This window comes from Patagioenas fasciata, chromosome 22 (genome assembly GCF_037038585.1).
Source record: "Patagioenas fasciata isolate bPatFas1 chromosome 22, bPatFas1.hap1, whole genome shotgun sequence".
In the NCBI taxonomy this organism is placed as follows: Eukaryota; Metazoa; Chordata; class Aves; order Columbiformes; family Columbidae; genus Patagioenas; species Patagioenas fasciata.
In genome coordinates this window covers 5,497,635-5,560,525 of record NC_092541.1, presented here as the reverse complement: position 1 = coordinate 5,560,525, position 62,891 = coordinate 5,497,635, and the positions used below count along the sequence as shown (strand labels likewise).

The following is a 62,891-nucleotide window of genomic DNA, read 5'->3' as shown; positions in this document are numbered from 1 at the left end:
GCTCCCAGCACTGCAATCCTTGACTTGTCCCCAAAGACTCCTGTGACTCTGTGCACTACCCTCTGTCATTCTTCCTTGTCTCCTTGCACCAGTCTCTGGCTCTCATATTCCTAGGAGTGTGGGCTGCACTTCATGTTTTTATCTCTCTGTCACTCTAAGCTGCCCTCAGGAGGAAATTGCAACCTATTTGGCCTCCTCCTCTCTCTGGGCGCTCCATGGATCCCTGAGACTCCTGAAGCAATGCTGCCAGCGCATTTGTCCTGCTTAGAGTGCCCCGTCCGTGCTCTGGAGGGGACGTCCCTGGCAGGTCTTCAGTGACGTCCATTTCTATGTGCTCATCTGTAAGACTGTGCCTGTTAGCGTGACTGTGTGCCAGTCTGATTCCCTACATGCACATCTCTGTGCTTGTCTGCCTAGCTGTGCACACACCTGTGTGCCGCTGGTGAGACTGTGTTTCTATTTTCCTGTAGAATTCGTTGCATGTCTCTGGCCTCGTGCATATTTGCTTATGTCTGTGCATCTCTGAGATTCCTGTTGCACACGTGAGCATGTTGGATACGTGTTTAGTGCATGTGTGTGTGTGTGTACATAGTTGTGCCTGACCATTCTGAGTCCCGCCTTGGCACCACTGTGTGTCAGTACCAGGCATTGACACAGTCTCAACCCCTCATCTAAGAGGTCAGGGACAGTGCCACAGCACTCTGGTCTCAGTGAGGAGAAAGCCCAACCCTGGACAACTCATTTTATCTTGGCTCCAGGCAGCTTCAAAGAGCTGAGCTGTTTCCCAGGGTCTTTGCATCTGACTCTTGTAAATGCTTTGATGTTACAGGATTCACCTGGCTCTGTGAACGAGGCTTGCCCATAACCAGGAGCTATAGGAAAAAGAATGAGAGCCTGGGGAGGCTGAGAGGAGGAAGATGGTGAACATGAGGCGTGTAGGCATGGACATCAGTAAAGAACACCAACGCTGGACAGAGCCTAGGATGCCAAGTGCCAGCAATACTAGATAAGTCCAGCAGTGCTGTAAGGTCTCTTTCCAAGCCTCTAATGAGACACTGACTCCAAACTGTTCTTACAAACTATTTGGCCGTGGCTGAGATGCAGGAGATGTAGCTTCTTGGTCCTATGGCCTGGAGAAGGAGAATGGGATTCAAACACCAGCTAACATCACCACGCAGAGGAAAGCAGCGGGTCTCCAGAGAAGGAGACTCCAGAACCTCTCTGGACAGCCTGTTCCTGTGCTTTGTCACCCTAGAAGAAGTTATTCCTCATGTTCAGATGGAAGCTCCTGTGCTTCAGCCTGTGCCCGTTGCCTATCATCCTATCACTGGCCACCCGTGAAAGGGTTCTGGTAGCATCCTTTTGACATCCACTTGTCAGATACTTGTAAACATTGATAAGATCACCTCTCAGCCTTCTCTTTTCCAGGCTGAACTGACACAGCTGTCTCAGTCTCTCCTCTTCAGAAAGATGCTGTAGGCTCTGATTGTCTTCCTAGCCTGCCGCTGGACTCCATCCAGTAATTCCCTGTCATGCTCAAACCGGAGGACCAGAACTAGATGCTTTTCCTTAAATGCAGGCATTTTGGCCCACACCACAGTGCCTTTCCTCCTCCCCAAATGATGGAGGGAAAGACTCTCCTCAGGGTCCTCAAAGTGTTCTGGGAGATGACGCATCCCCTGCATAAGACAACTCTCAGCAGTAGACAGAGGAGGGCACCTCTGGACTGCCCTAGCTGGGGTTCCTGACTGTGCACTGCTCCACAGCTGCCTCCCATCAGGTAACTGTGCGGAAAGTGCTCTTCCGTTGTGGGATTTGGGGTCCACTGAGACACGTCAATGAGTTTTGAATGCTGCAGTGAGTGACCAGTGGTGTAAAGCCACATGGGGGCGCTGCTTATCTTGAAGAACCCTTCCCATACCACTTGTGCATCCGCAGGTCCAAATAAAAGCTTTTTCACTATGGAGGTGCTCAAACACTGGTAGAATTAGTTCAAAGTGGTTGTGGAGTTCTAGCTGTGGAGATACTCCAATCCTGTCTTGATAAAGCTCTTAGTCAATGTGCTCTAGCTGACCCTACTCTAGTAGAGGCATTGGGCCAGGTCAGCTGCAGAGGTGCCTTCCAACCTCAACAGTTCCATGATTCTGTGAAATGCAGAGCACAAGGTGCAGCAGCAATACCAGGAAATTCAGGTTTCTCTCCAGGTCAACACACAGGGACCCTGAACTGAATTGCCCCCATCACTGCAACGCTCTTCTGGCCATATCCTCCCCAGGCCTCTGTTGAAGTCCAGCAAAGCTCTTGCGATCACCCCTTCAGGAGACACCGCTGCAGCCCAACCGTGTCCAAAATGTCTCTCCAGAGCTTCTCTCACTTCTTAGCCAAGCACCCTTGGTGGGGCACTCGGGGCGGGAAATCAAAGGCAGCATAAAGAGAAACAGCAGCACGTGTGATGTCATTACCTGCAAAATTACCATTCTTTAGGAGCATGCAGGAAAATTGTAGCTTATGCAGTGTGTGACCTTTAGCCTGAGGCCATGTGAAGACAAAAGAAAAACTAGTTCAACTGGTCACTCCCTCAAACAGTTCAGTCACCTCCTTCACATTAGGAATCAAGTGAATGAGAATTCCTTTGTCTCCTTGCACTCCTCTTATAGGAAGGTGTCCAACCTTCAAGAACAACTCACTTGATACCTTTCCCTTGGTCCCATGTTAGTGCTCTGAGATTGTGATTATGGGAGAGAGCAGAGGAGAGTTGGTTTGTCATGGAGAGGGGTTGAGGCTGGGCTGAGGTGGCTTTGTGGCTACAGGCCATGCAGGAGGATCCCTGGCCTCAGGAAAATCAACCCTTGCTCCCTGCTGCACAGCATCCACCTCCCATCCCATCAGGTGCCCAGGGTCTTTTTTGGTGGGGTTTCAGCCATTCCTTTGCTGTATCTCTGCTCAGAAATATTCCCGTTGGCCTCCGAGCATGCCTTAAACATGGTTATCCCGACTTGTACTGTGTCCATGGGAAGACCCCAGTGCTTCAGGAGACCCTGGGATGACAGCAGCATCATAAGCACTCGAGGCCATTCCTCTTGATCTGGATGGAAGTGGTCTTGGGCAGGAGGCTCAAATACAGAAGATGGTTGCATGGATGTAAGGAGAAGATTGTAGGAGAAATCGTTTTGGCCAGAGAGGCTCATCTTGAGCTTCCCAGCATCTCCAGAATGAGGGGGCATGGCACGCAAAGGGATCGTATGTCCTGGGTACACAAGCACAAATATCAGTTGACATTACTGCTAATCAACCCTACAGCAGAGCAAGAGCAAGAGCAGGAAAAAGAGGCTGGTTGTGATAGCACAGACAGAAAACGGAATTAAAGCATGGAAATGACAGACACTCCTGGTCACTTTTAACTGCCGTAACTGTTGCAAATCCAAGAAGACCTTGGCCGGCTTCCAGGCACCCACCCAGCTGGCTACTGTCTCCTTCATCTACGGGACAGGTGGAAAACATAAGGTGAAAACCGTGATGGGTCCTGGTAAAGACAGGGGTATTACTCACCAATGATCATTAGGGGCAAAATAGGCCTGACTTGGAGAAGAATAATTTAAATTGGTAACAATAAGAAATGAAGGAGGATGGTAAAAACCATCCAAAACAGCCTTAAGAATTTACCCACATTCCTTAACTCTTGTTAACAGATTCAACTTCAATCCTTCAATGCAGGCTTTTCTTTTTGATTCACTCTTAAACAATCCAGTGGGATGCAGAATATGGGGTTGTGGTCAATACACAACAGTTCCTTCGTGATCGAACACTGACTTTGACCAACCAACTTGTGAAAACCATCAGAGTGTCTGTGGTTTTCCCTACTACACACGTCCCTGCATTCTCAGACACACCTGCTGGGCCCTCAGACTCAGTTCTTTTATGGGGACGTGGAAGCCCTGGTGCTTGAAAAGCAAAGGAGTTTGACTGAAAACTGTTGGGCTCTCCCTAATGCACGCAGAGACTTGGTCCTCCATGTCACAGCAGAGCTACACCTGGATCCCAGTCTAATACACATTTGATGAGAATTGTCAGCCACTGCCTCACTCAGCACCAGGCTGACCAGTTGCAGAAATACATATAGCATTGTCATGGACATGAGGAACCTGTGTCCCACCCCAGCCACCAGCAACACTGCACCAGCAGAGTATCACCCCAGGGACAATGTACTGCACTGGTAGCTAGGGTTTCTTGGACTTTCTCCATGTTCTTACATTAAGAACGGGAGGGTGTAGGAGGCAGAGATTGCGTTTCAGCTCTCTGAGAACCTCTCTGCCAGGACAAAAGCACCACCATTCAGCTTCAGATGGGCTCCTTTTGGGAAAGGCAACCTGCTCCTCTACGGTGCTCTTGGACACACCAGGGAAGAGTCCCCTGCTACGACATGCACGTGTCTTCATGATGAGGGTCACAGAGGTACAGAGGGACACAAGTGTGCTCGTGCAGGTCTGCATCAAACCATGCAACAATCTGTATGCTCACAGAAAGCCAGAAAGCCATCAGCAAGTGTGGACTTTGTTGAGGAGATCCTGGGGACCACTGTGCTAGAAAAGGATTCAAGTTCCAAACAGAAAACCAGGCCTCAAACAATCTCCTGGCATTTCCTGAGGACCTGCAGAGAGTGTAACGAGAGAACATGAGACAAAGGAGCCCAACAAAATCATCCTGAGAGCACTGTTAGTGTCGTAATAGTATCAGACACCCCTAGCAGAAGCCCACCTGAGTCCAACAATGAGCGACCATCAGAGAGGTGGAGGAAACAAGAGAAAAGGATATGGCATGTTGTCCCAAATGTCAGTCCTTGGCCAGCGGATGGGAAACATTAAAGCATTGCCCTTTTCCGGACAACTTTGCCACAAAGGAGCCCACAGTAATGACCCAGGTGAAAATCACCTACCTGCACAGGATGCCACCAGCGATTTGACTGAATCTTCTGCCTGCACTGACGTCTGTCTACCCTGGAAATCCTCAGGACTTTTATCCTGGCACTTACAGAAAAAGTCTTCATATGGGAAAGCACATGGCAGAAAACAGGAAATGAAAAGGCGGCAGTGCACGAAATCAGGCCACAACCCATGCCATTAGCCTATGTGTTTTACATTCATCATGAGCTTGTCAGAAAATTATTGTTTCCACAAAGGGTGCCTGAGCCTGAGGCAGTGCAGGACTCCTATAAATGACCGTCCAACTCCCTGCTCTCTCATCCACTTCTCTCGCTTCATTCTCCTTGGGAGTCAGGTGAGTGTGAAGCCTCTTGTCCTTCTCCTTCAGAATCTGGGGTCTTTTTTCAATGTGTGTCTCAGCTGATAGGGTCTGTCCTTGCCCTGGGGTGAGAGCTGCTTCTCATGGGAGAGGGAAGGGGAGAGAAGGTCTTCCGCTGAGAGAGGCAGGGACTTAGTGGAGGTGGCTCCTGGGATTTGAGATGGGCAGCGTATGCTGGGCCAAGAAGTGCCTTGTGTCCTCTGTTTTTGGGTGCAGTGCTGCTTCTCAGGTGCATGTCATGCTCTCTTTCTTCCTGTCTTCTCAGGTGAGCCTCTGTCCCAGAGACATGTCTTGCTGTAACCCATGCGTGCCCTGCCAGCCCTGTGGCCCAACCCCACTGGCCAACAGCTGCAATGAGCCCTGTTGCAGGCAGTGCCAGAGCTCCACCGTTGTCATTGAGCCCTCCCCCGTGGTGGTGACCCTGCCCGGCCCCATCCTTAGCTCCTTCCCTCAGAACACCGTTGTGGGCTCCTCCACCTCTGCTGCTGTTGGCAGCATCCTCAGCTGTGAGGGAGTGCCCATCAACTCTGGGGGCTTTGACCTCTCCTGCATTACCAGCCGCTACTGTGGCAGCAGATGCCGACCCTGCTAAAGCTGCTGGCAACGTCCTTGGGCAAGAACTCAAGACCTTGGAACATGGTCCTTGAAAGGAGAGCGAGCTTCACAGCATTGCATTCAGAGCTTTGAACTCTTGTGTCCTTCTTCGACTCATGTCTTTCTCTCTAGCTTTTGTGGATTCTGTCTCCCAAGGACAGTGTGGCAGGGACCTGTTTTTGTCCCTCCCTCTGCCGGGCAGGCAGACTGACACTCCGCAGGAGTTTCACTGCAATCTTACAGCTGTCCATGGTGCTCCCTCTGAGCCACCTCCTTTTCTTCTTGTATCTCATTAAACTTGTGCTGCATCCCAGTCTATGCCTCTGAGTCCTCCTTTGTTGTGAGGCAACTGTTCCAGTCTGCTCAAGGAAAACTTGGAGGAAGGGGAGGGTTGGACTCCCTGCAGTGTATTGTTTTATGGTCTTTCCTTTGGAGCTGAACAAGACATTCATGGCCATGCTACACGCAATGGTCTTAAGTGAGTAAAGGGTTCCAGAGTGTGGCAGGAGTGGGGCTGCAAAACAGCAGTTCCTGGGGACAATCCACACACTCATCTCTGTCATTCGTTCCCCTCCATTACCTGATCTGGTGTGCATGATCAACACACATGGGCACAGCCAGGTGAAACAGAGGAACCTCATGCAGTCCTTCAGCTCATTGCAGTGCCCAGATCCAGACATGGGTCTGCATCTTGATCATACAATACCAGAATAAAAGGGACCACAAGGATGACCTGGACCAACCTTTCTTTTCAAAAGTGCAGGCTAGGTAAAATTGTCCAGCACATTGTTTAACTGCATGTTGTACGTGTCCAATGTTTCTGAATCCACCACTTCCCTGGGGAGATTAATCCAGCGTGTCCTTGTTGTCATCCTGAATAATTTTGCTCTGGTGTTCAGTCAGATACCTCCCAGCAGTAGTTTGTACCTATTGCCCCTCATCTTTTTCATGTGACTGCTGGCAAAAAGAGAGTCTCCATTTTCTGTCTAGGCTCCCATTAAATCCTGGAGCATAGTGCTGAGGTCTCCCCTATGCTTCCCCAATCTGAACAACCCCAGTTCTCTCAACCTTTCCTTATGCTGCAGATTCTTATTCCATTGATCATCTTTGTGAGCCTTCTCTGGAGTATTTCTAGTCTGTCCACATCTCTTTTTTTGTATAGTAGTGATCAAAATTGAACACAATATTTGAGATTTGTCCTGACAAGCTCTGAGTAGAGTGTGATAATTACTTCTTTTGTCTCCCCTGGTGATGCCCTTGCTAATGCAACCGGGCATCCTGTTGGCCTTCTTTGCTGCAGCAGGACATTGTTCACTCCTATCGAGCTGCTTGTCCACCAGGACCCCCAGGTCCCCCCTTTCCACAGAGCTGCTCCCCAGCCAGCTAGGTCCCAGCCTGTGCTTGGATTATGTTTTCCCATGTGCAGCACCTTACACTTGGCTGAGATAATTCCCAAGTAAGGATTGATATGAGTCCAAGTCAGGCCACGTAATGGAGACCCCTCTTGCTGTGAACCTAATGACCCTAAGGTTCACTGCAACCCCACGACACCACGGAGTGTTCAAAGAGGAATTTTCTGGCCATTATCCTGTTATGATTGCACAGAGGGTGACTGGGCAGATGGCTTGCATGCCAGGGTCTTCCCAGCAGTGCAGTCCCTGGTCGTTGGAGAGCTGTCTTGCAAGAGACCCTGCACAGCCCTGGCAACCCCATGGGCACACCAAAGTGCTTGGCTGTGGTCTCATGATCGGACACCTCTCCCTCACCAAGCTCTGCAGTAAACAGCACCAGTCTTGGCCGTTATACTGGGAGGAAAATTTCTGGTCCTCAATGCAGGTATACAAGCCCCCCTGACATGGTGCCATGGACCTGCTTTGCAATGGGGCCCAGGCAAGGGACCCCAGTATGGAGCATCTCCACGTACAAGAGAGCTGTCACTTACAAGAACTAGGCAATCTATAGAAACTTCTAGGTACATGCATCTGCTAGTCTAGATGGAAGTCTCTTATAAAACAGCTGACACAGCTTTGAGGGTTCTCATTTCTCTTGACCATTAATGGTCTTCTAGAGCAGAAGATCGAAGGTTCCTGTCCCTCTTTTCTATTCCCTGCCTGCAGAGTATCTCTCTTTCAGTGAAGAAGTCTTGGAAATGAAGAGGACAAGAGCCATGCACTATCCTATTTTCTCTGAAAAAAAGTGAATCTGAATTGCAATAAACTCCTTTGGAATGAGGATTTTCTTTGTGATGACAGTGATGCAGTAGAGTGGGTGGCATATTGTGACATCACGATTGAAGGGTATCACAGGGAGGGACAGGGAATCATAGAATATTGAATATCACAGTATCACAGTATGTTTGGGATTGGAAGGGACCTCAAAAGATCATCTAGTCCAATCCCCCTGCTGGAGCAGGAACGCCTAGGTGAGGTCGCACAGGAATGTGTCCAGGCGGGCTTTGAATGTCTCCAGGGAAGGAGACTCCACAACCTCCCTGGGTAGCCTGTTCCAGTGCTCTGTTACCCTCACTGAGAAGAAGTTCTTTCTCAAATTTAAGTGGAACCTCTTGTGTTCCAGCTTGATCCCATTGCCCCTTGTCCTATCATTGTTTGCCACTGAGAAGAGCCTGACTCCATCCTCATGGCACTCACCCTTTATATATTTATAAACATTAATAAGGTCACCCCTCAGTCTCCTCTTCTCCAAACTAAAGAGCCCCAGCTCCCTCAGCCTTTCTTCATAAGGGAGATGCTCCACTCCCTTAATCATCTTTGTTGCCCTACGCTGGACCCTCTCCAGCAGTTCCCTGTCCTTCTTGAACTGAGGGGCCCAGAACTGAACACAATATTCCAGATGGGGTCTCACCAGGGCAGAGTAGAGGGGAAGGAGGACCTCTCTCGATCTACTGACCACCCCCCTTGTAATACACCCAAGGATGCCATTAGCCTTCCTGGCCACAAGGGCACAGTGCTGGCTCATGGTCATCCTGTTGTCCACCAGGACCCCCAGGTCCCTTTCCCCTACACTGCTCTCTAATAGGTCATGCCCCAACCTATACTGGAACTTGGGATTGTTCCTGCCCAGATGCAGGACTCTACACTTTCCCTTGTTAAATTCCATCAGATTATCCCCCGCCCAACTCTCCAGCCTGTCCAGGTCCCGCTGGATGGCGGCACAGCCTTCTGGCGTGTCAGCCACTCCTCCCAGCTTAGTGTCATCAGCAAACTTGCTGATAGTACACTCAATTCCCTCGTCTAAATCATTAATGAATATATTGAATAATATTGGCCCCAGTACTGACCCCTGAGGCACTCCACTAGATACTGGCCTCCAACTGGACTCCGCACCATTGACCACCACGCTCTGGCTTCTCTCTTTAAGCCAGTTTGCAACCCACCTCACTACTCTATTGTCGAGACCACACCTCCTCAATTTAGCTGTGAGGATGCTGTGAGGGACTGTGTCAAAGGCTTTACTGAAGTCAAGGTAGACCACATCCACCGCTCTGCCATCATCCATCCACCTTGTTACATTCTCATAAAAGGCTATGAGGTTGGTCAAGCATGACTTACCCTTGGTAAAGCCATGCTGACTGCCCCTAATGACCCTCTTATCCCTGATGTGCCTTGAGATGGCACCAAGGATAAGCTGTTCCATTACTTTCCCAGGGACAGAGGTGAGGCTGACCGGTCTATAATTACCCGGGTCCTCCTTCTTGCCCTTTTTAAAGACTGGAGTGACATTTGCTTTCCTCCAATCCTCGGGCACCTCTCCCGTTTCCCAAGACTTGGCAAAAATGATGGATAGCGGTCTAGCAATGACTTCAGCCAGCTCCCTCAGCACCCGCGGATGCATCCCATCTGGACCCATGGATTTATGGACGTCCAGACTACTTAATTGTTCCCTAACCCAGTCCTCATCGACTAAAGCAAACTCCTCCATTAACCTGGCTTCATCCGGGGTCTCAGGGGTACAGGGTTCCCCAGGACATCCTCCAGCGGAGTAGACAGAGACAAAGGCGGCATTCAGCAATTCTGCCTTCTCTGTGTCTTCTGCCACCAGGGCACCCACCTCATTCATCAGTGGGCCTACATTGCCTCTGGTATTAGTTTTATCTGCTATGTATTTGAAAAAGTTCTTCTTGCTGTCCTTGACCCCTTTCGCCAGCTGTAATTCTAAGGAGGCCTTGGCTACCCTAGCTGCCTTCCTGCATCCTCTAACAGCAGCCTTATATTCCTCCCAAGTGGCCAGTCTCTGCTTCCATGACCTGTAAACTCGCCTCTTCTGCTTGAGCATACCCAACAGATCCCTATTCAACCACGCAGGCCTTCTGGCTCCCTTCCTCGACTTCCTACGTGTGGGGATGCTCTGATCCTGAGCATGGAAGAAGCAATCTCTGAATGCAATCCAGCTCTCTTGGGCCCCTTTTCCTTCAAGCAGTCTTGCCCATGGGGTTTCCCTCAGCAGTTGCTTGAAAAGGCCGAAATTAGCCCTGCCAAAGTCCAGGGTTGCAATTCTACTTGCTATTCTGTTCCTGCCACACGAGATGCTGAACTCCACCATCTCGTGGTCACTGCAACCCAGGCAGCCCTCAACCTTTACTGCTTCAACCAGACCCTCTTTGTTAGTGAGGATGAGATCCAGCAGTGCACCTCTCCTGGTCGGCTCCTCCACCATCTGCATGAGGAAGTTATCATCAATGCACTGGAGGAACCTCCTGGACTGTGGCTGGCTGGCTGAATGGTCCTTCCAGCAAACATCAGGGAAGTTAAAATCACCCACAACAACCAGGGCCTGTGACTGTGAGGCCACTCTCAGCTGCGCATAGAAGGCCTCATCAACTTCCTCAGTCTGATCTGGTGGCCTGTAATAGACACCTACAACAGTATCACCCCTACCAGCCTGTCCCTTGATCCTGACCCATACACTCTCAACTCGTTCCTCATCTGCTCCTGGGCAGAATTTAGTACATTGCAGTTGCTCTCTCACATAGAGAGCAACTCCACCACCACGCCTGGCTGGCCTGTCTTTCCTGAAAAGGGCATAGCCATCCATGACCACATTCCAGTCATGTGAACTGTCCCACCACGTTTCTGTAATTGCCACCAGATCATAATCTGCCGACCAAACATAGGATTCTAACTCCTCCTGCTTATTCCCCATGCTGCGCGCATTGGTGTACAGGCATTTCAGGGAGCGAGCAGAGCACACCAATTTCTCCCTAGGGGCACAGGAGGCCACCCGGTCCTCATCTGTTTTAGAATGCTGCCCCTCTGGGGCAAGCCCAACTACAACCCCATCCCCCTTCGAGGCTAGTTTAAAGCTCTCCAAATGAGCCCAGCTAATTCCTGCCCCAGCATCCTTTTGCCTCTGCGAGATAAGCCTTTCCTGCATAACACTGTCCGGACTGGAGTCTTATAAAACCAGCCATTATCAAAAAAACCAAAGCCCTGCCTGTAGCACCAGTCTTGGAGCCAACCATTTAGAGATTGAATTTTCCCATTCCACCCCACATCGTCACTTGAAGAGGGAAGGAGTGAAGAGAAGATCACTTGAGCCCCTGAATCTTTCACCATCCTTCCCAAGACCTTGAAGTCATTCTTCATTCCCCTCAGACTACGGGAAGCAACTTCCTCCCCATCTGTCTGGAAGACCAGCAGCGGGTAGTAGTCTGTCGGTTGCACCAGTCTGGGGAGCTCTCTAGCAATATCCTTGATCCGGGCTCCAGGTAGACTACAGACTTCCCTAAGATGAGGGTCAACCCTGCATATTGGGCCCTCTGTTCCTTTCAGAAGGGAATTTCCTATTACAATCACCCTTCTATCTTTCTTATCAGAGGTAGTCTTCAGTTGTGTAGTCAACCGCCTCTTCCTATGTGATCTTGTAGGCAGGCTTGGCACCACCTCCTCACCTACCTCTTCTTCAAGATCCAGGGCCTCAAACCTATTACGGAGGGGCACCTGGGGAGGCAAATCAGGCAGGGAGTGGGGCTGCCTGTGATGCCGAACTGGAATAAGCTTCCAACCCTCATCTTTTTTTAGGTCATTTACCTCTGCCCGACAGCGACAAGGGTGGGGCTGTCTCAGGACCTCCGCCTCTGTCCGGGAGGGCAGGAGGTCCATCTCCTTTTTGGGGGTACCTCCCTGGGGCCTTTCCGACTGGCACGTAAGGGTGTTACTCCACCAGTCGATCTCCCTTTCGCACTCCCTGATGGACCTCAGCGTCTCAACCTCCTCCTTAAGCTTCACAACCATGTCGAGCAGATCTTGCACCTGCTCACACCTCACACAAGTGGAGTGCTGGCCTCCCTCCTCCGGCAGCAGCAGGCTCTGGCACTCCTTGCAGCCGGAGACCTGAACAGCCACCGTTTGGGACAGAACTTCAGTCTGCGTTGCCACAGTCTTTTTGAGACATGCTCTCCTTCTGGAGGCGACCATGGTCATCAGCGGTCTGGGACGCTGGCAATAAGTCGGTGGGAATGATAAACAAGTGCTCTCTGCAACCCGCTGCGCTAGCTGCCACACCCGCTGTGCTAGCTACTTGCTCCTCTCTGCACCTAGTCGCTGCCCTCCCAAAGGTTTTTTCAAGGCAAGAGGAGGAGGTGTGGTCGCCGTCACCGTGGGAACGCCCCCCGCCACGTCAGCCGCTCTCTCGCAATGGCTACCGGGGCTTCGGGGGGATCGGGACCGCCGGGAGTCACGCTGTCCCTGTACGTTTCCCTCTGGGCTTTCTAATCTCGGCTAAACCTCGTAGTCGACTGAACCTCGCCGGCTCTGGCTCTCGCTGCGCTGGCTCCGATCAGCTGACTGGAAGTGACCTTGAATGATCACCTGGTCCAACCTTTAATGGGAGAGAGAGACAAGATGAGATTAGCTACCACCCTGTCCAATCACATTGTGGAAACTTGTGGTGATGGGAACTCTACCACATCCCTGGGAGGTCACTCCAGTGATGGATTGGTCTTACTGTAGCAAAGGTATTTCTTATGTCAAACTGAAACCTCTCCCAGTGACCCTTGGACTCATTGACACTTGTCTTCTCCATGTGGCTCCTTTGAGTAAGAGAGTTGCCAACTTCTTTGGAGATATTATTTAAGTACTAGAATATGTTGAGGAGGTCCACCAGAGCTTTCTGTTCATCCAGCAGAAAACTTATCTCCTTCAGCCTTCCCTCAGAAGACATTTTGTCCAGCCCTTTGATCCAATTAGACGCATACACAAGAGTGGTGGTGGCTGTCAGATCAGGATCAGGGAAGGCTGAGTCATGGACTTGGATCCCAGCAGCACCTTTCTTGATGCAGAAGGGCCAGTCAGCAGAAGTGGCAATGGTGTGAACGTGACCACAATCCCAATGGCATTGCTAGCAAGGCTTGCAGGAAAGATGTTTTCTCTCTCATGGGAGTGCTGCAATGAAAAAATTTGCATATGGTGACGTTACAATTCAAGGACATGAGTGAGAGGATCATGAACTCAGTGACAGTCAGGAAGATGGGAAAACATCAGAATGACTGTGCCCGGAAGCAGACAACATACATGATTTTCCTCAAGGCAAGAAAAATTCTCCATCATTTTTTGACACAACAGTGGTGGTACCAGGTCTCCACCAAGGAAATATGAGGAGGAAGAAGAATGAAGGTCATTCTCTTCCAGGATTCGAAGATACATGGAGAAGATAATGGCACATGAGGCCATGCGCCCACCCTGGGAGGGATGAAAGGCCCAGGAGAATGAGATCAATTACAGGTGTCTTGTTCTCAATTGCCACGGTCCAGTACATGACCAGAAGGAATCAGCTGTCCAGACAAGAGGGAAGGAGCAAAGCCATGGTGTGTTAAATCTACTATTTTAATTCCTTTCAGAAGGACAAACCCGCTTTGTTTCTGACTGAGAGAAACCACTTACCCCATATAATGGTCTGACATACTAAGGCTCAGGTGTGGAAATGGACCACAGCAGAAAGAACCTGGCAGAGATTTGACCAACATTTCTGCTCTGCTGAAACTCACCATTGCCATGAAATGACTGATTCCCGTTACACGTAATTGCATGTGTGACAGTTCCTGGGTGCATTGGTTTCTTAATTGCCTCATTCTTAATTGTTTACTTTAAATGACCAAAGTGCCTATTAGGTCTAACGTGGACCGTGGCTGGAGATTACATCAGGTGTGAGTGAGAAGAGCAGAAAATGTTGGTTAAGAAATGCGTATGTCTTTGCTCAAGGGAGCAAAGCAAGGCTGAGACACCCGCTAAGTTGACTGTCCCTCACGAGCAACTCCACTCCATTTATTTATGAAAACATGGAATTGATTTACTGTGTTGCAAAGTGACAAAATCCACTGCAAAGAGTCTCACCCTCCCCTTATTCACCTTTTCCTGAGAAGACTGAAAGAGTTGCTGAAGAGCAAAAGACGACTCGGAGGCCCAGGCTTGGATGAAGCACAACTTTAATGAGTCTCAAGAAGGAAAGGAGGTGTCTCAGAAGGAGCACCACATGTAGCCCCAAGGATGTGGCGAAACTCCTCAAGAGTGAGAGAGAAACAGGTCACTGCTAGGCTGGCCTTGGAGACAGAATCAGCAAAGGAAAAAAACAGAGGTACAAGTGGAAGAAGGAAACAATGGTTCAAAGCTCTGAATGTAATGCTGTGAAGCTCTCTCTCCTTTCAAGGACCATGTTCTAAGGTCTTGAGAGGTTCTTGCCCAAAGTAGTTGTCAGCAGCTTTAGCAGGGGCGACATCTGCTGCCACAGTAGCGGCTGGTAATGCAGGAGAGGTCAAAGCCCCCAGAGTTGATGGGCACTCCCTCACAGCTGAGGATGCTGCCAACAGCAGCAGAGGTGGAGGAGCCCACAACAGTGTTCTGAGGGAAGGAGCTGAGGATGGGGCCAGGCAGGGTCACCACCACGGGGGAGGGCTCAATGACAACGGTGGAGCTCTGGCATTGCCTGCAACAGGGCTCATTGCAGCTGTTGGCCAGCGGGGTCGGGCCACAGGGCTGGCAGGGCAGACATGGGTTGCAACAGGACATGTCTCTTGGCTAAAGGTTCACCTGAGAGAGAGGGCAGAAGGAAATAGAGCATGAGGCGTTGCTCTTGACAAGCAACACTGCACCAAAACACCTTGGAGCCAAGGCAGCACCTGGCCCAGCATACGCTGCCCACCTCAAGTCCCAGAAACCACCTCCACTAAGCCCCAAACTCTCTCTTCAGAAGACCTTTCCTCCACTTCCCTCTCCCACGGGAAAAAGCTCCCATCAGGACAGACCCTTTCAGATGGCACACACATTGAGGAAAGACACCTGATCCAGAAGCACCTGAAGAAGAGACCTCACACTCACCTGATTCCCAAGGAGAAGGAGGCGAAAGAAGTGGATGAGAGAGCAGGGTACTGGGCTGATTTTTATAGGAGTCCTGCACTGCCTCAGGCTCAGGCACCCTTTGTGGAAGTAATAATTTTCTGACAAGCTCATGGTGAATGCAAAACACACCAGCTAATGGTATGGACTGTGTCCTGGATTCCTGCACTGCTGCCTTTCCATTTCCTGGCATCTGCCACATATTTTCCTATATGAAGGCTTTCTCTTTAAGTGCCGGGATTAGAGGTCTGAGGACTTCTGGGTTGGACACATGTTGGCATGTATTTCTTTTTAGTTCGTGTCCATTCTGTCACAGATGCTTCTTTAGAAGGCTGGATGAGAAATCCCAGGATTTCCGGGGCGAGGATGAATCATTGTGTTCAGAAGACAGGGACTAAGAGCTGGAGGGTCCAGTGGAGGCAGGTGGTGTCATCCTGGGGATCTCTGCTGGGTTCTTTTGTATGATCTTGCTGACAGCAAGGGCCCCAGCTGCTCCCAGCACTGCAATCCTTGACTTGTCCCCAAAGACTCCTGTGACTCTGTGCACTACCCTCTGTCATTCTTCCTTGTCTCCTTGCACCAGTCTCTGGCTCTCATATTCCTAGGAGTGTGGGCTGCACTTCATGTTTTTATCTCTCTTTCACTCTAAGCTGCCCTCAGGAGGAAATTGCAACCTATTTGGCCTCCTCCTCTCTCTGGGCGCTCCATGGATCCCTGAGACTCCTGAAGCAATGCTGCCAGCACATTTGTCCTGCTTAGAGTGCCCCGTCCGTGCTCTGGAGGGGACGTCCCTGGCAGGTCTTCAGTGACGTCCATTTCTATGTGCTCATCTGTAAGACTGTGCCTGTTAGCGTGACTGTGTGCCAGTCTGATTCCCTACATGCACATCTCTGTGCTTGTCTGCCTAGCTGTGCACACACCTGTGTGCCGCTGGTGAGACTGTGTTTCTATTTTCCTGTAGAATTCGTTGCATGTCTCTGGCCTCGTGCATATTTGCTTATGTCTGTGCATCTCTGAGATTCCTGTTGCACACGTGAGCATGTTGGATACGTGTTTAGTGCATGTGTGTGTGTGTGTACATAGTTGTGCCTGACCATTCTGAGTCCCGCCTTGGCACCACTGTGTGTCAGTACCAGGCATTGACACAGTCTCAACCCCTCATCTAAGAGGTCAGGGACAGTGCCACAGCACTCTGGTCTCAGTGAGGAGAAAGCCCAACCCTGGACAACTCATTTTATCTTGGCTCCAGGCAGCTTCAAAGAGCTGAGCTGTTTCCCAGGGTCTTTGCATCTGACTCTTGTAAATGCTTTGATGTTACAGGATTCACCTGGCTCTGTGAATGAGGCTTGCCCATAACCAGGAGCTATAGGAAAAAGAATGGGAGCCTGGGGAGGCTGAGAGGAGGAAGATGGTGAACATGAGGCGTTGTAGGCAAGGACATCAGTAAAGAACACCAACGCTGTCTCTGACTTTGACTAACCTACTTGTGAAAACCATCAGAGTGTCTGTGGTTTTCCCTACTACACACGTCCCTGCATTCTCAGACACACCTGCTGGGCCCTCAGACTCAGTTCTTTTATGGGGACGTGGAAGCCCTGGTGCTTGAAAATCAAAGGAGTTTGACTGAAAACTGTTGGGCTCTCCCTAATGCACGCAGAGATTTGGTCCTCCATGTCACAGCAGAGCTACACCTGGATCCCAGTCTAATACACATTTGATGAAAATTGTCAGCCACTGCCTCACTCAGCACCAGGCTGACCAGCTGCAGAAATACATATAGCATTGTCATGGACATGAGGAACCTGTGTCCCACCCCAGCCACCAGCAACACTGCACCAGCAGAGTATCACCCCACGGACAATGTCCTGCACTGGTAGCTAGGGTTTCTTGGACTTTCTCCCTGTTCTTAAATTAATAACAGGAGGGTGTAGGAGGCAGAGATTGCATTTCAGCTCTCTGAGAACCTCTCTGCCAGGACAAAAGCACCACCATTCAGCTTCAGATGGGCTCCTTTTGGGAAAGGCAACCTGCTCCTCTACGGTGCTCTTGGACACACCAGGGAGGAGTCCCCTGCTACGACATGCACGTGTCTTCATGATGAGGGTCACAGAGGTACAGAGGGACACAAGTGTGCTCGTGCAGGTCTGCATCAAACCATGCAACAATCTGTATGCTCACAGAAAGCCAGAAAGCCATCAGCAAGTGTGGACTTTGTTGAGGAGATCCTGGGGACCACTGTGCTAGAAAAGGATTCAAGTTCCAAATAGAAAACCAGGCCTCAAACAATCTCCTGGCATTTCCTGAGGACCTGCAGAGAGTGTAACGAGAGAACATGAGGCAAAGGAGCCCAACAAAATCATCCTGGGAGCACTGTTAGTGTCGTAATAGTATCAGACACTCCTAGCAGAAGCCCACCTGAGTCCAACAATGAGCGACCATCAGAGAGGTGGAGGAAACAAGAGAAAAGGATATGGCATGTTGTCCCAAATGTCAGTCCTTGGTCAGCGGATGGGAAAGATTACAGCGTTGCCCTTTTCTGGACAACTTTGCCACAAAGGAGCCCACAGTAATGACCCAGGTGAAAATCACCTACCTGCACAGGATGCCACCAGCGATTAGACTGAATCTTCTGCCTGCGCTGACGTCTGTCTACCCTGGAAATCCTCAGGCCTTTTATCCTGGCACTTACAGAAAAAGTCTTCGTATGGGAAAGCACATGGCAGAAAACAGGAAATGAAAAGGCGGCAGTGCACGAAATCAGGCCACAGCCCTTGCCATTAGCCTATGTGTTTTACATTCATCATGAGCTTGTTAGAAAATTATTGTTTCCACAAAGGGTGCCTGAGCCTGAGCCTGAGGCAGTGCAGGACTCCTATAAATGACCGCCCAACTCCCTGCTTTCTCATCTACTTCTCTTCCTTCATTCTCCTTGGGAGTCAGGTGAGTGTGAAGCCTCTTGTCCTCCTGCTTCAGAATCTGGGGTCTTTTTTCAATGTGTGTCTCAGCTGATAGGGTCTGTCCTTGCCCTGGGGTGAGAGCTGCTTCTCATGGGAGAGGGAAGGGGAGAGAAGGTCTTCCGCTGAGAGAGGCAGGGACTTAGTGGAGGTGGCTCCTGGGATTTGAGATGGGCAGTGTATGCTGGGCCAAGAAGTGCCTTGTGTCCTCTGTTTTTGGGTGCAGTGCTGCTTCTCAGGTGCATGTCATGCTCTGTTTCATCCTGTCTTCTCAGGTGAGCCTCTGTCCCAGAGACATGTCTTGCTGCAACCCATGCGTGCCCTGCCAGCCCTGTGGTCCGACCCCGCTGGCCAACAGCTGCAATGAGCCCTGTTGCAGGCAGTGCCAGAGCTCCACCATTGTCATTGAGCCCTCCTCCGTGGTGGTGACCCTGCCTGGCCCCATCCTTAGCTCCTTCCCTCAGAACACCGTTGTGGGCTCCTCCACCTCTGCTGCTGTTGGCAGCATCCTCAGCTGTGAGGGAGTGCCCATCAACTCTGGGGGCTTTGACCTCTCCTGCATTACCAGCCGCTACTGTGGCAGCAGATGCCGACCCTGCTAAAGATGCTGGCAACGTCCTTGGGCAAGAACTCAAGACCTTGGAACATGGTCCTTGAAAGGAGAGCGAGCTTCACAGCATTGCATTCAGAGCTTTGAACTCTTGTGTCCTTCTTCGACTCATGTCTCTCTCTCTTGCTTTTGGGATTCTGTCTCCCAAGGACAGTGTGGCATGGACCTGTTTTGGTCCCTCCCTCTGCCAGGCAGGCAGACTGACACTCCTCAGGAGTTTCACTGCAATCTTATGGCTGTCCATGGTGCTCCCTCTGAGCCACCTTCTTTTCTTCTTGAATCTCATTAAACTGCATCCCAGTCTGGGCCTCTGAGTCCTCCTTTGTTCTGAGGCAACTGTTCCAGTCTACTCAGGGAAAACTTGGAGGAAGGGGAGGGTTGGACTCCCTGCAGTGGATTGTTTTATGGTCTTTCCTTTGGAGCTGAACAAGACATTCATGGCTATGCTACAGGCAATGGTCTTAAGTGAGTAAAGGGTTCCAGAGTGTGGCAGGAGTGGGGCTGCAAAACAGCAGTTCCTGGGGACAATCCACACACTCATCTCTGTCATTCATTCCCCTCCATTACCTGATCTGGTGTGCATGATCAACACACATGGGCACAGCCAGGTGAAACAGAGGAACCTCATGCATTCCTTCAGCACATTGCAGTGCCCAGATCCAGACATGGGTCTGCATCTTGATCATACAATACCAGAATAAAAGGGACCACAAGGATGACCTGGACCAACCTTTCTTTTCAAAAGGAAGGCTAGGTAAAATTGTCCAGTACATTGTTTAACTGCATGTTGTACGTTTCCAATGTTTCAGAATCCACCACTTCCCTGGGGAGGTTAATCCAGCGTGTCCTTGTTGTCATCCTGAATAATTTTGCTCTGGTGTTCAATCGGATACCTCCCAGCAATAGTTTGTACCTATTGCCCCTCATGTTTTTCATGTGACTGCTGGCAAAAAGGGAGTCTCCATTTTCTGTCTAGGCTCCCATTAAATCCTGGAGCATAGTGCTGAGGTCTCCCCTATGCTTCCCCAATCTGAACAACCCCAGTTCTCTCAGCCTTTCCTTATGCTGCAGATTCTTTTTCCATTGATCATCTTTGTGAGCCTTCTCTGGAGTATTTCTAGTCTGTCCACATCTTTTTTCTTGTATAATAGTGGTGAAAATTGAACACAGTATTTGAGATTTGTCCTGACAAGCTCTGAGTAGAGCATAGAGAATGACTTCTTTGTTTCCACTGGTGATGCCCTTGCTAATGTAACCGGGCATCCTGTTGGCCTTCTTTGCTGCAGCAGGACATTGTTCACTCCTATCGAGCTGCTTGTCCACCAGGACCCCCAGGTCCCCCCTTTCCACAGAGCTGCTCCCCAGCCAGCTAGGTCCCAGCCTGTGCTTGGATTATGTTTTCCCATGTGCAGCACCTTACACTTGGCTGAGATAATTCCCAAGTTAGGATTGATATGAGCCCAAGTCAGGCCACATAATGGAGACCCCTCTTGCTGTGAACCCAATGATCATAAGGGCCACCGCAGCCCTTGGACAGCACTGAGTGTTCAAAGAGGCATTTTCTGACCATTATCCTGTTATGATTGCACAGAGGGTGACTGGGCAGATGGCTTGCATGCCAGGGTCTTCCCAGCAGTGCAGTCCCTGGTCATTGGAGAGCTGTCCTGCAAGAGACCCTGTACACCCCTGGCAACCCCATGGGCACACCAAAGTGCTTGGCTGTGGTCTCATGATCGGACACCTCTCCCCCCACCAAGCTCTGCAGTAAACAGCACCAGTCTTGGTGGTTATACTGGGAGGAAAAGTACTGGTCCTCAACCCAGGTATACAAGCCCCCCGCATGGTGCCATGGAGCCCAGGCAATGGGGCCCAGTATGGAGCATCTCCACGTACAAGAGAGCTGTCACTTACAAGAACTAGGCAATCTATAGAGTCTTCTAGGTACATGCATCTGCTAGTCTAGATGGAAGTCTCTTATAGAACAGCTGACACAGCCTTGAGGGTTCTCATTTCTCTTGACCATTATTGGTCTTCTAGAGCAGAAGATCGAAGGTTCCTGTCCCTCTTTTCTATTCCCTGCCTGCAGAGTATCTCTCTTTCAGTGAAGAAGTCTTGGAAATGAAGAGGACAAGAGCCATGCACTATCCTATTTTCTCTGAAAAAAAGTGAATCTGAATTGCAATAAACTCCTTTGGAATGAGGATTTTCTTTGTGATGACAGTGATGCAGTAGAGTGGATGGCATATTGTGACATCACGATTGAAGGGTATCGCAGGGAGGGACAGGGAATCATAGAATATTGAATACTGGAAGTGACCTTGAATGATCACCTGGTCCAACCTTTAATGGGAGAGAGAGACAAGATGAGATTAGCTACCACCCTGTCCAATCACATTGTGGAAACTTGTGGTGATGGGAACTCTACCACATCCCTGGGAGGTCACTCCAGTGATGGATTGGTCTTACTGTAGCAAAGGTATTTCTTATGTCAAACTGAAACCTCTCCCAGTGACCCTTGGACTCATTGACACTTGTCTTCTCCATGTGGCTCCTTTGAGTGAGAGAGTTACCAACTTCTTGGAGATATTATTTAAGTACTAGAATATGTTGAGGAGGTCCACCAGAGCTTTCTGTTCATCCAGCAGAAAACTTATCTCCTTTAGCTTTCCCTCAGAAGACATCTTGTCCAGCCCTTTGATCCAATTAGACCCATACACAAGAGTGGTGGTGGTTGTCAGATCAGTATCAGGGAAGGCTGAGTCATGGACTTGAATCCCAGCAGTGGCTTTCTTGATGCAGAAGGGTCAATCAGCAGAAGTGGCAACGGTGTGAACATGACCACAATCCCAATGCCATTGCTAGCAAGGCTTGCAGGAAAGATGTTTTCTCTCTCATGGGAGTGCTGCAATGAAAAATTTTGCATATGGTGACGTTACAATTCAAGGACATGAGCGAGAGGATCATGAACTCAGTGACAGTCAGGAAGATGGGAAAATATCAGAATGACTGTGCCTGGAAGCAGACAATATACATGATTTCCCTCAGGGCAAGGAAGGTCTCCATCATTTTTGACACAACAGTGGTGGTCTACCAGGTCTCCACCAAGGAAATATGAGGAGGAAGAAGAATGAAGGTCATTCTCTTCCAGGATTCGAAGATACATGGAGAAGATAACGGCACATGAGGGCAGGTGCCCACCCTGGGAGGGATGAAAGGCCCAGGAGAATGAGATCAATTACAGGTGTCTTGTTCTCAATTGCCACGGCCCAGTACATTACCAGAAGGAATCAGCTGTCCAGACAAGAGGGAAGGAGCAAAGCCATGGTGTGTTAAATCTACTATTTTAATTCCTTTCAGAAGGACAAACCCCCTTTGTTTCTGACTGAGAGAAACCACTTACCCCAAATAAAGATCTGACTGTATCAGGGCTCAGGTGTGGAGATGGACTAGAGCAGAAAGAACCTGGCAGAGATTTGACCAACATTGCAGCTCTGCTGGAACTCACCATTGCCATGAAATGGTGGATTCCCGTTGCACGTAATTGCATGTGTGACAGTTCCTGGGTGCATTGATTTCTTAATTGCCTCATTCTTAATTGTTTACTTTAAATGACCAAAGTGCCTATCAGGTTTCATGTAGACCATGGTTGGAGATTACATCAGGTGTGACTGGGAAGAGCAGAAAATGTTGGTTAGGAAATGCCAATGTGTTTGCCCAAGGGAGCAAAGCAAGGGTGAGACACCCACTAAGTTGACTGTCCCTCACAAGCAACTCCACTCCATTTATTTATGAAAACATGGAATTGATTTACTGTGTTGCAAAGTGACAAAATCCACTTCAAGGAGTCCCACTCTCCCCTTAATTCACCTTTTTCCCTCAGAAGACGGGAAGAGATGCAGAAGAGCAAAAGAGGACTCGGAGACCCGTGTTTGGATGCAGCACAACTTTAATGAGTCTCAAGAAGGAAAGGAGGTGTCTCAGAGGGAGCACCACAGGCAGCCCCAAGGATTTGGTGAAACTGCTGCAGGAAGGTATACCAACAGGTCACTGCTAGGCTGGCCTCAGAGACAGAATCGGCAGAGGAAAGGCAGAGAGGCACAAGTTGAAGAAGGAAACAATAGTTTGAAGATCAGAATGTAACGCCATGGATCTCTATATCCTTTCAAGGACCACATTTCAAGGTCTTAGGAGGTTCTTCCCAAAGTAGTTGCCATCAGTTTTAGCAGGGGCGACATCTGTTGCCACAGTAGCGGCTGGTAATGCAGGAGAGATCAAAGCCCCCAGAGTTGATGGGCACTCCCTCACAGCTGAGGATGCTGCCAACAGCAGCAGAGGTGGAGGAGCCCACAACGGTGTTCTGAGGGAAGGAGCTGAGGATGGGGCCAGGCAGGGTCACCACCACGGAGGAGGGCTCAATGACAACGGTGGAGCTCTGGCACTGCCTGCAACAGGGCTCATTGCAGCTGTTGGCCAGCGGGGTCGGGCCACAGGGCTGGCAGGGCAGACATGGGTTGCAGCAGGACATGTCTCTGGGACAGAGGCTCACCTGAGAGAGAGGGCAGAAGGAAATAGAGCATGAGGCGTTGCTCTTGACAAGCAGCACTGCACCAAAACACCTTGGAGCCAAGGCAGCTCCTGGCCCAGCATACGCTGCCCACCTCAAGTCCCAGGAGGCACTTCCACTACGACCCAGCCTCTCTCTGCAGAAGACCTTGTCCCACCTTCCCTCTCCCATGGGAAATAACTCCCACCCCAGGGTCAGGACAGATCATTTCATCTGAGAAACACATTGAGGAAAGACACCTGATCCAGAAGCAGGAGTAGAGAATTCACACTCACCTGATTCCCAAGGAGAAGGAGGTGAAAGAAGTGGATGAGAGAGGAGAGAGTTGGGCTGCCTTTTATAGGAGTCCTGCACTGCCTCAGGCCCAGGCACTCTTTGTGGAAGTAATAATTTTCTGACAAGTTCATGGTGAATGCAAAACATTCCAACTAATGGCATGGGCTGTGTCCTGATTTCCTGCACTGCTGCCTTTCCATTTCCTGATATCTGCCTCATACTTTCTTGTATGAAGGCTTCTTCTGTAAATGTCGGGATTAGAGGCCTGAGGATTTCCTGGTTGGACACGTCACTATGTATTTCTTTTTAATTCATGTCCATTCTGTCACGGACGCTTGTTTAGGAGGCTGGATGAAAAATCCCGGGATTTCCGGGGCAAGGATGAATCATTGTGTTCAGAGGACAGGGACTAAGACCAGAAGGGTCCACTGAAGGTAGGGGAAGTCAGCCTGGGGAGTTCTGGTGGGCTATTTTGTATGATCTTACTGACAACAGGGGCATCAGCTGCTCCCAGCACTGCTGTCCTTGACTTGTCCCCAAGGGCTCCTGTGAAAGTGTGCAATGACCTCTCTCATTTTCTATTGGCTCCCTCCTCAAGTCATATGGGGCTGTCGTATTCCTGAGTGGATGGCCTCCACTTCAACTTTCCATCTCCCTTTCACTCTAATCTCGCCTGAGGAGGAAATTGCAATGTCTTTGACCTTCTACACTCTCTGGCAGTTCGTGGACCACTGAGACTCCTCAAGCAGCGCTGCCAGTGGATCTGTTCTGCTTAGAATGCCCCGTCCCTGCTCGGGAGGGGAGGTCCCTGGCAGCTCCTCTGTCAGATCCATTGCTATGTGCTCACCTGCAGTAATGCGCCTGCTAGTGCGATTGCGTATCAGTCTGTGTGATTCTCTGCATGCACATCCATGTGCTTGTCTGTCTGGCTGTGCATACACCTGTATACCTCTGATGAAACTGTGTTTCTATTGACCTGTACAATTCTTTGTGCATCTCTGGCCTCTCGCACATTTGCTTGTGTCTGTGCATTTCTGTAAATCCTGGTGCACATGCGAGCATGTTGGATACGTGTTTAGTGCATATGTGTGTGTGTACATAGTTGTGCCTGATCGTTCCAAGTCCCACGTTGACACCCATCTGTGTCAGTGCCAGGCCTTACAACAGACTCAGTCCCTCGTGTCAGAGGGCTTGCACTGGGATACAGCACTCTGGTCTCAGTGAGGAGAAAGCCCAACCCTGGACAACTCATTTTATCTTGGCTCCAAGCAACTTCAAAGGGTTGATCTGTTTCCCAGGGTCTTTGCTCCTGACTCCTGTAAAAGCTTTACGTTACAGGATTCAGCTGGATAAATGACTGACACTTATCCAGAGGCAGGAGCTATGGGAAAATGAATGAGAGCCTGGGGAGGCTGAAAGGAGGAATGGTGAACATGAGGCGTATATTCAATGGCACCAGTCGAGAACACCAACAATGTACAGGGCCAAGGATCTCAAGTGCTAGCAATACTAGATAAGTCCAGCCGGGCTGTAAGATCTCTTTCCAAGCCTCTAATGAGACACTGACTCCAAACCGTTTGTCCATGGCTGAGATGCAGGAGATGCAGTTTCTGGGCTCTATGGCTTGGGGAAGGATTGTGGAACTCAAGCACCAGCTAACATCAGCACGGAGGGGAAGGCAGCCACTGGTTCTCCTCTGAAAAGATTTGCACAGAATCATAGAATCACATAATGCTCAGAGTAGGAAGGGACCTCAGTATGTCATCTAGTCCAACCCACCTTCTTAAGCAAGTACACCGATAGGAGAGTTCACAGGGAGATGTCCAGGTGGGTTTTGAATTCCTCCAGAGAAGGAGACTACAGAACCTCTCTGGACAGCCTGTTCCTGTGCTCTGTCACCCTAGAAGAAGTTACTCCTCATGTTCAGATGGAAGCTCCTGTGCTTCAGCCTGTGCCCGTTGCCTATCATCCTATCACTGGCCACCCCTGAAAGGATTCTGGTACCATCCTTTTGACATCCACTCATCAGATACTTGTAAACATTGATAAGATCACCTCTCAGCCTTCTCTTCTCCAGGCTGAACTGACACAGCTGTCTCAGTCTCTCCTCTTCAGAAAAATGCCGTAGGCTCTGATTGTCTTCCTAGCCTGCCACTGGACTCCATCCAGTAATTCCTTGTCATGCTTAAACCAGAGGTCTAGAACTAGATGCTTTTCCTTAAATGCAGGCATTCTGGCCCACACCACAGTGCCTTTCCTCCTCCCCAAATGATGGAGAGAAAGACCCTCCTCAGGGTCCTCAAAGTGTTCTGGGAGATGGCGCATCCCCTGCATAAGACAACTCTCAGCAGTAGACAGAGGAGGGCACCTCTGGAGGGACTGGGTTGAGGGTTTTGACTGTGCACTGCTCCACACCTGGCTCCCATCAGGCAACTGTGAGGAAAGTGCTCTTCTGTTGTGGGATTTGGGGTCCACTGAGACATGCCAGTGAGTTTCGAACGCTGCAGTGAGTGACCAGTGGTGTAAAGCCACATGGGAACGCTGCCTGCCTTGAAGAACCCTTCCCATACCACTTGTGCATCCGCAGGTCCAAATAAAAGCTTTTTCACTATGGAGATGCTGAAACACTGGCAGAAGTAGTTCAAAGAGGTTGTGGAATCTTAGCTGTGGAGATACTCCAATCCCGTCTTGATAAAGCCCTTAGCCAATGTGCTCTAGCTGACCCTATTGTAGCAGAGGCATTTGACGAGATCGTCTGCAGAGATGCCTTCCAACCTCAACAGTTCCATGATTCTGTGAAATGCAGAGCACAAGGTGCAGCAGCAATACCAGGAAATTCAGGTTTCTCTCCAGGTCAACACACAGGGACCCTGAATTGAATTGCCCCCCATCAACTGCAATGGTCTTCTGGCCATTACCTCCCCAGGCCTCTGCTGAAGTCCAGCAAAGCTCTTGCGATCACCCCTTCAGGAGACACCGCTGCAGCCCAGCCCTGTCCAAAATGTCTCTCCAGAGCTACTCTCACTTCTTAGCCAAGTACCCTTGATGGGGCACTCGGCGTGGGAAATCAAAGGCTGCATAAAAAGAAACAGCAGCACGTGTGATGTCATTACCTGCAAAATTACCATTCTTTAGGAGCATGCAGGAAAATTGTAGCTTATGCAGTGTGTGCCTTTTGGCCTGAGGCCATGTGAAGACAAAAGAAAAACTAGTTCAACTGGTCACTCCCTCAAACAGTTCAGTCACCTCCTTCACATTAGGAACCAAGTGAATGAGAACTCCGTTGTCTCCTTGCCCTCCTCTTATAGGAAGGGGTCCAGCCTTCAAGGACAACTCACATGATACCTTTCCCTTGGTCCCATGTTAGTGCTCTGAGATCGTGATTATGGGAGAGAGCAGAGGAGAGTTGGTTTGTCATGGAGAGGGGTTGAGGCTGGGCTGAGGTGGCTTTGTGGCTACAGGCCATGCAGGAGGATCCCTGGCCTCAGGAAAATAAACCCATGCTCCCCACTGCACAGCATCTACCTCTCTTCCCTTCAGGTGCCCAGGGTTTTTTTTGGTGGGGTTTCAGCCATTCCTTTGCTGTATCTCTGCTCAGAAATATTCCCATTGGTCTCTGAGCATGCCTTAAACATGGTTATCCCGACTTGTACTGTGTCCATGGGAAGACCCCAGTGCTTCACGAGACCCTGGGATGACAGCAGCATCATAAGCACTCGAGGCCATTCCTCTTAATCTGGATGGAAGTGGTCTTGGGCAGGAGGCTCAAATACAGAAGATGGTTGCATGGATGTAAAGAGAAGATTGTAGGAGAAATTGTTTTGGCCAGAGAGGCTCATCTTGAGCTTCCCAGCATCTCCAGAATGAGGGGGCATGGCACGCAAAGGGATCGTATGTCCTGGGTACAGGAACACAAATATCAGTTGACATTACCGCTAATCAACCCTACAGCAGAGCAAGAGCAAGAGCAGGAAAAAGAGGCTGGTTGTGACAGCACAGACAGAAAGCAGAAATAAAGCATGGAAATGACAGACACTCCTGGTCACTTTTAACTGCCGTAACTGTTGCAAATCCAAGAAGACCTTGGCCGGCTTCCAGGCACCCACCCAGCTGGCTACTGTCTCCTTCATCTACGGGACAGGTGGAAAACATAAGGTGAAAACCGTGATGGGTCCTGGTAAAGACAGGGGTATTACTCACCAATGATCATTAGGGGCAAAATAGGCCTGACTTGGAGAAGAATAATTTAAATTGGTAACAATAAGAAATGAAGGAGGATGGTAAAAACCATCCAAAACAGCCTTAAGAATTTACCCACATTCCTTAACTCTTGTTAACAGATTCAACTTCAATCCTTCAATGCAGGTTTTTCTTTTTGATTCACTTTTAAACAATACAGTGGGATGCAGAATATGGGGTTGTGGTCAATACACAACAGTTCCTTCGTGATCGAACACTGACTTTGACCAACCAACTTGTGAAAACCATCAGAGTGTTTGTGGTTTTCCCTACTACACACGTCCCTGCATTCTCAGACACACCTGCTGGGCCCTCAGACTCAGTTCTTTTATGGGGACGTGGAAGCCCTGGTGCTTGAAAAGCAAAGGAGTTTGACTGAAAACTGTTGGGCTCTCCCTAATGCACGCAGAGACTTGGTCCTCCATGTCACAGCAGAGCTACACCTGGATCCCAGTCTAATACACATTTGATGAAAATTGTCAGCCACTGCCTCACTCAGCACCAGGCTGACCAGCTGCAGAAATACATATAGCATTGTCATGGACATGAGGAACCTGTGTCCCACCCCAGTCACCAGCAACACTGCACCAGCAGAGTATCACCCCAGGGACAATGTCCTGCACTGGTAGCTAGGGTTTCTTGGACTTTCTCCCTGTTCTTACATTAAGAATGGGAGGGTGTAGGAGGCAGAGATTGCATTTCAGCTCTCTGAGAACATCTCTGCCAGGACAAAAGCACCACCATTCAGCTTCAGATGGGCTCCTTTTGGGAAAGGCAACCTGCTCCTCTACGGTGCTCTTGGACACACCAGGGAAGAGTCCCCTGCTACGACATGCACGTGTCTTCATGATGAGGGTCACAGAGGTACAGAGGGACACAACTGGAAGTGACCTTGAATGATCACCTGGTCCAACCTTTAATGGGAGAGAGAGACAAGATGAGATTAGCTACCACCCTGTCCAATCACATTGTGGAAACTTGTGGTGATGGGAACTCTACCACATCCCTGGGAGGTCACTCCAGTGATGGATTGGTCTTACTGTAGCAAAGGTATTTCTTATGTCAAACTGAAACCTCTCCCAGTGACCCTTGGACTCATTGACACTTGTCTTCTCCATGTGGCTCCTTTGAGTAAGAGAGTTGCCAACTTCTTTGGAGATATTATTTAAGTACTAGAATATGTTGAGGAGGTCCACCAGAGCTTTCTGTTCATCCAGCAGAAAACTTATCTCCTTCAGCCTTCCCTCAGAAGACATTTTGTCCAGCCCTTTGATCCAATTAGACGCATACACAAGAGTGGTGGTGGCTGTCAGATCAGGATCAGGGAAGGCTGAGTCATGGACTTGGATCCCAGCAGCACCTTTCTTGATGCAGAAGGGCCAGTCAGCAGAAGTGGCAACGGTGTGAACGTGACCACAATCCCAATGCCATTGCTACCAAGGCTTGCAGGAAAGATGTTTTCTCTCTCATGGGAGTGCTGCAATGAAAAAATTTGCATATGGTGACGTTACAATTCAAGGACATGAGTGAGAGGATCATGAACTCAGTGACAGTCAGGAAGATGGGAAAACATCAGAATGACTGTGCCCGGAAGCAGACAACATACATGATTTTCCTCAAGGCAAGGAAAGTCTCCATCATTTTTGACACAACAGTGGTGGTCTACCAGGTCTCCACCAAGGAAATATGAGGAGGAAGAAGAATGAAGGTCATTCTCTTCCAGGATTCGAAGATACATGGAGAAGATAATGGCACATGAGGGCATGTGCCCACCCGGGGAGGGATGAAAGGCCCAGGAGAATGAGATCAATTACAGGTGTCTTGTTCTCAATTGCCACGGTCCAGTACATGACCAGAAGGAATCAGCTGTCCAGACAAGAGGGAAGGAGCAAAGCCATGGTGTGTTAAATCTACTATTTTAATTCCTTTCAGAAGGACAAACCCCCTTTGTTTCTGACTGAGAGAAACCACTTACCCCATATAATGGTCTGACATACTAGGGCTCAGGTGTGGAAATGGACCACAGCAGAAAGAACCTGGCAGAGATTTGACCAACATTTCTGCTCTGCTGAAACTCACCATTGCCATGAAATGACTGATTCCCATTACACGTAATTGCATGTGTGACAGTTCCTGGGTGCATTGGTTTCTTAATTGCCTCATTCTTAATTGTTTACTTTAAATGACCAAAGTGCCTATTAGGTCTAACGTGGACCGTGGCTGGAGATTACATCAGGTGTGACTGGGAAGAGCAGAAAATGTTGGTGAAGAAATGCCTATGTCTATGCTCAAGGGAGCAAAGCAAGGCTGAGACACCCACTAAGTTGACTGTCCCTCACGAGCAACTCCACTCCATTTATTTATGAAAACATGGAATTGATTTACTGTGTTGCAAAGTGACAAAATCCACTGCAAAGAGTCTCACCCTCCCCTTCATTCACCTTTTCCCTGAGAAGACTGAAAGAGTTGCTGAAGAGCAAAAGAGGACTCGGAGGCCCAGGCTTGGATGAAGCACAACTTTAATGAGTCTCAAGAAGGAAAGGAGGTGTCTCAGAAGGAGCACCACATGTAGCCCCAAGGATGTGGCGAAACTCCTCAAGAGCGAGAGAGAAACAGGTCACTGCTAGGCTGGCCTTGGAGACAGAATCAGCAAAGGAAAAAAACAGAGATACAAGTGGAAGAAGGAAACAATGGTTCAAAGCTCTGAATGCAATGCTGCGAAGCTCTCTCTCCTTTCAAGGACCATGTTCTAAGGTCTTGAGAGGTTCTTGCCCAAAGTAGTTGTCAGCAGCTTTAGCAGGGGCGACATCTGCTGCCACAGTAGCGGCTGGTAATGCAGGAGAGGTCAAAGCCCCCAGAGTTGATGGGCACTCCCTCACAGCTGAGGATGCTGCCAACGGCAGCAGAGGTGGAGGAGCCCACAACAGTGTTCTGAGGGAAGGAGCTGAGGATGGGGCCAGGCAGGGTCACCACCACGGGGGAGGGCTCAATGACAACGGTGGAGCTCTGGCACTGCCTGCAACAGGGCTCATTGCAGCTGTTGGCCAGCGGGGTTGGGCCACAGGGCTGGCAGGGCAGACATGGGTTGCAACAGGACATGTCTCTTGGCTAAAGGTTCACCTGAGAGAGAGGGCAGAAGGAAATAGAGCATGAGGCGTTGCTCTTGACAAGCAACACTGCACCAAAACACCTTGGAGCCAAGGCAGCACCTGGCCCAGCATACGCTGCCCACCTCAAGTCCCAGAAACCACCTCCACTAAGCCCCAAACTCTCTCTTCAGAAGACCTTTCCTCCACTTCCCTCTCCCACGGGAAAAAGCTCCCATCAGGACAGACCCTTTCAGATGGCACACACATTGAGGAAAGACACCTGATCCAGAAGCACGTGAAGAAGAGACCTCACACTCACCTGATTCCCAAGGAGAAGGAGGCGAAAGAAGTGGATGAGAGAGCAGGGTACTGGGCTGATTTTTATAGGAGTCCTGCACTGCCTCAGGCTCAGGCACCCTTTGTGGAAGTAATAATTTTCTGACAAGCTCATGGTGAATGCAAAACACACCAGCTAATGGTATGGACTGTGTCCTGGATTCCTGCACTGCTGCCTTTCCATTTCCTGGTATCTGCCACATATTTTCCTATATGAAGGCTTTCTCTTTAAGTGCCGGGATTAGAGGTCTGAGGACTTCTGGGTTGGACACATGTTGGCATGTATTTCTTTTTAGTTCGTGTCCATTCTGTCACAGATGCTTCTTTAGAAGGCTGGATGAGAAATCCCAGGATTTCCGGGGCGAGGATGAATCATTGTGTTCAGAAGACAGGGACTAAGAGCTGGAGGGTCCAGTGGAGGCAGGTGGTGTCATCCTGGGGATCTCTGCTGGGTTCTTTTGTATGATCTTGCTGACAGCAAGGGCCCCAGCTGCTCCCAGCACTGCAATCCTTGACTTGTCCCCAAAGACTCCTGTGACTCTGTGCACTACCCTCTGTCATTCTTCCTTGTCTCCTTGCACCAGTCTCTGGCTCTCATATTCCTAGGAGTGTGGGCTGCACTTCATGTTTTTATCTCTCTGTCACTCTAAGCTGCCCTCAGGAGGAAATTGCAACCTATTTGGCCTCCTCCTCTCTCTGGGCGCTCCATGGATCCCTGAGACTCCTGAAGCAATGCTGCCAGCGCATTTGTCCTGCTTAGAGTGCCCCGTCCGTGCTCTGGAGGGGACGTCCCTGGCAGGTCTTCAGTGACGTCCATTTCTATGTGCTCATCTGTAAGACTGTGCCTGTTAGCGTGACTGTGTGCCAGTCTGATTCCCTACATGCACATCTCTGTGCTTGTCTGCCTAGCTGTGCACACACCTGTGTGCCGCTGGTGAGACTGTGTTTCTATTTTCCTGTAGAATTCGTTGCATGTCTCTGGCCTCGTGCATATTTGCTTATGTCTGTGCATCTCTGAGATTCCTGTTGCACACGTGAGCATGTTGGATACGTGTTTAGTGCATGTGTGTGTGTGTGTACATAGTTGTGCCTGACCATTCTGAGTCCCGCCTTGGCACCACTGTGTGTCAGTACCAGGCATTGACACAGTCTCAACCCCTCATCTAAGAGGTCAGGGACAGTGCCACAGCACTCTGGTCTCAGTGAGGAGAAAGCCCAACCCTGGACAACTCATTTTATCTTGGCTCCAGGCAGCTTCAAAGAGCTGAGCTGTTTCCCAGGGTCTTTGCATCTGACTCTTGTAAATGCTTTGATGTTACAGGATTCACCTGGCTCTGTGAACGAGGCTTGCCCATAACCAGGAGCTATAGGAAAAAGAATGAGAGCCTGGGGAGGCTGAGAGGAGGAAGATGGTGAACATGAGGCGTGTAGGCATGGACATCAGTAAAGAACACCAACGCTGGACAGAGCCTAGGATGCCAAGTGCCAGCAATACTAGATAAGTCCAGCAGTGCTGTAAGGTCTCTTTCCAAGCCTCTAATGAGACACTGACTCCAAACTGTTCTTACAAACTATTTGGCCGTGGCTGAGATGCAGGAGATGTAGCTTCTTGGTCCTATGGCCTGGAGAAGGAGAATGGGATTCAAACACCAGCTAACATCACCACGCAGAGGAAAGCAGCGGGTCTCCAGAGAAGGAGACTCCAGAACCTCTCTGGACAGCCTGTTCCTGTGCTTTGTCACCCTAGAAGAAGTTATTCCTCATGTTCAGATGGAAGCTCCTGTGCTTCAGCCTGTGCCCGTTGCCTATCATCCTATCACTGGCCACCCGTGAAAGGGTTCTGGTAGCATCCTTTTGACATCCACTTGTCAGATACTTGTAAACATTGATAAGATCACCTCTCAGCCTTCTCTTTTCCAGGCTGAACTGACACAGCTGTCTCAGTCTCTCCTCTTCAGAAAGATGCTGTAGGCTCTGATTGTCTTCCTAGCCTGCCGCTGGACTCCATCCAGTAATTCCCTGTCATGCTCAAACCGGAGGACCAGAACTAGATGCTTTTCCTTAAATGCAGGCATTTTGGCCCACACCACAGTGCCTTTCCTCCTCCCCAAATGATGGAGGGAAAGACTCTCCTCAGGGTCCTCAAAGTGTTCTGGGAGATGACGCATCCCCTGCATAAGACAACTCTCAGCAGTAGACAGAGGAGGGCACCTCTGGACTGCCCTAGCTGGGGTTCCTGACTGTGCACTGCTCCACAGCTGCCTCCCATCAGGTAACTGTGCGGAAAGTGCTCTTCCGTTGTGGGATTTGGGGTCCACTGAGACACGTCAATGAGTTTTGAATGCTGCAGTGAGTGACCAGTGGTGTAAAGCCACATGGGAACGCTGCCTGCCTTGAAGAACCCTTCCCATACCACTTGTGCATCCGCAGGTCCAAATAAAAGCTTTTTCACTATGGAGGTGCTCAAACACTGGTAGAATTAGTTCAAAGTGGTTGTGGAGTTCTAGCTGTGGAGATACTCCAATCCTGTCTTGATAAAGCTCTTAGTCAATGTGCTCTAGCTGACCCTACTCTAGTAGAGGCATTGGGCCAGGTCAGCTGCAGAGGTGCCTTCCAACCTCAACAGTTCCATGATTCTGTGAAATGCAGAGCACAAGGTGCAGCAGCAATACCAGGAAATTCAGGTTTCTCTCCAGGTCAACACACAGGGACCCTGAACTGAATTGCCCCCATCACTGCAACGCTCTTCTGGCCATATCCTCCCCAGGCCTCTGTTGAAGTCCAGCAAAGCTCTTGCGATCACCCCTTCAGGAGACACCGCTGCAGCCCAACCGTGTCCAAAATGTCTCTCCAGAGCTTCTCTCACTTCTTAGCCAAGCACCCTTGGTGGGGCACTCGGGGCGGGAAATCAAAGGCAGCATAAAGAGAAACAGCAGCACGTGTGATGTCATTACCTGCAAAATTACCATTCTTTAGGAGCATGCAGGAAAATTGTAGCTTATGCAGTGTGTGACCTTTAGCCTGAGGCCATGTGAAGACAAAAGAAAAACTAGTTCAACTGGTCACTCCCTCAAACAGTTCAGTCACCTCCTTCACATTAGGAATCAAGTGAATGAGAATTCCTTTGTCTCCTTGCACTCCTCTTATAGGAAGGTGTCCAACCTTCAAGAACAACTCACTTGATACCTTTCCCTTGGTCCCATGTTAGTGCTCTGAGATTGTGATTATGGGAGAGAGCAGAGGAGAGTTGGTTTGTCATGGAGAGGGGTTGAGGCTGGGCTGAGGTGGCTTTGTGGCTACAGGCCATGCAGGAGGATCCCTGGCCTCAGGAAAATCAACCCTTGCTCCCTGCTGCACAGCATCCACCTCCCATCCTATCAGGTGCCCAGGGTCTTTTTTGGTGGGGTTTCAGCCATTCCTTTGCTGTATCTCTGCTCAGAAATATTCCCGTTGGCCTCCGAGCATGCCTTAAACATGGTTATCCCGACTTGTACTGTGTCCATGGGAAGACCCCAGTGCTTCAGGAGACCCTGGGATGACAGCAGCATCATAAGCACTCGAGGCCATTCCTCTTGATCTGGATGGAAGTGGTCTTGGGCAGGAGGCTCAAATACAGAAGATGGTTGCATGGATGTAAGGAGAAGATTGTAGGAGAAATCGTTTTGGCCAGAGAGGCTCATCTTGAGCTTCCCAGCATCTCCAGAATGAGGGGGCATGGCACGCAAAGGGATCGTATGTCCTGGGTACACAAGCACAAATATCAGTTGACATTACTGCTAATCAACCCTACAGCAGAGCAAGAGCAAGAGCAGGAAAAAGAGGCTGGTTGTGATAGCACAGACAGAAAACGGAATTAAAGCATGGAAATGACAGACACTCCTGGTCACTTTTAACTGCCGTAACTGTTGCAAATCCAAGAAGACCTTGGCCGGCTTCCAGGCACCCACCCAGCTGGCTACTGTCTCCTTCATCTACGGGACAGGTGGAAAACATAAGGTGAAAACCGTGATGGGTCCTGGTAAAGACAGGGGTATTACTCACCAATGATCATTAGGGGCAAAATAGGCCTGACTTGGAGAAGAATAATTTAAATTGGTAACAATAAGAAATGAAGGAGGATGGTAAAAACCATCCAAAACAGCCTTAAGAATTTACCCACATTCCTTAACTCTTGTTAACAGATTCAACTTCAATCCTTCAATGCAGGCTTTTCTTTTTGATTCACTCTTAAACAATCCAGTGGGATGCAGAATATGGAGTTGTGGTCAATACACAACAGTTCCTTCGTGATCGAACACTGACTTTGACCAACCAACTTGTGAAAACCATCAGAGTGTTTGTGGTTTTCCCTACTACACACGTCCCTGCATTCTCAGACACACCTGCTGGGCCCTCAGACTCAGTTCTTTTATGGGGACGTGGAAGCCCTGGTGCTTGAAAAGCAAAGGAGTTTGACTGAAAACTGTTGGGCTCTCCCTAATGCACGCAGAGACTTGGTCCTCCATGTCACAGCAGAGCTACACCTGGATCCCAGTCTAATACACATTTGATGAGAATTGTCAGCCACTGCCTCACTCAGCACCAGGCTGACCAGTTGCAGAAATACATATAGCATTGTCATGGACATGAGGAACCTGTGTCCCACCCCAGCCACCAGCAACACTGCACCAGCAGAGTATCACCCCAGGGACAATGTACTGCACTGGTAGCTAGGGTTTCTTGGACTTTCTCCATGTTCTTACATTAAGAACGGGAGGGTGTAGGAGGCAGAGATTGCGTTTCAGCTCTCTGAGAACCTCTCTGCCAGGACAAAAGCACCACCATTCAGCTTCAGATGGGCTCCTTTTGGGAAAGGCAACCTGCTCCTCTACGGTGCTCTTGGACACACCAGGGAAGAGTCCCCTGCTACGACATGCACGTGTCTTCATGATGAGGGTCACAGAGGTACAGAGGGACACAAGTGTGCTCGTGCAGGTCTGCATCAAACCATGCAACAATCTGTATGCTCACAGAAAGCCAGAAAGCCATCAGCAAGTGTGGACTTTGTTGAGGAGATCCTGGGGACCACTGTGCTAGAAAAGGATTCAAGTTCCAAACAGAAAACCAGGCCTCAAACAATCTCCTGGCATTTCCTGAGGACCTGCAGAGAGTGTAACGAGAGAACATGAGACAAAGGAGCCCAACAAAATCATCCTGAGAGCACTGTTAGTGTCGTAATAGTATCAGACACCCCTAGCAGAAGCCCACCTGAGTCCAACAATGAGCGACCATCAGAGAGGTGGAGGAAACAAGAGAAAAGGATATGGCATGTTGTCCCAAATGTCAGTCCTTGGCCAGCGGATGGGAAACATTAAAGCATTGCCCTTTTCCGGACAACTTTGCCACAAAGGAGCCCACAGTAATGACCCAGGTGAAAATCACCTACCTGCACAGGATGCCACCAGCGATTAGACTGAATCTTCTGCCTGCACTGACGTCTGTCTACCCTGGAAATCCTCAGGCCTTTTATCCTGGCACTTACAGAAAAAGTCTTCGTATGGGAAAGCACATGGCAGAAAACAGGAAATGAAAAGGCGGCAGTGCACGAAATCAGGCCACAACCCATGCCATTAGCCTATGTGTTTTACATTCATCATGAGCTTGTCAGAAAATTATTGTTTCCACAAAGGGTGCCTGAGCCTGAGGCAGTGCAGGACTCCTATAAATGACCGTCCAACTCCCTGCTCTCTCATCCACTTCTCTCGCTTCATTCTCCTTGGGAGTCAGGTGAGTGTGAAGCCTCTTGTCCTTCTCCTTCAGAATCTGGGGTCTTTTTTCAATGTGTGTCTCAGCTGATAGGGTCTGTCCTTGCCCTGGGGTGAGAGCTGCTTCTCATGGGAGAGGGAAGGGGAGAGAAGGTCTTCCGCTGAGAGAGGCAGGGACTTAGTGGAGGTGGCTCCTGGGATTTGAGATGGGCAGCGTATGCTGGGCCAAGAAGTGCCTTGTGTCCTCTGTTTTTGGGTGCAGTGCTGCTTCTCAGGTGCATGTCATGCTCTCTTTCTTCCTGTCTTCTCAGGTGAGCCTCTGTCCCAGAGACATGTCTTGCTGTAACCCATGCGTGCCCTGCCAGCCCTGTGGCCCAACCCCACTGGCCAACAGCTGCAATGAGCCCTGTTGCAGGCAGTGCCAGAGCTCCACCGTTGTCATTGAGCCCTCCCCCGTGGTGGTGACCCTGCCCGGCCCCATCCTTAGCTCCTTCCCTCAGAACACCGTTGTGGGCTCCTCCACCTCTGCTGCTGTTGGCAGCATCCTCAGCTGTGAGGGAGTGCCCATCAACTCTGGGGGCTTTGACCTCTCCTGCATTACCAGCCGCTACTGTGGCAGCAGATGCCGACCCTGCTAAAGATGCTGGCAACGTCCTTGGGCAAGAACTCAAGACCTTGGAACATGGTCCTTGAAAGGAGAGCGAGCTTCACAGCATTGCATTCAGAGCTTTGAACTCTTGTGTCCTTCTTCGACTCATGTCTTTCTCTCTTGCTTTTGTGGATTCTGTCTCCCAAGGACAGTGTGGCAGGGACCTGTTTTTGTCCCTCCCTCTGCCGGGCAGGCAGACTGACACTCCGCAGGAGTTTCACTGCAATCTTACAGCTGTCCATGGTGCTCCCTCTGAGCCACCTCCTTTTCTTCTTGAATCTCATTAAACTTGTGCTGCATCCCAGTCTATGCCTCTGAGTCCTCCTTTGTTCTGAGGCAACTGTTCCAGTCTGCTCAAGGAAAACTTGGAGGAAGGGGAGGGTTGGACTCCCTGCAGTGGATTGTTTTATGGTCTTTCCTTTGGAGCTGAACAAGACATTCATGGCCATGCTACACGCAATGGTCTTAAGTGAGTAAAGGGTTCCAGAGTGTGGCAGGAGTGGGGCTGCAAAACAGCAGTTCCTGGGGACAATCCACACACTCATCTCTGTCATTCGTTCCCCTCCATTACCTGATCTGGTGTGCATGATCAACACACATGGGCACAGCCAGGTGAAACAGAGGAACCTCATGCAGTCCTTCAGCTCATTGCAGTGCCCAGATCCAGACATGGGTCTGCATCTTGATCATACAATACCAGAATAAAAGGGACCACAAGGATGACCTGGACCAACCTTTCTTTTCAAAAGTGCAGGCTAGGTAAAATTGTCCAGCACATTGTTTAACTGCATGTTGTACGTGTCCAATGTTTCTGAATCCACCACTTCCCTGGGGAGATTAATCCAGCGTGTCCTTGTTGTCATCCTGAATAATTTTGCTCTGGTGTTCAGTCAGATACCTCCCAGCAGTAGTTTGTACCTATTGCCCCTCATCTTTTTCATGTGACTGCTGGCAAAAAGAGAGTCTCCATTTTCTGTCTAGGCTCCCATTAAATCCTGGAGCATAGTGCTGAGGTCTCCCCTATGCTTCCCCAATCTGAACAACCCCAGTTCTCTCAGCCTTTCCTTATGCTGCAGATTCTTATTCCATTGATCATCTTTGTGAGCCTTCTCTGGAGTATTTCTAGTCTGTCCACATCTCTTTTTTTGTATAGTAGTGATCAAAATTGAACACAATATTTGAGATTTGTCCTGACAAGCTCTGAGTAGAGTGTGATAATTACTTCTTTTGTCTCCCCTGGTGATGCCCTTGCTAATGCAACCGGGCATCCTGTTGGCCTTCTTTGCTGCAGCAGGACATTGTTCACTCCTATCGAGCTGCTTGTCCACCAGGACCCCCAGGTCCCCCCTTTCCACAGAGCTGCTCCCCAGCCAGCTAGGTCCCAGCCTGTGCTTGGATTATGTTTTCCCATGTGCAGCACCTTACACTTGGCTGAGATAATTCCCAAGTAAGGAGTGATATGAGTCCAAGTCAGGCCACGTAATGGAGACCCCTCTTGCTGTGAACCTAATGACCCTAAGGTTCACTGCAACCCCACGACACCACGGAGTGTTCAAAGAGGAATTTTCTGGCCATTATCCTGTTATGATTGCACAGAGGGTGACTGGGCAGATGGCTTGCATGCCAGGGTCTTCCCAGCAGTGCAGTCCCTGGTCGTTGGAGAGCTGTCTTGCAAGAGACCCTGCACAGCCCTGGCAACCCCATGGGCACACCAAAGTGCTTGGCTGTGGTCTCATGATCGGACACCTCTCCCTCACCAAGCTCTGCAGTAAACAGCACCAGTCTTGGCCGTTATACTGGGAGGAAAATTTCTGGTCCTCAATGCAGGTATACAAGCCCCCCTGACATGGTGCCATGGACCTGCTTTGCAATGGGGATGTGGCGAAACTCCTCAAGAGTGAGAGAGAAACAGGTCACTGCTAGGCTGGCCTTGGAGACAGAATCAGCAAAGGAAAAAAACAGAGGTACAAGTGGAAGAAGGAAACAATGGTTCAAAGCTCTGAATGTAATGCTGTGAAGCTCTCTCTCCTTTCAAGGACCATGTTCTAAGGTCTTGAGAGGTTCTTGCCCAAAGTAGTTGTCAGCAGCTTTAGCAGGGGCGACATCTGCTGCCACAGTAGCGGCTGGTAATGCAGGAGAGGTCAAAGCCCCCAGAGTTGATGGGCACTCCCTCACAGCTGAGGATGCTGCCAACAGCAGCAGAGGTGGAGGAGCCCACAACAGTGTTCTGAGGGAAGGAGCTGAGGATGGGGCCAGGCAGGGTCACCACCACGGGGGAGGGCTCAATGACAACGGTGGAGCTCTGGCATTGCCTGCAACAGGGCTCATTGCAGCTGTTGGCCAGCGGGGTCGGGCCACAGGGCTGGCAGGGCAGACATGGGTTGCAACAGGACATGTCTCTTGGCTAAAGGTTCACCTGAGAGAGAGGGCAGAAGGAAATAGAGCATGAGGCGTTGCTCTTGACAAGCAACACTGCACCAAAACACCTTGGAGCCAAGGCAGCACCTGGCCCAGCATACGCTGCCCACCTCAAGTCCCAGAAACCACCTCCACTAAGCCCCAAACTCTCTCTTCAGAAGACCTTTCCTCCACTTCCCTCTCCCACGGGAAAAAGCTCCCATCAGGACAGACCCTTTCAGATGGCACACACATTGAGGAAAGACACCTGATCCAGAAGCACGTGAAGAAGAGACCTCACACTCACCTGATTCCCAAGGAGAAGGAGGCGAAAGAAGTGGATGAGAGAGCAGGGTACTGGGCTGATTTTTATAGGAGTCCTGCACTGTCTCAGGCTCAGGCACCCTTTGTGGAAGTAATAATTTTCTGACAAGTTCATGGTGAATGCAAAACACACCAGCTAATGGTATGGACTGTGTCCTGGATTCCTGCACTGCTGCCTTTCCATTTCCTGGCATCTGCCACATATTTTCCTATATGAAGGCTTTCTCTTTAAGTGCCGGGATTAGAGGTCTGAGGACTTCTGGGTTGGACACATGTTGGCATGTATTTCTTTTTAGTTCGTGTCCATTCTGTCACAGATGCTTCTTTAGAAGGCTGGATGAGAAATCCCAGGATTTCCGGGGCGAGGATGAATCATTGTGTTCAGAAGACAGGGACTAAGAGCTGGAGGCTCCAGTGGAGGCAGGTGGTGTCATCCTGGGGATCTCTGCTGGGTTCTTTTGTATGATCTTGCTGACAGCAAGGGCCCCAGCTGCTCCCAGCACTGCAATCCTTGACTTGTCCCCAAAGACTCCTGTGACTCTGTGCACTACCCTCTGTCATTCTTCCTTGTCTCCTTGCACCAGTCTCTGGCTCTCATATTCCTAGGAGTGTGGGCTGCACTTCATGTTTTTATCTCTCTTTCACTCTAAGCTGCCCTCAGGAGGAAATTGCAACCTATTTGGCCTCCTCCTCTCTCTGGGCGCTCCATGGATCCCTGAGACTCCTGAAGCAATGCTGCCAGCGCATTTGTCCTGCTTAGAGTGCCCCGTCCGTGCTCTGGAGGGGACGTCCCTGGCAGGTCTTCAGTGACGTCCATTTCTATGTGCTCATCTGTAAGACTGTGCCTGTTAGCGTGACTGTGTGCCAGTCTGATTCCCTACATGCACATCTCTGTGCTTGTCTGCCTAGCTGTGCACACACCTGTGTGCCGCTGGTGAGACTGTGTTTCTATTTTCCTGTAGAATTCGTTGCATGTCTCTGGCCTCGTGCATATTTGCTTATGTCTGTGCATCTCTGAGATTCCTGTTGCACACGTGAGCATGTTGGATACGTGTTTAGTGCATGTGTGTGTGTGTGTACATAGTTGTGCCTGACCATTCTGAGTCCCGCCTTGGCACCACTGTGTGTCAGTACCAGGCATTGACACAGTCTCAACCCCTCATCTAAGAGGTCAGGGACAGTGCCACAGCACTCTGGTCTCAGTGAGGAGAAAGCCCAACCCTGGACAACTCATTTTATCTTGGCTCCAGGCAGCTTCAAAGAGCTGAGCTGTTTCCCAGGGTCTTTGCATCTGACTCTTGTAAATGCTTTGATGTTACAGGATTCACCTGGCTCTGTGAATGAGGCTTGCCCATAACCAGGAGCTATAGGAAAAAGAATGGGAGCCTGGGGAGGCTGAGAGGAGGAAGATGGTGAACATGAGGCGTTGTAGGCAAGGACATCAGTAAAGAACACCAACGCTGTCTCTGACTTTGACTAACCTACTTGTGAAAACCATCAGAGTGTCTGTGGTTTTCCCTACTACACACGTCCCTGCATTCTCAGACACACCTGCTGGGCCCTCAGACTCAGTTCTTTTATGGGGACGTGGAAGCCCTGGTGCTTGAAAAGCAAAGGAGTTTGACTGAAAACTGTTGGGCTCTCCCTAATGCACGCAGAGATTTGGTCCTCCATGTCACAGCAGAGCTACACCTGGATCCCAGTCTAATACACATTTGATGAAAATTGTCAGCCACTGCCTCACTCAGCACCAGGCTGACCAGCTGCAGAAATACATATAGCATTGTCATGGACATGAGGAACCTGTGTCCCACCCCAGCCACCAGCAACACTGCACCAGCAGAGTATCACCCCAGGGACAATGTCCTGCACTGGTAGCTAGGGTTTCTTGGACTTTCTCCCTGTTCTTAAATTAATAACAGGAGGGTGTAGGAGGCAGAGATTGCATTTCAGCTCTCTGAGAACCTCTCTGCCAGGACAAAAGCATCACCATTCAGCTTCAGATGGGCTCCTTTTGGGAAAGGCAACCTGCTCCTCTACGGTGCTCTTGGACACACCAGGGAGGAGTCCCCTGCTACGACATGCACGTGTCTTCATGATGAGGGTCACAGAGGTACAGAGGGACACAAGTGTGCTCGTGCAGGTCTGCATCAAACCATGCAACAATCTGTATGCTCACAGAAAGCCGGAAAGCCATCAGCAAGTGTGGACTTTGTTGAGGAGATCCTGGGGACCACTGTGCTAGAAAAGGATTCAAGTTCCAAATAGAAAACCAGGCCTCAAACAATCTCCTGGCATTTCCTGAGGACCTGCAGAGAGTGTAAGGAGAGGACATGAGGCAAAGGAGCCCAACAAAATCATCCTGAGAGCACTGTTAGTGTCGTAATAGTATCAGACACTCCTAGCAGAAGCCCACCTGAGTCCAACAATGAGCGACCATCAGAGAGGTGGAGGAAACAAGAGAAAAGGATATGGCATGTTGTCCCAAATGTCAGTCCTTGGTCAGCGGATGGGAAAGATTACAGCGTTGCCCTTTTCCGGACAACTTTGCCACAAAGGAGCCCACAGTAATGACCCAGGTGAAAATCACCTACCTGCACAGGATGCCACCAGCGATTAGACTGAATCTTCTGCCTGCGCTGACGTCTGTCTACCCTGGAAATCCTCAGGCCTTTTATCCTGGCACTTACAGAAAAAGTCTTCGTATGGGAAAGCACATGGCAGAAAACAGGAAATGAAAAGGCGGCAGTGCACGAAATCAGGCCACAGCCCTTGCCATTAGCCTATGTGTTTTACATTCATCATGAGCTTGTCAGAAAATTATTGTTTCCACAAAGGGTGCCTGAGCCTGAGGCAGTGCAGGACTCCTATAAATGACCGCCCAACTCCCTGCTTTCTCATCTACTTCTCTTCCTTCATTCTCCTTGGGAGTCAGGTGAGTGTGAAGCCTCTTGTCCTCCTGCTTCAGAATCTGGGGTCTTTTTTCAATGTGTGTCTCAGCTGATAGGGTCTGTCCTTGCCCTGGGGTGAGAGCTGCTTCTCATGGGAGAGGGAAGGGGAGAGAAGGTCTTCCGCTGAGAGAGGCAGGGACTTAGTGGAGGTGGCTCCTGGGATTTGAGATGGGCAGTGTATGCTGGGCCAAGAAGTGCCTTGTGTCCTCTGTTTTTGGGTGCAGTGCTGCTTCTCAGGTGCATGTCATGCTCTGTTTCATCCTGTCTTCTCAGGTGAGCCTCTGTCCCAGAGACATGTCTTGCTGCAACCCATGCGTGCCCTGCCAGCCCTGTGGTCCGACCCCGCTGGCCAACAGCTGCAATGAGCCCTGTTGCAGGCAGTGCCAGAGCTCCACCATTGTCATTGAGCCCTCCTCCGTGGTGGTGACCCTGCCTGGCCCCATCCTTAGCTCCTTCCCTCAGAACACCGTTGTGGGCTCCTCCACCTCTGCTGCTGTTGGCAGCATCCTCAGCTGTGAGGGAGTGCCCATCAACTCTGGGGGCTTTGACCTCTCCTGCATTACCAGCCGCTACTGTGGCAGCAGATGCCGACCCTGCTAAAGATGCTGGCAACGTCCTTGGGCAAGAACTCAAGACCTTGGAACATGGTCCTTGAAAGGAGAGCGAGCTTCACAGCATTGCATTCAGAGCTTTGAACTCTTGTGTCCTTCTTCGACTCATGTCTTTCTCTCTTGCTTTTGTGGATTCTGTCTCCCAAGGACAGTGTGGCATGGACCTGTTTTGGTCCCTCCCTCTGCCAGGCAGGCAGACTGACACTCCTCAGGAGTTTCACTGCAATCTTATGGCTGTCCATGGTGCTCCCTCTGAGCCACCTTCTTTTCTTCTTGAATCTCATTAAACTGCATCCCAGTCTGGGCCTCTGAGTCCTCCTTTGTTCTGAGGCAACTGTTCCAGTCTACTCAGGGAAAACTTGGAGGAAGGGGAGGGTTGGACTCCCTGCAGTGGATTGTTTTATGGTCTTTCCTTTGGAGCTGAACAAGACATTCATGGCTATGCTACAGGCAATGGTCTTAAGTGAGTAAAGGGTTCCAGAGTGTGGCAGGAGTGGGGCTGCAAAACAGCAGTTCCTGGGGACAATCCACACACTCATCTCTGTCATTTGTTCCCCTCCATTACCTGATCTGGTGTGCATGATCAACACACATGGGCACAGCCAGGTGAAACAGAGGAACCTCATGCATTCCTTCAGCACATTGCAGTGCCCAGATCCAGACATGGGTGTGCATCTTGATCATACAATACCAGAATAAAAGGGACCACAAGGATGACCTGGACCAACCTTTCTTTTCAAAAGGAAGGCTAGGTAAAATTGTCCAGTACATTGTTTAACTGCATGTTGTACGTTTCCAATGTTTCAGAATCCACCACTTCCCTGGGGAGGTTAATCCAGCGTGTCCTTGTTGTCATCCTGAATAATTTTGCTCTGGTGTTCAATCGGATACCTCCCAGCAATAGTTTGTACCTATTGCCCCTCATGTTTTTCATGTGACTGCTGGCAAAAAGGGAGTCTCCATTTTCTGTCTAGGCTCCCATTAAATCCTGGAGCATAGTGCTGAGGTCTCCCCTATGCTTCCCCAATCTGAACAACCCCAGTTCTCTCAGCCTTTCCTTATGCTGCAGATTCTTTTTCCATTGATCATCTTTGTGAGCCTTCTCTGGAGTATTTCTAGTCTGTCCACATCTTTTTTCTTGTATAATAGTGGTGAAAATTGAACACAATATTTGAGATTTGTCCTGACAAGCTCTGAGTAGAGCATAGAGAATGACTTCTTTGTTTCCACTGGTGATGCCCTTGCTAATGTAACCGGGCATCCTGTTGGCCTTCTTTGCTGCAGCAGGACATTGTTCACTCCTATCGAGCTGCTTGTCCACCAGGACCCCCAGGTCCCTTTCCACAGAGCTGCTCCCCAGCCAGCTAGGTCCCAGCCTGTGCTTGGATTATGTTTTCCCATGTGCAGCACCTTACACTTGGCTGAGATAATTCCCAAGTAAGGAGTGATATGAGTCCAAGTCAGGCCACGTAATGGAGACCCCTCTTGCTGTGAACCTAATGACCATAAGGTTCACCACAACCCCACAACAGCACTGAGTGTTCAAAGAGGCATTTTCTGGCCATTATCCTGTTATGATTGCACAGAGGGTGACTGGGCAGATGGCTTGCATGCCAGGGTCTTCCCAGCAGTGCAGTCCCTGGTCATTGGAGAGCTGTCCTGCAAGAGACCCTGCACAGCCCTGGCAACCCCATGGGCACACCAAAGTGCTTGGCTGTGGTCTCATGATCGGACACCTCTCCCCCCACCAAGCTCTGCAGTAAACAGCACCAGTCTTGGTGGTTATACTGGGAGGAAAAGTACTGGTCCTCAACCCAGGTATACAAGCCCCCCGCATGGTGCCATGGAGCCCAGGCAATGGGGCCCAGTATGGAGCATCTCCACGTACAAGAGAGCTGTCACTTACAAGAACTAGGCAATCTATAGAGTCTTCTAGGTACATGCATCTGCTAGTCTAGATGGAAGTCTCTTATAGAACAGCTGACACAGCCTTGAGGGTTCTCATTTCTCTTGACCATTATTGGTCTTCTAGAGCAGAAGATCGAAGGTTCCTGTCCCTCTTTTCTATTCCCTGCCTGCAGAGTATCTCTCTTTCAGTGAAGAAGTCTTGGAAATGAAGAGGACAATAGCCATGCACTATCCTATTTTCTCTGAAAAAAAGTGAATCTGAATTGCAATAAACTCCTTTGGAATGAGGATTTTCTTTGTGATGACAGTGATGCAGTAGAGTGGGTGGCATATTGTGACATCACGATTGAAGGGTATCACAGGGAGGGACAGGGAATCATAGAATATTGAATATCACAGTATCACAGTATGTTTGGGATTGGAAGGGACCTCAAAAGATCATCTAGTCCAATCCCCCTGCTGGAGCAGGAACGCCTAGGTGAGGTCGCACAGGAATGTGTCCAGGCGGGCTTTGAATGTCTCCAGGGAAGGAGACTCCACAACCTCCCTGGGTAGCCTGTTCCAGTGCTCTGTTACCCTCACTGAGAAGAAGTTCTTTCTCAAATTTAAGTGGAACCTCTTGTGGTCCAGCTTGATCCCATTGCCCCTTGTCCTATCATTGTTTGCCACTGAGAAGAGCCTGACTCCATCCTCATGGCACTCACCCTTTATATATTTATAAACATTAATAAGGTCACCCCTCAGTCTCCTCTTCTCCAAACTAAAGAGCCCCAGCTCCCTCAGCCTTTCTTCATAAGGGAGATGCTCCACTCCCTTAATCATCTTTGTTGCCCTACGCTGGACCCTCTCCAGCAGTTCCCTGTCCTTCTTGAACTGAGGGGCCCAGAACTGAACACAATATTCCAGATGGGGTCTCACCAGGGCAGAGTAGAGGGGAAGGAGGACCTCTCTCGATCTACTGACCACCCCCCTTGTAATACACCCAAGGATGCCATTAGCCTTCCTGGCCACAAGGGCACAGTGCTGGCTCATGGTCATCCTGTTGTCCACCAGGACCCCCAGGTCACTTTCCCCTACACTGCTCTCTAATAGGTCATGCCCCAACCTATACTGGAACTTGGGATTGTTCCTGCCCAGATGCAGGACTCTACACTTTCCCTTGTTAAATTCCATCAGATTATCCCCCGCCCAACTCTCCAGCCTGTCCAGGTCCCGCTGGATGGCGGCACAGCCTTCTGGCGTGTCAGCCACTCCTCCCAGCTTAGTGTCATCAGCAAACTTGCCAATAGTACACTCAATTCCCTCGTCTAAATCATTAATGAATATATTGAATAATATTGGCCCCAGTACTGACCCCTGAGGCACTCCACTAGATACTGGCCTCCAACTGGACTCCGCACCATTGACCACCACTCTCTGGCTTCTCTCTTTAAGCCAGTTTGCAACCCACCTCACTACTCTATTGTCGAGACCACACCTCCTCAATTTAGCTGTGAGGATGCTGTGAGGGACTGTGTCAAAGGCTTTACTGAAGTCAAGGTAGACCACATCCACCGCTCTGCCATCATCCATCCACCTTGTTACATTCTCATAAAAGGCTATGAGGTTGGTCAAGCATGACTTACCCTTGGTAAAGCCATGCTGACTGCCCCTAATGACCCTCTTATCCCTGATGTGCCTTGAGATGGCACCAAGGATAAGCTGTTCCATTACTTTCCCAGGGACAGAGGTGAGGCTGACCGGTCTATAATTACCCGGGTCCTCCTTCTTGCCCTTTTTAAAGACTGGAGTGACATTTGCTTTCCTCCAATCCTCGGGCACCTCTCCCGTTTCCCAAGACTTGGCAAAAATGATGGATAGCGGTCTAGCAATGACTTCAGCCAGCTCCCTCAGCACCCGCGGATGCATCCCATCTGGACCCATGGATTTATGGACGTCCAGACTACTTAATTGTTCCCTAACCCAGTCCTCATCGACTAAAGCAAACTCCTCCATTAACCTGGCTTCATCCGGGGTCTCAGGGGTACAGGGTTCCCCAGGACATCCTCCAGCGGAGTAGACAGAGACAAAGGCGGCATTCAGCAATTCTGCCTTCTCTGTGTCTTCTGCCACCAGGGCACCCACCTCATTCATCAGTGGGCCTACATTGCCTCTGGTATTAGTTTTATCTGCTATGTATTTGAAAAAGTTCTTCTTGCTGTCCTTGACCCCTTTCGCCAGCTGTAATTCTAAGGAGGCCTTGGCTACCCTAGCTGCCTTCCTGCATCCTCTAACAGCAGCCTTATATTCCTCCCAAGTGGCCAGTCTCTGCTTCCATGACCTGTAAACTCGCCTCTTCTGCTTGAGCATACCCAACAGATCCCTATTCAACCACGCAGGCCTTCTGGCTCCCTTCCTCGACTTCCTACGTGTGGGGATGCTCTGATCCTGAGCATGGAAGAAGCAATCTCTGAATGCAATCCAGCTCTCTTGGGCCCCTTTTCCTTCAAGCAGTCTTGCCCATGGGGTTTCCCTCAGCAGTTGCTTGAAAAGGCCGAAATTAGCCCTGCCAAAGTCCAGGGTTGCAATTCTACTTGCTATTCTGTTCCTGCCACACGAGATGCTGAACTCCACCATCTCGTGGTCACTGCAACCCAGGCAGCCCTCAACCTTTACTGCTTCAACCAGACCCTCTTTGTTAGTGAGGATGAGAGCCAGCAGTGCACCTCTCCTGGTCGGCTCCTCCACCATCTGCATGAGGAAGTTATCATCAATGCACTGGAGGAACCTCCTGGACTGTGGCTGGCTGGCTGAATGGTCCTTCCAGCAAACATCAGGGAAGTTAAAATCACCCACAACAACCAGGGCCTGTGACTGTGAGGCCACTCTCAGCTGCGCATAGAAGGCCTCATCAACTTCCTCAGTCTGATCTGGTGGCCTGTAATAGACACCTACAACAGTATCACCCCTACCAGCCTGTCCCTTGATCCTGACCCATACACTCTCAACTCGTTCCTCATCTGCTCCTGGGCAGAATTTAGTACATTGCAGTTGCTCTCTCACATAGAGAGCAACTCCACCACCACGCCTGGCTGGCCTGTCTTTCCTGAAAAGGGCATAGCCATCCATGACCACATTCCAGTCATGTGAACTGTCCCACCACGTTTCTGTAATTGCCACCAGATCATAATCTGCCGACCAAACATAGGATTCTAACTCCTCCTGCTTATTCCCCATGCTGCGCGCATTGGTGTACAGGCATTTCAGGGAGCGAGCAGAGCACACCAATTTCTCCCTAGGGGCACAGGAGGCCACCCGGTCCTCATCTGTTTTAGAATGCTGCCCCTCTGGGGCAAGCCCAACTACAACCCCATCCCCCTTCGAGGCTAGTTTAAAGCTCTCCAAATGAGCCCAGCTAATTCCTGCCCCAGCATCCTTTTGCCTCTGCGAGATAAGCCTTTCCTGCATAACACTGTCCGGACTGGAGTCTTATAAAACCAGCCATTATCAAAAAAACCAAAGCCCTGCCTGTAGCACCAGTCTTGGAGCCAACCATTTAGAGATTGAATTTTCCCATTCCACCCCACATCGTCACTTGAAGAGGGAAGGAGTGAAGAGAAGATCACTTGAGCCCCTGAATCTTTCACCATCCTTCCCAAGACCTTGAAGTCATTCTTCATTCCCCTCAGACTACGGGAAGCAACTTCCTCCCCATCTGTCTGGAAGACCAGCAGTGGGTAGTAGTCTGTCGGTTGCACCAGTCTGGGGAGCTCTCTAGCAATATCCTTGATCCGGGCTCCAGGTAGACTACAGACTTCCCTAAGATGAGGGTCAACCCTGCATATTGGGCCCTCTGTTCCTTTCAGAAGGGAATTTCCTATTACAATCACCCTTCTATCTTTCTTATCAGAGGTAGTCTTCAGTTGTGTAGTCAACCGCCTCTTCCTATGTGATCTTGTAGGCAGGCTTGGCACCACCTCCTCACCTACCTCTTCTTCAAGATCCAGGGCCTCGAACCTATTACGGAGGGGCACCTGGGGAGGCAAATCAGGCAGGGAGTGGGGCTGCCTGTGATGCCGAACTGGAATAAGCTTCCAACCCTCATCTTCTTTTAGGTCATTTACCTCTGCCCGACAGCGACAAGGGTGGGGCTGTCTCAGGACCTCCGCCTCTGTCCGGGAGGGCAGGAGGTCCATCTCCTTTTCGGGGGTACCTCCCTGGGGCCTTTCCGACCGGCACGTAAGGGTGTTACTCCACCAGTCGATCTCCCTTTCGCACTCCCTGATGGACCTCAGCGTCTCAACCTCCTCCTTAAGCTTCACAACCATGTCGAGCAGATCTTGCACCTGCTCACACCTCACACAAGTGGAGTGCTGGCCTCCCTCCTCCGGCAGCAGCAGGCTCTGGCACTCCTTGCAGCCGGAGACCTGAACAGCCACCGTTTGGGACAGAACTTCAGTCTGCGTTGCCACAGTCTTTTTGAGACATGCTCTCCTTCTGGAGGCGACCATGGTCATCAGCGGTCTGGGACGCTGGCAATAAGTCGGTGGGAATGATAAACAAGTGCTCTCTGCAACCCGCTGCGCTAGCTGCCACACCCGCTGTGCTAGCTACTTGCTCCTCTCTGCACCTAGTCGCAGCCCTCCCAAAGGTTTTTTCAAGGCAAGAGGAGGAGGTGTGGTCGCCGTCACCGTGGGAACGCCCCCCGCCACGTCAGCCGCTCTCTCGCAATGGCTACCGGGGCTTCGGGGGGATCGGGACCGCCGGGAGTCACGCTGTCCCTGTACGTTTCCCTCTGGGCTTTCTAATCTCGGCTAAACCTCGTAGTCGACTGAACCTCGCCGGCTCTGGCTCTCGCTGCGCTGGCTCCGATCAGCTGACTGGAAGTGACCTTGAATGATCACCTGGTCCAACCTGGTCCTATTTTCTCTGAAAAAAAGTGAATCTGAATTGCAATAAACTCCTTTGGAATGAGGATTTTCTTTGTGATGACAGTGATGCAGTAGAGTGGATGGCATATTGTCACATCACGATTGAAGGGTATCGCAGGGAGGGACAGGGAATCATAGAATATTGAATACTGGAAGTGACCTTGAATGATCACCTGGTCCAACCTTTAATGGGAGAGAGAGACAAGATGAGATTAGCTACCACCCTGTCCAATCACATTGTGGAAACTTGTGGTGATGGGAACTCTACCACATCCCTGGGAGGTCACTCCAGTGATGGATTGGTCTTACTGTAGTAAAGGTATTTCTTATGTCAAACTGAAACCTCTCCCAGTGACCCTTGGACTCATTGACACTTGTCTTCTCCATGTGGCTCCTTTGAGTGAGAGAGTTACCAACTTCTTGGAGATATTATTTAAGTACTAGAATATGTTGAGGAGGTCCACCAGAGCTTTCTGTTCATCCAGCAGAAAACTTATCTCCTTTAGCTTTCCCTCAGAAGACATCTTGTCCAGCCCTTTGATCCAATTAGACCCATACACAAGAGTGGTGGTGGTTGTCAGATCAGTATCAGGGAAGGCTGAGTCATGGACTTGAATCCCAGCAGTGGCTTTCTTGATGCAGAAGGGTCAATCAGCAGAAGTGGCAACGGTGTGAACATGACCACAATCCCAATGCCATTGCTAGCAAGGCTTGCAGGAAATATGTTTTCTCTCCCATGGGAGTGCTGCAATGAAAAATTTTGCATATGGTGACGTTACAATTCAAGGACATGAGCGAGAGGATCATGAACTCAGTGACAGTCAGGAAGATGGGAAAATATCAGAATGACTGTGCCTGGAAGCAGACAATATACATGATTTCCCTCAGGGCAAGGAAGGTCTCCATCATTTTTGACACAACAGTGGTGGTCTACCAGGTCTCCACCAAGGAAATATGAGGAGGAAGAAGAATGAAGGTCATTCTCTTCCAGGATTCGAAGATACATGGAGAAGATAACGGCACATGAGGGCAGGTGCCCACCCTGGGAGGGATGAAAGGCCCAGGAGAATGAGATCAATTACAGGTGTCTTGTTCTCAATTGCCACGGCCCAGTACATTACCAGAAGGAATCAGCTGTCCAGACAAGAGGGAAGGAGCAAAGCCATGGTGTGTTAAATCTACTATTTTAATTCCTTTCAGAAGGACAAACCCCCTTTGTTTCTGACTGAGAGAAACCACTTACCCCAAATAAAGATCTGACTGTATCAGGGCTCAGGTGTGGAGATGGACTAGAGCAGAAAGAACCTGGCAGAGATTTGACCAACATTGCAGCTCTGCTGGAACTCACCATTGCCATGAAATGGTGGATTCCCGTTGCACGTAATTGCATGTGTGACAGTTCCTGGGTGCATTGATTTCTTAATTGCCTCATTCTTAATTGTTTACTTTAAATGACCAAAGTGCCTATCAGGTTTCATGTAGACCATGGTTGGAGATTACATCAGGTGTGACTGGGAAGAGCAGAAAATGTTGGTTAAGAAATGCCAATGTGTTTGCCCAAGGGAGCAAAGCAAGGGTGAGACACCCACTAAGTTGACTGTCCCTCATGAGCAACTCCACTCCATTTATTTATGAAAACATGGAATTGATTTACTGTGTTGCAAAGTGACAAAATCCACTTCAAGGAGTCCCACTCTCCCCTTAATTCACCTTTTTCCCTCAGAAGACGGGAAGAGATGCAGAAGAGCAAAAGAGGACTCGGAGACCCGTGTTTGGATGCAGCACAACTTTAATGAGTCTCAAGAAGGAAAGGAGGTGTCTCAGAGGGAGCACCACAGGCAGCCCCAAGGATTTGATGAAACTGCTGCAGGAAGGTATACCAACAGGTCACTGCTAGGCTGGCCTCAGAGACAGAATCGGCAGAGGAAAGGCAGAGAGGCACAAGTTGAAGAAGGAAACAATAGTTTGAAGATCAGAATGTAACGCCATGGATCTCTATATCCTTTCAAGGACCATGTTCAAGATCTTAGCAGGTTCTTCCCAAAGTAGTTGCCATCAGTTTTAGCAGGGGCGACATCTGTTGCCACAGTAGCGGCTGGTAATGCAGGAGAGATCAAAGCCCCCAGAGTTGATGGGCACTCCCTCACAGCTGAGGATGCTGCCAACAGCAGCAGAGGTGGAGGAGCCCACAACGGTGTTCTGAGGGAAGGAGCTGAGGATGGGGCCAGGCAGGGTCACCACCACAGGGGAGGGCTGGATGGCGATGATGGAGCTCTGGCACTGCCTGCAACAGGGCTCATTGCAGCTGTTGGCCAGCGGGGTCGGGCCACAGGGCTGGCAGGGCAGACATGGGTTGCAGCAGGACATGTCTCTGGGACAGAGGCTCACCTGAGAGAGAGGGCAGAAGGAAATAGAGCATGAGGCGTTGCTCTTGACAAGCAGCACTGCACCAAAACACCTTGGAGCCAAGGCAGCTCCTGGCCCAGCATACGCTGCCCACCTCAAGTCCCAGGAGGCACTTCCACTACGACCCAGCCTCTCTCTGCAGAAGACCTTGTCCCACCTTCCCTCTCCCATGGGAAATAACTCCCACCCCAGGGTCAGGACAGATCATTTCATCTGAGAAACACATTGAGGGAAGACACCTGATCCAGAAGCAGGAGTAGAGAATTCACACTCACCTGATTCCCAAGGAGAAGGAGGTGAAAGAAGTGGATGAGAGAGGAGAGAGTTGGGCTGCCTTTTATAGGAGTCCTGCACTGCCTCAGGCCCAAGAACCCTTTGTGGAAGTAATAATTTTCTGACAAGTTCATGGTGAATGCAAAACATTCCAGCTAATGGCATGGGCTGTGTCCTGATTTCCTGCACTGCTACCTTTCCATTTCCTGATATCTGCCTCATACTTTCTTGTATGAAGGCTTCTTCTGTAAATGTCGGGATTAGAGGCCTGAGGATTTCCTGGTTGGACACGTCACTATGTATTTCTTTTTAATTCATGTCCATTCTGTCACGGACGCTTGTTTAGGAGGCTGGATGAGAAATCCCGGGATTTCCGGGGCAAGGATGAATCATTGTGTTCAGAGGACAGGGACTAAGAGCAGAAGGGTCCACTGAAGGTAGGGGAAGTCAGCCTGGGGAGTTCTGGTGGGCTATTTTGTATGATCTTACTGACAACAGGGGCATCAGCTGCTCCCAGCACTGCTGTCCTTGGCTTGTCCCCAAGGGCTCCTGTGAAAGTGTGGAATGACCTCTCTCATTTTCTATTGGCTCCCTCCTCAAGTCATATGGGGCTGTCGTATTCCTGAGTGGATGGCCTCCACTTCAACTTTCCATCTCCCTTTCACTCTAATCTCGCCTCAGGAGGAAATTGCAATGTCTTTGACCTTCTACACTCTCTGGCAGTTCGTGGACCACTGAGACTCCTCAAGCAGTGCTGCCAGTGCATCTACCCTGCTTGGAATGCCCCGTCCCTGCTCGGGAGGGGAGGTCCCTGGCAGCTCCTCTGTCAGATCCATTGCTATGTGCTCACCTGCAGTAATGCGCCTGCTAGTGCGATTGCGTATCAGTCTGTGTGATTCTCTGCATGCACATCCATGTGCTTGTCTGTCTGGCTGTGCATACACCTGTGTACCTCTGATGAAACTGTGTTTCTATTTACCTGTACAATTCTTTGTGCATCTCTGGCCTCTCGCACATTTGCTTGTGTCTGTGCATTTCTGTAAATCCTGGTGCACATGCGAGCATGTTGGATACGTGTTTAGTGCATATGTGTGTGTGTACATAGTTGTGCCTGATCATTCCAAGTCCCACGTTGACACCCATCTGTGTCAGTGCCAGGCCTTACAACAGACTCAGTCCCTCGTGTCAGAGGGCTTGCACTGGGATACAGCACTCTGGTCTCAGTGAGGAGAAAGCCCAACCCTGGACAACTCATTTTATCTTGGCTCCAAGCAACTTCAAAGGGTTGATCTGTTTCCCAGGGTCTTTGCTCCTGACTCCTGTAAAAGCTTTACGTTACAGGATTCAGCTGGATAAATGACCGACACTTATCCAGAGGCAGGAGCTATGGGAAAATGAATGAGAGCCTGGGGAGGCTGAAAGGAGGAATGGTGAACATGAGGCGTATATTCAATGGCACCAGTCGAGAACACCAACAATGTACAGGGCCAAGGATCTCAAGTGCTAGCAATACTAGATAAGTCCAGCCGGGCTGTAAGATCTCTTTCCAAGCCTCTAATGAGACACTGACTCCAAACCGTTTGTCCATGCCTGAGATGCAGGAGATGCAGTTTCTGGGCTCTATGGCTTGGGGAAGGATTGTGGAACTCAAGCACCAGCTAACATCAGCACGGAGGGGAAGGCAGCCACTGGTTCTCCTCTGAAAAGATTTGCACAGAATCATAGAATCACATAATGCTCAGAGTAGGAAGGGACCTCAGTATGTCATCTAGTCCAACCCACCTTCTTAAGCAAGTACACCGATAGGAGAGTTCACAGGGAGATGTCCAGGTGGGTTTTGAATTCCTCCAGAGAAGGAGACTACAGAACCTCTCTGGACAGCCTGTTCCTGTGCTCTGTCACCCTAGAAGAAGTTACTCCTCGTGTTCAGATGGAAGCTCCTGTGCTTCAGCCTGTGCCCGTTGCCTATCATCCTATCACTGGCCAACCCTGAAAGGATTCTGGTAGCATCCTTTTGACATCCACTTGTCAGATACTTGTAAACATTGATAAGATCACCTCTCAGCCTTCTCTTCTCCAGGCTGAACTGACACAGCTGTCTCAGTCTCTCCTCTTCAGAAAGATGCTGTAGGCTCTGATTGTCTTCCTAGCCTGCCACCGGACTCCATCCAGTAATTCCTTGTCATGCTTAAACCAGAGGTCTAGAACTAGATGCTTTTCCTTAAATGCAGGCATTCTGGCCCACACCACAGTGCCTTTCCTCCTCCCCAAATGATGGAGAGAAAGACCCTCCTCAGGGTCCTCAAAGTGCTCTGGGAGATGGCGCATCCCCTGCATAAGACAACTCTCAGCAGTAGACAGAGGAGGGCACCTCTGGAGGGACTGGGTTGAGGGTCTTGACTGTGCACTGCTCCACACCTGGCTCCCATCAGGCGACTGTGGGGAAAGTGCTCTTCTGTTGTGGGATTTGGGGTCCACTGAGACATGCCAGTGAGTTTTGAACGCTGCAGTGAGTGACCAGTGGTGTAAAGCCACATGGGGGCGCTGCTTATCTTGAAGAACCCTTCCCATACCACTCGTGCATCCGCAGGTCCAAATAAAAGCTTTTTCACTATGGAGATGCTGAAACACTGGCAGAAGTAGTTCAAAGAGGTTGTGGAATCTTAGCTGTGGAGATACTCCAATCCCGTCTTGATAAAGCCCTTAGCCAATGTGCTCTAGCTGACCCTATTGTAGCAGAGGAATTTGACGAGATCGTCTGCAGAGATTCCTTCCAACATCAACAGTTCCATGATTCTGTGAAATGCAGAGCACAAGGTGCAGCAGCAATACCAGGAAATTCAGGTTTCTCTCCAGGTCAACACACAGGGACCCTGAATTGAATTGCCCCCCATCAACTGCAATGGTCTTCTGGCCATTACCTCCCCAGGCCTCTGCTGAAGTCCAGCAAAGCTCTTGCGATCACCCCTTCAGGAGACACCGCTGCAGCCCAGCCCTGTCCAAAATGTCTCTCCAGAGCTACTCTCACTTCTTAGCCAAGTACCCTTGATGGGGCACTCGGGGCGGGAAATCAAAGGCAGCATAAAGAGAAACAGTAGCACGTGTGATGTCATTACCTGCAAAATTACCATTCTTTAGGAGCATGCAGGAAAATTGTAGTTTATGCAGTGTGAGCCTTTTGGCCTGAGGCCATGTGAAGACAAAAGAAAAACTAGTTCAACTGGTCACTCCCTCAAACAGTTCAGTCACCTCCTTCACTTTAGGAATCAAGTGAATGAGAACTCCATTGTCTCCTTGCACTCCTCTTATAGGAAGGGGTCCAGCCTTCAAGGACAACTCACTTGATACCTTTCCCTTGGTCCCATGTTAGTGCTCTGAGATTGTGATTATGGGAGAGAGCAGAGGAGAGTTGGTTTGTCATGGAGAGGGGTTGAGGCTGGGCTGAGGTGGCTTTGTGGCTACAGGCCATGCAGGAGGATCCCTGGCCTCAGGAAAATAAACCCTTGCTCCCCACTGCACAGCATCTACCTCTCTTCCATTCAGGTGCCCAGGGTCTTTTTTGGTGGGGTTTCAGCCATTCCTTTGCTGTATCTCTGCTCAGAAATATTCCCGTTGGCCTCCGAGCATACCTTAAACATGGTTATCCCGACTTGTACTGTGTCCATGGGAAGACCCCAGTGCTTCACGAGACCCTGGGATGACAGCAGCATCATAAGCACTCGAGGCCATTCCTCTTAATCTGGATGGAAGTGGTCTTGGGCAGGAGGCTCAAATACAGAAGATGGTTGCATGGATGTAAAGAGAAGATTGTAGGAGAAATCTTTTTGGCCAGAGAGGCTCATCTTGAGCTTCCCAGCATCTCCAGAATGAGGGGGCATGGCACGCAAAGGGATCGTATGTCCTGGGTACAGGAACACAAATATCAGTTGACATTACCGCTAATCAACCCTACAGCAGAGCAAGAGCAAGAGCAGGAAAAAGAGGCTGGTTGTGATAGCACAGACAGAAAGCAGAAATAAAGCATGGAAATGACAGACACTCCTGGTCACTTTTAACTGCCGTAACTGTTGCAAATCCAAGAAGACCTTGGCCGGCTTCCAGGCACTCACCCTGCTGGCTACTGTCTCCTTCATCTACGGGACAGGTGGAAAACATAAGGTGAAAACCGTTATGGGTCCTGGTAAAGACAGGGGTATTACTCACCAATGATCATTAGGGGCAAAATAGGCCTGACTTGGAGAAGAATAATTTAAATTGGTAACAATAAGAAATGAAGGAGGATGGTAAAAACCATCCAAAACAGCCTTAAGAATTTACCCACATTCCTTAACTCTTGTTAACAGATTCAACTTCAATCCTTCAATGCAGGTTTTTCTTTTTGATTCACTCTTAAACAATCCAGTGGGATGCAGAATATGGGGTTGTGGTCAATACACAACAGTTCCTTCGTGATCGAACACTGACTTTGACCAACCAACTTGTGAAAACCATCAGAGTGTTTGTGGTTTTCCCTACTACACACGTCCCTGCATTCTCAGACACACCTGCTGGGCCCTCAGACTCAGTTCTTTTATGGGGACGTGGAAGCCCTGGTGCTTGAAAAGCAAAGGAGTTTGACTGAAAACTGTTGGGCTCTCCCTAATGCACGCAGAGACTTGGTCCTCCATGTCACAGCAGAGCTACACCTGGATCCCAGTCTAATACACATTTGATGAAAATTGTCAGCCACTGCCTCACTCAGCACCAGGCTGACCAGCTGCAGAAATACATATAGCATTGTCATGGACATGAGGAACCTGTGTCCCACCCCAGTCACCAGCAACACTGCACCAGCAGAGTATCACCCCGGGGACAATGTACTGCACTGGTAGCTAGGGTTTCTTGGACTTTCTCCCTGTTCTTACATTAAGAATGGGAGGGTGTAGGAGGCAGAGATTGCATTTCAGCTCTCTGAGAACCTCTCTGCCAGGACAAAAGCACCACCATTCAGCTTCAGATGGGCTCCTTTTGGGAAAGGCAACCTGCTCCTCTACGGTGCTCTTGGACACACCAGGGAAGAGTCCCCTGCTACGACATGCACGTGTCTTCATGATGAGGGTCACAGAGGTACAGAGGGACACAAGTGTGCTCGTGCAGGTCTGCATCAAACCATGCAACAATCTGTATGCTCACAGAAAGCCGGAAAGCCATCAGCAAGTGTGGACTTTGTTGAGGAGATCCTGGGGACCACTGTGCTAGAAAAGGATTCAAGTTCCAAATAGAAAACCAGGCCTCAAACAATCTCCTGGCATTTCCTGAGGACCTGCAGAGAGTGTAACGAGAGAACATGAGACAAATGAGCCCAACAAAATCATCCTGAGAGCACTGTTAGTGTCGTAATAGTATCAGACACTCCTAGCAGAAGCCCACCTGAGTCCAACAATGAGCGACCATCAGAGAGGTGGAGGAAACAAGAGAAAAGGATATGGCATGTTGTCCCAAATGTCAGTCCTTGGTCAGCGGATGGGAAACATTAAAGCGTTGCCCTTTTCCGGACAACTTTGCCACAAAGGAGCCCACAGTAATGACCCAGGTGAAAATCACCTACCTGCACAGGATGCCACCAGCGATTAGACTGAATCTTCTGCCCGCGCTGACGTCTGTCTACCCTGGAAATCCTCAGGCCTTTTATCCTGGCACTTACAGAAAAAGTCTTCGTATGGGAAAGCACATGGCAGAAAACAGGAAATGAAAAGGCGGCAGTGCACGAAATCAGGACACAGCCCTTGCCATTAGCCTATGTGTTTTACATTCATCATGAGCTTGTCAGAAAATTACTGTTTCCACAAAGGGTGCCTGAGCCTGAGGCAGTGCAGGACTCCTATAAATGACCGCCCAACTCCCTGCTCTCTCATCCACTTCTCTTGCTTCATTCTCCTTGGGAGTCAGGTGAGTGTGAAGCCTCTTGTCCTCCTGCTTCAGAATCTGGGGTCTTTTTTCAATGTGTGTCTCAGCTGATAGGGTCTGTCCTTGCCCTGGGGTGAGAGCTGCTTCTCATGGGAGAGGGAAGGGGAGAGAAGGTCTTCCGCTGAGAGAGGCAGGGACTTAGTGGAGGTGGCTCCTGGGATTTGAGATGGGCAGTGTATGCTGGGCCAAGAAGTGCCTTGTGTCCTCTGTTTTTGGGTGCAGTGCTGCTTCTCAGGTGCATGTCATGCTCTGTTTCATCCTGTCTTCTCAGGTGAGCCTCTGTCCCAGAGACATGTCTTGCTGTAACCCATGCGTGCCCTGCCAGCCCTGTGGCCCAACCCCACTGGCCAACAGCTGCAATGAGCCCTGTTGCAGGCAGTGCCAGAGCTCCACCGTTGTCATTGAGCCCTCCCCCGTGGTGGTGACCCTGCCCGGCCCCATCCTCAGCTCCTTCCCTCAGAACACCGTTGTGGGCTCCTCCACCTCTGCTGCTGTTGGCAGCATCCTCAGCTGTGAGGGAGTGCCCATCAACTCTGGGGGCTTTGACCTCTCCTGCATTACCAGCCGCTACTGTGGCAGCAGATGCCGACCCTGCTAAAGCTGCTGGCAACGTCCTTGGGCAAGAACTCAAGACCTTGGAACATGGTCCTTGAAAAGAGAGCGAGCTTCACAGCATTGCATTCAGAGCTTTGAACTCTTGTGTCCTTCTTCGACTCATGTCTTTCTCTCTTGCTTTTGCGGATTCTGTCTCCCAAGGACAGTGTGGCAGGGACCTGCTTTGATCCCTCCCTCTGCCGGGCAGGCAGACTGACACTCCGCAGGAGTTTCACTGCAATCTTACGGCTGTCCGTGGTGCTCCCTCTGAGCCACCTCCTTTTCTTCTTGAATCTCATTAAACTTGTGCTGCATCCCAGTCTGGGCCTCTGAGTCCTCCTTTGTTCTGAGGCAACTGTTCCAGTCTGCTCAGGGAAAACATGCAGGAAGGGGAGGGTTGGACTCCCTGCAGTGGATTGTTTTATGGTGTTTCCTTTGGAGCTGAACAAGACATTCATGGCCATGCTACAGGCAATGGTCTTAAGTGAGTAAAGGGTTCCAGAGTGTGGCAGGAGTGGGGCTGCAAAACAGCAGTTCCTGGGGACAATCCACACACTCATCTCTGTCATTCGTTCCCCTCCATTACCTGATCTGGTGTGCATGATCAACACACATGGGCACAGCCAGGTGAAACAGAGGAACCTCATGCAGTCCTTCAGCTCATTGCAGTGCCCAGATCCAGACATGGGTGTGCATCTTGATCATACAATACCAGAATAAAAGGGACCACAAGGATGACCTGGACCAACCTTTCTTTTCAAAAGCGCAGGCTAGGTAAAATTGTCCAGCACATTGTTTAACTGCATGTTGTACGTGTCCAATGTTTCAGAATCCACCACTTCCCTGGGGAGATTAATCCAGCGTGTCCTTGTTGTCATCCTGAATAATTTTGCTCTGGTGTTCAGTCAGATACCTCCCAGCAGTAGTTTGTACCTATTGCCCCTCATCTTTTTTCATGTGACTGCTGGCAAAAAGAGAGTCTCCATTTTCTGTCTAGGCTCCCATTGAATCCTGGAGCATAGTGCTGAGATCTACCCTATGCTTCCCCAATCTGAACAACCCCAGTTCTCTCAGCCTTTCCTTATGCTGCAGATTCTTATTCCATTGATCATCTTTGTGAGCCTTCTCTGGAGTATTTCTAGTCTGTCCACATCTCTTTTTTTGTATAGTAGTGATCAAAATTGAACACAATATTTGAGATTTGTCCTGACAAGCTCTGAGTAGAGTGTGATAATTACTTCTTTTGTCTCCCCTGGTGATGCCCTTGCTAATGGAACCGGGCATCCTGTTGGCCTTCTTTGCTGCAGCAGGACATTGTTCACTCCTATCGAGCTGCTTGTCCACCAGGACCCCCAGGTCCCCCCTTTCCACAGAGCTGCTCCCCAGCCAGCTAGGTCCCAGCCTGTGCTTGGATTATGTTTTCCCATGTGCAGCACCTTACACTTGGCTGAGATAATTCCCAAGTAAGGAGTGATATGAGTCCAAGTCAGGCCACGAAATGGAGACCCCTCTTGCTGTGAACCTAATGACCCTAAGGTTCACTGCAACCCCACGACACCACGGAGTGTTCAAAGAGGCATTTTCTGGCCATTATCCTGTTACGATTGCACAGAGGGTGACTGGGCAGATGGCTTGCATGCCAGGGTCTTCCCAGCAGTGCAGTCCCTGGTCGTTGGAGAGCTGTCCTGCAAGAGACCCTGCACACCCCTGGCAACCCCATGGGCACACCAAAGTGCTTGGCTGTGGTCTCATGATCGGACACCTCTCCCTCACCAAGCTCTGCAGTAAACAACACCAGTCTTGGTGGTTATGCTGGGAGGAAAATTTCTGGTCCTCAACCCAGGTATACAAGCCCCCCGCATGGTGCCATGGACCTGCTTTGCAATGGGGCCCAGGCAAGGGACCCCAGTATGGAGCATCTCCACGTACAAGAGAGCTGTCACTTACAAGAACTAGGCAATCTATAGAGTCTTCTAGGTACATGCATCTCCTAGTCTAGATGGAAGTCTCTTATAGAACAGCTGACACAGCTTTGAGGGTTCTCATTTCTCTTGACCATTATTGGTCTTCTAGAGCAGATGATCGAAGGTTCCTGTCCTTCTTTGCTATTCCCTGCCTGCAGAGTATCTCTCTTTCAGTGAAGAAGTCTTGGAAATGAGGAGGACAATGGCCATGCACTATCCTATTTTCTCTGAAAAAAAGTGAATCTCAATTGCAATAAACTCTTTTGGAATGATTGTGATGACAGTGATGCAGTAGAGTGGATGGCATATTGTGACATCACGATTGAAGGGTATCACTGGGAGGGACAGAGAATCATAGAATATTGAATACTGGAAGTGACCTTGAATGATCACCTGGTCCAACCTTTAATGGGAGAGAGAGACAAGATGAGATTAGCTACCACCCTGTCCAATCACATTGTGGAAACTTGTGGTGATGGGAACTCTACCACATCCCTGGGAGGTCACTCCAGTGATGGATTGGTCTTACTGTAGCAAAGGTATTTCTTATGTCAAACTGAAACCTCTCCCAGTGACCCTTGGACTCATTGACACTTGTCTTCTCCATGTGGCTCCTTTGAGTGAGAGAGTTACCAACTTCTTGGAGATATTATTTAAGTACTAGAATATGTTGAGGAGGTCCACCAGAGCTTTCTATTCATCCAGCAGAAAACTTATCTCCTTCAGCCTTCCCTCAGAAGACATTTTGTCCAGCCCTTTGATCCAATTAGACGCACACACAAGAGTGGTGGTGGCTGTCAGATCAGGATCAGGGAAGGCTGAGTCATGGACTTGGATCCCAGGAGCACCTTTCTTGATGCAGAAGGGCCAGTCAGCAGAAGTGGCAACAGTGTGAACATGACCACAA

The 62,891-nt window shown here is 49.9% G+C and overlaps 8 protein-coding genes and 1 pseudogene across 8 annotated transcripts; 5 read left to right on the top strand and 4 right to left on the bottom strand.

Annotated features, from left to right (window-relative positions):
• Nucleotides 1-5,142: 5,142 nt before the first annotated feature.
• On the top strand, nt 5,143-5,890 carry LOC136111605 (feather keratin Cos1-2-like). Its single transcript, XM_065855894.2, has 2 exons — nt 5,143-5,274; nt 5,564-5,890. Exons 1-2 carry the CDS (start codon nt 5,143-5,145, stop codon nt 5,888-5,890), a joined length of 459 nt encoding a protein of 152 aa, XP_065711966.2.
• An 8,716-nt stretch (nt 5,891-14,606) lies between these two features.
• LOC139825466 (feather keratin Cos1-2-like) lies at nt 14,607-23,774 on the bottom strand (annotated as a pseudogene).
• Nucleotides 18,024-18,795, top strand: LOC139825480 (feather keratin Cos2-2-like). The gene is made up of 2 exons (XM_071798202.1): nt 18,024-18,179; nt 18,469-18,795. Exons 1-2 carry the CDS (start codon nt 18,024-18,026, stop codon nt 18,793-18,795), a joined length of 483 nt encoding a protein of 160 aa, XP_071654303.1.
• Nucleotides 23,775-30,675: 6,901 nt separating the features above from the next.
• On the bottom strand, nt 30,676-30,981 carry LOC136111599 (feather keratin Cos1-2). Its single transcript, XM_065855883.2, has one exon. The coding sequence runs from the start codon at nt 30,979-30,981 to the stop codon at nt 30,676-30,678; it is 306 nt and encodes a 101-aa protein (XP_065711955.1).
• A 5,960-nt stretch (nt 30,982-36,941) lies between these two features.
• LOC136111607 (feather keratin Cos1-2-like) lies at nt 36,942-37,689 on the top strand. The gene is made up of 2 exons (XM_065855895.2): nt 36,942-37,073; nt 37,363-37,689. Exons 1-2 carry the CDS (start codon nt 36,942-36,944, stop codon nt 37,687-37,689), a joined length of 459 nt encoding a protein of 152 aa, XP_065711967.2.
• A 2,100-nt stretch (nt 37,690-39,789) lies between these two features.
• Nucleotides 39,790-40,095, bottom strand: LOC139829610 (feather keratin Cos1-2). Its single transcript, XM_071817971.1, has one exon. It carries the CDS (start codon nt 40,093-40,095, stop codon nt 39,790-39,792), a length of 306 nt encoding a protein of 101 aa, XP_071674072.1.
• Nucleotides 40,096-43,206: 3,111 nt separating this feature from the next.
• LOC139825481 (feather keratin Cos2-2-like) lies at nt 43,207-43,972 on the top strand. Its single transcript, XM_071798203.1, has 2 exons — nt 43,207-43,356; nt 43,646-43,972. Exons 1-2 carry the CDS (start codon nt 43,207-43,209, stop codon nt 43,970-43,972), a joined length of 477 nt encoding a protein of 158 aa, XP_071654304.1.
• An 8,890-nt stretch (nt 43,973-52,862) lies between these two features.
• Nucleotides 52,863-53,614, bottom strand: LOC139825474 (feather keratin Cos1-2-like). The gene is made up of 2 exons (XM_071798174.1): nt 53,483-53,614; nt 52,863-53,189 (listed from the first exon to the last, which is right to left on the bottom strand). The coding sequence occupies exons 1-2, from the start codon at nt 53,612-53,614 to the stop codon at nt 52,863-52,865; spliced, it is 459 nt and encodes a 152-aa protein (XP_071654275.1).
• Nucleotides 53,615-59,258: 5,644 nt separating this feature from the next.
• On the top strand, nt 59,259-60,024 carry LOC139825469 (feather keratin Cos1-2-like). The gene is made up of 2 exons (XM_071798156.1): nt 59,259-59,408; nt 59,698-60,024. The coding sequence occupies exons 1-2, from the start codon at nt 59,259-59,261 to the stop codon at nt 60,022-60,024; spliced, it is 477 nt and encodes a 158-aa protein (XP_071654257.1).
• Nucleotides 60,025-62,891: the final 2,867 nt, after the last annotated feature.

Bases quoted from the DNA above. Each gene is read 5' to 3' on its own strand.
- LOC136111605 (XM_065855894.2), top strand. From the start codon at position 5,143: ATGAGCTTGTCAGAAAATTATTGTTTCCACAAAGGGTGCCTGAGCCTG. The intron at 5,275-5,563 runs GTGAGTGTGAAG...CTGTCTTCTCAG, and splicing joins TCATTCTCCTTGGGAGTCAG to GTGAGCCTCTGTCCCAGAGA.
- LOC139829610 (XM_071817971.1), bottom strand. From the start codon at position 40,095: ATGTCCTGTTGCAACCCATGTCTGCCCTGCCAGCCCTGTGGCCCGACC.
- LOC136111607 (XM_065855895.2), top strand. From the start codon at position 36,942: ATGAGCTTGTCAGAAAATTATTGTTTCCACAAAGGGTGCCTGAGCCTG. The intron at 37,074-37,362 runs GTGAGTGTGAAG...CTGTCTTCTCAG, and splicing joins TCATTCTCCTTGGGAGTCAG to GTGAGCCTCTGTCCCAGAGA.
- LOC139825481 (XM_071798203.1), top strand. From the start codon at position 43,207: ATGTGTTTTACATTCATCATGAGCTTGTCAGAAAATTATTGTTTCCAC. The intron at 43,357-43,645 runs GTGAGTGTGAAG...CTGTCTTCTCAG, and splicing joins TCATTCTCCTTGGGAGTCAG to GTGAGCCTCTGTCCCAGAGA.
- LOC139825474 (XM_071798174.1), bottom strand. From the start codon at position 53,614: ATGAACTTGTCAGAAAATTATTACTTCCACAAAGGGTTCTTGGGCCTG. The intron at 53,190-53,482 runs GTGAGTGTGAAT...CCTCTCTCTCAG, and splicing joins TCCTTCTCCTTGGGAATCAG to GTGAGCCTCTGTCCCAGAGA.
- LOC139825469 (XM_071798156.1), top strand. From the start codon at position 59,259: ATGTGTTTTACATTCATCATGAGCTTGTCAGAAAATTACTGTTTCCAC. The intron at 59,409-59,697 runs GTGAGTGTGAAG...CTGTCTTCTCAG, and splicing joins TCATTCTCCTTGGGAGTCAG to GTGAGCCTCTGTCCCAGAGA.
- LOC136111599 (XM_065855883.2), bottom strand. From the start codon at position 30,981: ATGTCCTGTTGCAACCCATGTCTGCCCTGCCAGCCCTGTGGCCCAACC.
- LOC139825480 (XM_071798202.1), top strand. From the start codon at position 18,024: ATGTGTTTTACATTCATCATGAGCTTGTTAGAAAATTATTGTTTCCAC. The intron at 18,180-18,468 runs GTGAGTGTGAAG...CTGTCTTCTCAG, and splicing joins TCATTCTCCTTGGGAGTCAG to GTGAGCCTCTGTCCCAGAGA.